At 41.7% G+C, this 72,089-nt stretch overlaps 1 protein-coding gene, 1 long non-coding RNA gene and 1 pseudogene across 2 annotated transcripts in view; all 3 read right to left on the bottom strand.

Annotated features, from left to right (window-relative positions):
• Positions 1-8,900, bottom strand: part of LOC147001693 (uncharacterized) — a 13,661-nt gene extending 4,761 nt beyond the window's left edge. Inside the window, exons 1-6 of the mRNA XM_085828555.1 lie at positions 8,656-8,900; positions 7,599-7,626; positions 6,128-6,288; positions 5,196-5,358; positions 4,101-4,232; positions 3,219-3,400 (exon numbers count right to left, since the gene is read on the bottom strand). Of these exons, the coding sequence (XP_085684681.1) occupies positions 3,229-3,400; positions 4,101-4,232; positions 5,196-5,358; positions 6,128-6,288; positions 7,599-7,626; positions 8,656-8,725 (726 nt within the window). The 5' untranslated portion in view covers positions 8,726-8,900 and the 3' untranslated portion in view covers positions 3,219-3,228. The remainder of the gene's footprint in view (positions 1-3,218; positions 3,401-4,100; positions 4,233-5,195; positions 5,359-6,127; positions 6,289-7,598; positions 7,627-8,655) is intronic.
• Positions 8,901-26,670: 17,770 nt separating this feature from the next.
• LOC147001691 (uncharacterized) lies at positions 26,671-71,086 on the bottom strand. Its single transcript, XR_015044615.1, has 3 exons — positions 70,765-71,086; positions 31,512-31,694; positions 26,671-27,392 (listed from the first exon to the last, which is right to left on the bottom strand). It is a non-coding gene; the product is annotated as an uncharacterized LOC147001691 (long non-coding RNA).
• Positions 43,981-46,701, bottom strand: LOC147001692 (diphosphoinositol polyphosphate phosphohydrolase NUDT4B pseudogene; annotated as a pseudogene).
• Positions 71,087-72,089: the final 1,003 nt, after the last annotated feature.

Genomic DNA, 72,089 nt, shown 5'->3' with positions numbered 1-72,089 from the left:
CGGAGCTCTTGTCTCTAGCTGCATATGTATCGAAAGATGGCCTAGTCGGCCATCACTGGAAAGAGAGGCCCATTGGACTTGCAAACTTTATATGCCCCAATATAGGGGAATGCCAGGGCCAAAAGAATGGGAATGGGTGGGTAGGGAAGCGGGGGGCGCTATTGGGGACTTTTGGGATAGCATTGGAAATGTAACTGAGGAAAATATGTAATAAAAATATTAAAAATTAAAAAAAAATAGGATCCAATGGATCAATTTTCTTCAAATAATATGATTGTGTCAGGGATATTTTGAGTAAGGTAAGGCTAACTAGTTGAAGGTCAAATACTTGCATGTATTAACTAACACTGAGTAATAGTTCATGAAAGGGCTGCATCACATAGTACAATTTCACTCTTTAGCTGATGGATATCAGGATATCATCTTCTTCCGGACTACCCTGAGGATCAACACAGACCTCATGTGCCCTAGAGATTCTGTGGATATCTACTCTTGTTCTGGAATCTCTGGATCCAAGGAGACTTCTTTTCTACTTTCTGAACCTTGCTTCTCAAACACCTACCTGATTTTATATTACCAGACCTGTCTGAAGGTCCTAATTTCTCCCAACCCCCAATTAGGCTGACTCTAACTCTGAGAAAATGATTTTGAATAACAGCAATTGCAGAATGTTACACAAATAACATAGTGTGAGTTCTTTAGATTATCATTATTATTATTATTATTATTATCAAGGGGCTCCTGAAACAGCCCTGTTTTGCACCACAGCTATGGGAATTGTGCTGGATACAGGTACAACTACAAGCAACACAATCTCTCAATGATTAGAATCGAAACCAAATTATAAGGCAAAGTTTTACTGAGTAGGGAAAGCTGGAAAGGCAATGGTAGCAAGCAGTGAGGAAAGAATCTGGAATGCTGAAAAGACACAGTGAGCCACCTGACATTACAGTGGGCCTTCATAATTCTTCCAGAGCAGAAAAGGGACATAACATGGATTTTATATACTAATGTCCTCCTCGACTCTATGTACCATATACCGATGATTTTCTCCAAAAGTTTTCAATGAGGATCAGTAATATGGCCCCTAGCCAGTAGAAAGTATGACTTTATATGAGCTTTTGTGTCCCTTTTTATTTCACTTGGGAGCTAGTTAGAGTTGCATACTAAATGGACTGCTGTATTTGATTTTTCATGGGTGCAATCTGAAATCTCAGGGGCTTTACTCATCATGCTTGGTCGCTAAAAATGGACACGGTTGCAAGTCTACACAAACAGACACACAAACACATATAGACATAGAAACACAGTTGTATATATCCATACCACAAACACTTACAAAGGCATTTTGCATTATACAAACACACAACTTAGAATAAACACACTGAGTCACAGCTGGTACACACACACACACACACACACACACACACACACACACACACCCCAACACACACACCACATAGCACAAAAAGACTGAAACAAAAACACATACATCAATGAAATTCTTGCTCTTATCTAGCATATTTTTGTTGTATGAGCATGTAGTGGGACCTATGATGTGTACAAGGGTTTTAGACTCAAGGGGGCTTTGCAGCCCTGACCTGTACTTATCTCCTCTTTAGAAACTTTTTCTATGCAAATACTTGCTGGTTCTACAAGGACATTAAAATCTCTACACAGATATCCTGGACAACGTAGCACTAAATTGCCAAGAAAGAGCTTTCTACCTATAGCCTCCAGTAAGCCCCATTTTGACTCATCACAGTCCCCTCACTAAACCTACACTGAGTCCTTTTTAGCATCTGAGGAAGACTGTGACTTTGATCATTACTCAGGAAGTTTACAACACCTTACTTATTATGTGATATTAAATCATTCTCAAAATCAGTCAGGAGAAATCTAGTTAAATGACCTGTTGTGACATATCTGAAATGCAGCACTCTACACAACTCTGAGAATCTATCCTGAAACAGAACCATGCCCAAAATATAGTAAGCAAAACAATGTCAGCAGAATGATGTCCTGTAGGCTTCTATGTATGCCCATGGTGAAGCCAATAAGAACAGCCAGAATATCCCAGGCAATAACTCTAAGCAGGAAAAATGAAAAAATCTAATACTTATTTTAAAAATAGTAGTACTGTTTAATGATTTGTTGGTTTAAATAAGATACAGATCTCCACCTGGTAGTGGACAGGAGATGAAAAGTCTACTGGACATCAAACAACAGGAAGTATCAGGTTTATTGAGAGACCTAGGCCCAAAGAAATAAGTTAAGAATGACTACACAAAATCAGATGTCCTTAACTGGCCTTACAAAATACCCACAAAGGTACAGATTGGCATAAGCACCCATAAACACACATACACAAACACACACACACATAAAAACATAAGGGAGCAAAAAACAATGAAGAATCTATCATGCTAGATGAACAAATATTTTAGACTATGCAGAGCAGATATTTAAACTGAGAATTTCAACTCTAGTATTCTTACTAGAGAAATAGAAAGCCCTATAAAACATTCTTGGTCAGATGAGGGGCATATATGGAGAAATTTTTACATGAAGAATCAAACTCTCACACCAACTGAGATTGTGAGAAGCCTTTCCTACATCCCTGCTCATTCAGCCAGCTCCAGACCACAAGGCCCAGGAAAGAAAACTCCAACAGCACTCAAAGAAAATAGGACTGACAAGCTGCTACTCAGGCTCACTCAGTGTGAATCAAGATCTACAGGGGAAAAGGTTGGGGTGGGGGACAAAAACTTCCAAAAGGCAACAATGAAATCCACTTATTTGTCAGTTCCACTAAGCTATCATCCCTGCAATCTATGTCCTACCTAGAAACCTACCTAATGCCCATAAAGCAAATGAGCTTCAGGACTTTACTTCTTCCTTCAAAGCTCTCCACTGATCTGAAGAAGGACTCCAGCACAGCACCCTTCAAACTTAATATCATGTAGCGTTGTGATGTGTAATCAACTAATCTCCCCTAATGAACTGCAGTTTATAGCAGGGCAGAAAAATTTGCTTGCTAAACATATAGTTTCTTGAAAAAGGCTACCTCCAGAGAAAGCCTTGTAGATGATCACCTAAATAAACACTTGGAGGAGACATCGGGGAGTGCCTGGATAAGTTGGTGGACTGTTATATTCGATTGTCTATGTTTATGGTTAGCCATGAGGGCAATCTGCCTCTGATGCACATCATCCTACCTGCTACTGCTTAGCACTTGGGATGTATGTTCTTGCTGGTCTCATCACAGAACCGCTTTTCTTCACCATAGGATGCTTCCTGGTCAGCCTGCTCTACCAGCAGCTTTCTGTTCTCATTCAGCAGCATCCTTATTTTTTCCTTCAATTGATTGCATTCTTTCAGGAGGTAGGTGTGCTTGAAGCTGAACCAAAAACAAACAAACAAACAAACAAACAAACAAACAAAAAAGGTGATTCCCAGCAAGCTTCTATTTGCATGCCACTCCACCAAGTACTATGATCTCTGCAAGGGCCCAGATCCCCAGACAGCCCCAGACTAGAGTCCACAGTATACCCATCAGTCCAAAATAGAGGCAGGTCAAATCCAGGGACCAGCCACATGCCACAAGAATCAAAGGACTTTTGAAAACCCTGACACTAAGAGTGCCCCATATACATCACAGAGGAGGAAATGTACCTCATGGTTGCTTATATGTCTGTGGTACCAGAAAACCATCAGCAGGAAGAGTGCAAATCCCCTCTGAGGGAGGAGAGGAGACCCAAAAGGTATAAACTCTTTCGATTTTTGTCATGGATCCCAGATCTTTTAATCTGCTGTCAGAACCCTAGAGGTCAGGGTTGCTTGAGATTCCCAGCATGGTAGAAATTGGTTCTATACAGAGGATCCTGAATTTGGAAGAATAAAGACTGATGGTCTTGGACAATCTTCACACTTAGGAAAAATGAGTCCAAGAGGTACAAATCCAAGACCCTTGCCTCAAGGGAGGGCTCCTATTAAGAATCAGATAGTATAGAACTAGAGCTCTTACTTTTGTTCAAAGTCCTGGAAGGCCACAAGCATTCCCTGCCTAGTTCAGGGTCTCAGCTGTGTCTGGGACTCACCTGTAGGAATCTTTATCTTCTATGAATTCCTTGTACATTTCAATGGTATCACTTATTGACTGGGTCATTTTTTCCATATCCAACATTGTTTTCTCATGTTGTGATTTAATGATGGTGAATTCAATGTTCATCCTGTGGTAGAGCATGGCCCAAAGAGTAAATAATCCTCTGAACTAAAGCAATCAAGTATCATGTGCAAAAAGGCTGTATCTGGACTACCCAAGCCAATTGTATGCCACATCATTGCTCCTTCAAAGTGGGTCCTACTGGTACTGATTAAATATCTTGTGCAGAGGACAGCAGAGCCAGGCGACCAAATGGAGATGGCTGACCTTCAAGAGCTTCTTTTGTGAGCCTGAAAGAATATACTAGTTCTGTGAGATGTTTCTACTAGACTGTGCCACAGGCTTTGGTCCTTAGATATAAGGATTTTTCTCCTCTTAGTTTTAAGGCAGGGATAATCCTTTGATCCTATTGCTAAATGAATTCTCAGAGGACATAACTAGTATTTACAAAGAAAAAGGCTTTATAACACCTCCTACCCCAGGAGATTCCTTGTGATACCAAGGTAAACACAGGGAACAAAGTACCCTGATGATCAACTTGGGCCTCTAAGGACTCAACACTATCATGCACTACAAACTGTGCATCACACAAATCCTCAGATCCCATCAAAGGTCTCCGAACCCCAGATCCTGAACAAAACACAAACAACTAACTTCACACGCACACACACACACACACACACATACACACACACAAGTTAAAACGCCAAATAAATCCAGGTAGGTTCCACAGTCTGAGAGTACAATGAACAAAATTATATTAAAGCAGTAATGGCCTGCAGACATTGCATTCTTACACAGTAAGGCAGCAATTGTGACCAGTTGTTAACAAAACCAATCAGACTCCAAGCACAGCAAGGGCAAGTACAAAAGAGGATGACCATAGAACACACAGCACTTATCCAACAATTTAACAACTGTCAAGACTTCTTATAATGAATGTGAGAAATGACACACTCCATTATGAGAGAAAATGTGGGTTAACAGAGAGGGCACAATACAGTTAACAGGATACAGGGCATAATTTTACCTGTAGTTCAAATCAGTATTCATGTCAATGTCCAAGATTCGAAAAAGTTCTAATCTCTCAGCATTTATCTTCCTGATATAAAATTTCATATCTTCTACTTTATTCATATTCTTCATATGATTAGTGATGTTGCAATTTTGGGGTGATATTTTCCCAGCAGACACTGAAGATAGATAAACACAAATGCATTTGCATAGTTGATGGCCCAGGGCAGGGGAGACCATTCTGAGTCCCAAAGAGAAGGTTGAGGAAGAGAAAAGCTAGAGACAGGATTAATCACTGAAAAAGCAGAAAGGCTATATTTGAGCTGGTCTGCTAAGTTATATTCCTCTTCCCAACCACCACTTTTGGTCACAACTAACACACACTCTTTATTACATTACCCCTTGCCCTGAAATCCATAAGCTGCCTCACACATAAAGATTTGGGGAACAATTTCAGCTCATGTCATATGTTATGCCAAGAAAACCATCAATACCTAGTCATGTGTGTTCAAACTCAAAGTGGCTGAGACATCAACAAATGACCAGATTAGAATCCTCCTCTGTTCTCTGCATCAGAGACTCATGTATCCTACAATAATCTAGAAGATGAAGTGCTTCAACTCCCTACCAATAAGGGACACATTGTTATTCTCATAGTGCCTTCTCAGGGCATTCTTTGACACTCTAAATGAAATTAAATGGCTCCTAGAAAAGAAGCTGCAGGATTGTCAATTCCGGGCTTTGTCAAATGAATTTTCAGAAATTCTAGTCTCTTGGTCTGTCATTAAGAAAGTCCAAGGCTCCAGCTCTTAATATCTACTCAGGGAAGGCTCAGCTCAAGCCTACCTGTTCCAGAATTTCCCAAACTCTGCCCAAGACTCACTGTGCCTTCCCCAGAATGATTTCCTTCTTCTGTTTTTACAAGAAAGGAAGCCAGATTCCTTCTGCCTTGGTTTGGTCTCTCCTTGATCACCATTCTCCTTGTGAAATTGCCTGCGCAGCCAGGAAAACATGCCTGATTGAGAACCCAAAAGGCACTGAAGGAATATCCCACAGGCAGTTGCTGTAGCCACAACACAGGTGACATCACAGAAGATTCTAGTTCTATCCTAGATACAAGAGATTGTCCAAGAAAGGCATTACTGATGATGTCACTGGGAAAGGCTAAGGCCTATTTGATAACTAGATCTCCCCAAATTTACCAGTTTCTGTTGTGCATTTCCTGGAGCCTCTCCTGTGACCTGGCAAATACCCTATTGCAACCTCTCTTTCTAAATTCGGAGATTTTTCATATGCTTCATTAGAAGACAAGTGCTTTCGATGGGAAGCATTGATTAGGACCTTGATATGCAGAAGAGATTTTTGTTAGCATCCAAATCTCTAGGGATGGTGAAGAGATATTTCTCAATAATAAATATACTATCTGAGTGAATTCATGTGACATACAGTCTAATTCCCCAGGTTTTCCCTGTTTCACAAAGGCCAATATCTTTCTCCTATACCTTTAATTGTATAAAATCTGGATAATATCTTGTTACTGTGCATATCTTGATACTGGGTATTGTTCCTATATACATATCCATGTGTTTCAAAAAATCTCCCGTTTACAATCCCATCTTTTGCAAGGAAAACTCCCTTTTCTTTGGAACATAGGGGCTCAGCGACAGGACAAATATAAAGTGGTAAACTTCCTGTCCCATCTTCAAATTATTAACTTGCACACCCTCCCTTTCTAAAATACAACCAGACAATTAAAGTTGACATCATTGAGCAAAGGTCAACCTGGACTGTACTGCATTGTAGCCTCATAGCCATCAGTTCTCTAATATCAGTCTTCCTGAATACCCAAGTCCAGGCGTGGGATGCTGGGGTTGTATCATAATACTCTACTCATAGCAAACATAAAACTCAGGAGGTAGGGCAAGGAGTGGAATGGCCTGAGTTCAGGTTAAACTTCAATTTTAATGGGTCTATAAGTTCAGGATGGTGTCCCTTTGGGTTTATCATCTGAGGCTTCTGTGTTCTTATGCTGGGTGTGCTGAATCTGTGCTATAATGAAACCTATCCTCACAGATGGACGATGAAAAATCATGTATGTCTTTTGCGGGAAGACATCTGCCTTTGACTACCACCTGGAGCCACACAATACCAACATGCAGAGCTCACAATTGAGGGGCAGATATTGTTGATACCTTAGAAGTTGAGGGCATTTTCTTCCAATATGGAGCTCATATTTTGGCAATGTGATTTTTCCTTTGGTTTTTCACTCTCTGTGGCTTGGTTGTTTCCTGGCCTAAAGGATTCTGGATGCACCAACAAGGGGTCTACTCCATACTTTTTTTTATCATGAAAAGGATTTTTGCAGAATCATGCCATGCCAGTAGGAAGGTCAACTAGGCTGCTCTTAGGTCCAGCTCACCTGGTAGAAGACTGAAGACCTGAGGTATCTGGGGAAAGGAAACAGCACACAGAATCACACAGCTCCCTCTACTGCAACTGCTAGAACTGTAATAGGGTTGTTTGTTTGGTTTTTATTACAGATAAAGCTAGCCAGAGTGGGTACATGCCTTTAATCCCAGCACTCAGTATTTTTTTTTTAAAATGTTGTTGTTAGTATTCCTATTGTTTCCTTTGGTTTTTGTTGTTAACTCCCCCAGTTATTTGTACTGTACCTAGAACGTTAAGCCCATGCTCTGTACAGTCCTATCATTCATGTTAGTCAGAAGTGGTTACTCCTCAGATGATCTCATTACTCACTTTCAAATAAGGCAAACAGTCACAGAGACATTAGTTACCTTGTATGATCTCATGGAACCAACTCAACATGACTGTAGAGTGGCATCTCAATATTTTGGATTAACTTAGCTTCGGTTTTTGAGATGACAGGCCTTTGTGGAAGTCTCCATTTAGGTGGCAGAGGGCCTGGTATAGCTGAAAGAATGGCTGCCCCGGAAGGCCAAAACTGGTCCTTCGGTGCCTCTGAACCCTGAGGCAGAAATCTGCCAGTAACACAGGAACACATGGCCAGAGCTTCTTTGGTACTGTATTATGGATGAGCCCTGAGACCAGGATGAAAAGAAGCCTCTAGATTTCTATTAAAGGTGGTACAGTCACTTTGATGTGAGGGGAATAATGGATCTTTGGGGTGCAAGTCCTCCATTTTATTAATCTTTGCTATGTACACAGTATGTGTCAATGACAAAGCCACCCTACTTTACAACATCTAGCCATTCTAGATGTTAAAGTGTTTGCTGGTGTATACATACTAGAGTTAGTAGAACAATATATTTTGCCCCATTTTAATTATACTTTAATTTTGTTTTAGTATTAATATAGTTTTTGCTCATTCACATTACATGATGCTTACTGCAACCCCACACTCACAATGTTTCCCCAAAATTCATGAACTCTTATTCTCTGATCAGATGAGGGGCAACTATCTCAGAACATCTCTTCTTCTACCAAAGCCAACTTACCCCGTCCTGTGAAAAGGTGTCGAGGGTGCTGTAAAAGGATGCCTTTTGCTTGGCTTTTCTCTTGCTCCATTTCCTGGATATGACAAGTTCATACAGAACTGTCCTGGAACATGGTACTTCATTCAGATGGTTCACAAGAAGCACTGGTTTTGTTAATGTTCCATCAAACCTACTCCCACTAGTGTCCTAACACTGGCAAAGGCAATGAGACATGAGGCATCTATTCCAGGAGTTTCTGATTATTCTCAGAGCAGCAGTACAGCAGCCTACAAAGCTGGCAAAGTTAAGTGAGGTCAAACACGGAACCTAAGAGCATACTGCTTCTTTCATAAAGTATGTTCTAGAGGATTACCATATCTAAACACACATAGTTTCGTACGCACTGGACACTAAAGTGCTCAGCATACATTGCTTTTGTCACTCAGTTTCCCCAAATATTAGAAGTCCCCAAATTTGGAGAAATTTGAAGGAAAAAATATGTCCCTGGGGTTGGCGATACCTCAAAAAAGTGTGAGGACAGAGAACTGTTTGAGAATCAGAGACCAAATGCTTACCAAGATCAAAGTCGAAGCCCAATAGGAAGATCTAAATAATATGCCATTGGATGAAACATGAAATTCGGAAGCCATAGGCCATGAAGGTAAGTCTTTGGCCTTCAGGCAGATCTATTTCGAATTTTCTGAGGAACCTCCAGATTGATTTCCATAGTTGTCATAGTACTTTGCACTCCCACCAGAAATGAAGTTTTGTTTCTCTTTTCTCACATTCTCACCAACATGTGCTTTTGCCAGTTTTTGATCTTGGCCATTCTTTATTGGAAAGTATACGGCCTTATACCAATCTCAATTGCTTTGGTTTTCATTTCCCGGAAGACTAAGGACTTTCCACATTTCTTTAACTGCGTCTCAGCCATTCAAGTTTCCTTGTTTTGATTTTTTTCTATAGTTCTTTGCGACTTTCAGACTGGGTTCTTTTCTTTTTGGTGTTTATCTACTTGAGTTCTTTAGATATTTTGGAATGTAAGGTTAGTGAAATTTTTTTCCCAATATGTAGGTTACCAATTTGTCCTACTGACTATGCCCTTTGCCTTACATAAGTTTTTCAGTTTCATGAGGTCCCATATATCAATTTTTGATGTTAGAACCTGAGCCATCGGAGCGTATTTAGAAAATTTGCCCCTACTCCTGTGAGTTTGGAGCTCTTTCTCAATTTCTCTTCAATTAGATTCAGTTAATCTAGTTTTATGTTGAAGTCTTTGATCCACCTGACCTTGAGTTTTATTCCTGGTGATAAATATGGATCTACTTTCATTTTTCTACATACTTACTTACTGACAGTAGGACCAGCACCATTTATTGAAGATGCTTTCTTTTTTCCATTGTATATTTTTGGCTTCTTTGTCAAAGATCATGTGTCGATATGTATGGTTATATTTCTGGGTCTTCAATTAATTTTGTTTTTATATTTTAAAATATTTTAATCTTACACTTCAAAATTTATCCTGTTTCCTGGTTTCTGGTTCAAAACCTGTTATCTCATGCCCCCTCCATCTGCATCTATGAGAGAGTTCCCCACTCACACAAACACTGCTGTCTCCTTGCCCAGGCATTCCCCTATACTGGGGCATTGAACTTTCAAAGGAACAAGGGCCTCTCTTCCCATTAATGTCTGACAAGGCCACTGTCTGCTGCACATGTAGCTAGAGCCTTGGGTTGCTCCATATGTACTCTTTGATTGGTGGTTCAGTTCCTGTGAGCTCTGGAGTATCTGGTTGGTTGACATTGTTGTTCTTCCAATTGTTGCAAATCCATTTAGCCCCTTCAGTCCTTTCTCTAACTCCTCAATTGTGGACCCTATGCTCATTCCAAAGGGTTGCTGCAAGCATCTGTTTCTGGATTCTTCAGTCTCAGGCAGAGCCTCTGAGGAGACAGCTGTAGCAGGCTCCTGTCATCAAACACTTCTTGGCATCTTTGATAGTGTCTGAGTTTGGTGTCTGTATATGGGATGGATCCCCAGGTGGGAATTCTCAGGATGGCCTTTGCTTCAGTCTCAGTTCCACAGCTTGTCTCCACATTTCTTCCTGTGACTCTTTTGTTCAACCTTCTTTGACACTTTTTTTGTTATTTAAATGAATTTGCAAATTGCTTTTCTAAGTATAAGAACAATTGATTTGGAATTTTGATGGGGATTGCATTGAATCTGCAAATGCATGATGGCCATTTTTACTATGTTAATCCTGCCAATCCATGAGAAGTGGAGATCTTTCTATCTTATGAGATGTTCTTTGATTTCTTTCTTCAGAGACTTGAAGTTCTTGTCATACCAATATTTCACTTGCCTGGTTAGAGTCTCCTTCAAGGTATTTTCTTTTGTTTGTGACTATTGAGAAGGATGTGGTTTCCCTAATTTCTTTCTTAGCCTGTTTATTTTTTTAATAAAATAAGGAAACTAATTTGTTTGATATAATTCACATCCAGCCACTGTGCTGAAGTTGTATATCAGGTTTAGCAGTTCTCTGGTGGTCAGTGCTTCTAACCATTGGTTGTGTGCTGACCACTGTGGTTGAATTATGGAAAGCTGCTAACCCCTGTGCTTGGAAAGCTGGAAGAAGCTGAGGAGCAGGGGGGGTGGGGGTGGGGGGTGGGGGTGGGGGGTGGGGGGGTCAACCCTGTTGGAGGACAAGAACACTCAGTAATCCCGGACCCTGGAGATCTCTCAGACACTGCAATGCCAACCAGACTGCATATAACCACTGTTATCAGGCCCCCAAAATATATACAGCAGAGAACTGCCAGGTCTGGATTCAGTCAGAGAAAATGCACATAAGCCTCAAGAGAATGGAGGCCCTAGAGAGTTCAAAGATCTGGTGCGGGTGGGGGTGGGGGTGGGGACATCCTGTGGACACAGGGGTTTGGGGGTGGTGGTATGGGTAATGATATGGGGGTGGATCAGGAGAGGAATAAAATCTGGAGTTTAGCCTGGCCTGGTGACACATACCTTTAATCCCAGCACTCCAGAGGCAGAGGCAGGCAGATTTCTGAGTTCCAGGCCAGCCTGGTCTATAAAGTGAATTCCAGGACAGCCAGGGCTACACAGAGAAACCCTGTCTTGAAACAAAACAAAACAAAACAAAACAAAACAAAACAAAACAAAACAAAAACAACAAACAAACAAATCTGGAGTTTAAAATATATAAAGGAAAAAAATTTTTTAAATAGAAGAAAGAAACAAAAGAAGGAATTCTCTGTTGGAACTTTTGTGGTCAGTTAAGTATATGATCCTATCATCTGCAAATAGTGGTATTTTAACTTCTTCCTTTCCAATTTGTATCCCTTTGTCCTCCTTATGTTGTCTAATTGCTCTGGCTAGGACTCTGAGTACAATATTGAATAGGTAGGGACTGAGAAGGCAGCCTTGTCTACTCCCTCATTTTAGTGGCATTGCTTCCAGTTTCTCTCCCTTTAGTTTGATGTTGGCTACAGGTTTGTTGTATATCAATTATACTATGTTTAGGTATGGGCCATGAATTCCTGATCTTCCCTAGACTTTTATCATAAATAGATGTTGAATTTGGTCAAATGCTTTCTCAGCATGAAATGATCATGTAGTGTTTTTCTTGAGATTTTTTTTAGATAATGGATTATGCAGATGGATTTCTGTATATGGAACCATTCCTCCATCCATGGGATGAAATCCACTTGATAATGACGAGTGATCTTCATGATTTGTTCTTGGTTTTGGTTTTTGAGAAGTGAAATGCATAATTTTGCACTGGTATCCATAAATGAAATTCAGAAGTTCTTTCTTTTTTGTGGCTTTGTTATCAGTGTAACTGTGGCTCCATAGAGCACATTGGGTATTATTCCTTTTGTTTCTATTTTGTGGAATAGTTTGAAGGGAATTGGTATTAGGTCTTCTTTGAAGGTTTGAAAGAATTCTGCACTAAACCCATCTGGTCCGGAGCTATTGTTGGTTGGGAGATTTTACCCATTGCTTCTATTTCTTTAGGGGTTATAGGACAGTTCACATGGTTTATCTGATCCTGATTTAATTTTGGTACCTGGTATCTGTTAAGATAATTTTCCATTTCAAACAGATTTTCCAGTTTGGTTGACTACAGCTTTGTAGTAGGATTTGATGATTGGTTTTTTTTTTTTTTTTTTTTGATTACGTTGGTTTCTGTCATTATGTCTCCTTTTTCATTTCTGATTTTGTTAATTTCAATACTGTCTCTGTGCCATCAGGTTAGTCTGGATAAGGGATTTTCTATCTTGTTGATTTTGTCAAAGAATCAGTGCCTTGTTTTCTTGATTCATTGTATAGTTTTTTGTTTGTTTGTTTGTTTGTTTGTTTGTTTGTTTGGTTGATTTCAGCTCTGAGTTTGATTATTTCCTGCCATCTACTCCTCTTGGGTATATTTGCTTCTGTTTGCTCTAGAATTTTCAGATGTTCGGTCAAGCTGCTAGTATATACTCTCTCCAGTTTCTTTTAGGAGGTACTCAGAGCTATGAGTTTTCCACTTAACATGGTTTTTATTGTGTCCCATAAGTTTGGGTGTGTTGTAATTTTGTTTTCACTAAATTCTAAAAAGTCTTTAATTTCTTTCTTCATTTCCTCCTTGGCCAAGTTATAATTGAGGAAAGCATTGTTTAGCTTCCATATGTATGTAGGCTTTCTGTTGTTTTTGTTGTTATTGAAGAACAGCCTTAGTCCGTGGTGATCTGATAGGTTGCATCAGATTATTTCAATATTTTGTATCTGTTGTGGCCTGTTTTGTGGACGATTATATGGTCAACTTTGTAGAAGGTGACATGAGGTATGGAGAAGAAGGTATATTCTTTTGATTTAGGATGAAATGTTCTATAGATATCTGTTAAATCAATTTAGTTCAGAACTTCTGTTAGGTTCACTGTGTCTCTGTTTAGATTCTGTATCCATGATCTGACCATTGATGAGAGTGGGGTACTTGACCTCTCCCTCCATTGTTGTGTGAGTTACAATGTGTGCTTTGAACTTTAGTAAAATTTCTTTTCTGACTTTGGTTGCCCTTGCAATTGGAGCATAGATGTTCAGAATTGGCAGTTTATATCGGTAGATTTTTTCCTTTGATGAATATGAAGTGTCCTTCCTTATCTTTTTTGAAAAACTTAGGAAGACTACTCGATTTTATTTGATATTAGAATGCCTACTTCATCTTATTTCTTGGGAACATTAGTCTGGGAAATTATTTTTCAGCTTTAAATTCTAAGGTAGTATCTGTCTTTGTCAGTGAGGTGCATATCCTGTATGCAGCAAAATCCTGGGTGCTGTTTACTTTTCGAGTCTTTTAGACTATGTCCTTTTATTTGGGAACTGAGTCCACTGATGGTTGAAAACCACTCTGGAAATCATTTTGGTGGTTCCTCAGAAAACTGGATATAGTACTACCTGAGGACCCAGCTTAACACTCCTGGGCATATACCGAGAAGATGCTCCAACATGTAATAATGACACATGCTCCACTATTTTCGTAGCAGCCTTATTATAATAGCCAGTAGCTGGAAAGAACCCAGATGTCCCTCAACAGAGGAATGGATGCAGAAAATGTGATGTAATTACACAATGGAGTACTATTCAGCTATTAAAAACAATGAATTTATAAAATTCTTAGGCAAATGGATAGAACTAGAAAATATCATCCTGAGTGTGGTAACTCAATCAGAAAAGAACACACATGGTATGCACTCACTTATAAGTGGATACTAGCCCTGAAGCTTGGAACATCCAAGATACAATTAACAGCCCACATGAAGCTCAAAATAAGGAAGACAAAAATGTGGATACTTTGGTTCTTCTTAGAAGGGGGAACAAAATACCCATGGGTGGAGACAGAGAGACAAAGTGTGGAGCAGAGACTGAATGAAAGGTCATTGAGAAACTGCCCCATCTGTCTAACCATTCCCTATACTGTCACTAATCCCAGGTGCTACTGTGGATGCCAATAAGAGCTTGCTGACCAGAGCCTGATATAGCTATCTCCTGAGAGTCTCTGTTAGTGCCTGTCAAATACTGAGGAGGATGCTCTCAGCCAACCATTGACTGATCACAGGGACTGCAGTAGTGGAGATAGAGTAAGGACCGAAGGTACTGAAGGGTTTTGCAGCCCCATAGGAGGAACAATATGAACCAACCAGTACCCCCAGTGATCTTAAGGACTAAAGCACTAGCCCAAGAGTACATATGGAGAGAACCATTTTTCGAGCTGCATATTTAACAGAGGATGGTCATCAATGAGAGAAAAGGTCCTTAGTCCTGTGAAGGCTCGATGCCCCAGTGCTCAGGAATGCCAGGACCAGGGAGCTGGAGATTGAGTGGGATTATCATTTCAAAGTCTGCAGATGACCTCCAGAAAACAAAGGAGTCAATTTGATAATCCCGAAATAAAATAACATGGGAAAAGCTTAAAAGCCAGTGACTGGACAAGTTAGTCATTTGGAAGAGGTGTCCATCAGCCTCTGGTTCTATCTGTACCTTCAAAGTCTACTCAAGGCTGGACTAACCTGAAGGAGTAAACACAAATCTCAGGGAGCACACAGTGATCATGGAATACTTTCACCAAAGATAGATTCAGACAGTCTATAACAATGACAAACAGAACTCACCTGTGGAATGGGAACACTCTGGCTGTACAGTCTTATTCTGACAAGGGCTCCAGAATTCAAGATTATGTACCGTAAAACTAGAGCAAATCTGTGTGCAGGACACTATTGGCTCATCAAGCCTGGGATACACCAGGGCATTCAGTAGGCACATATTTGTTTTAAGTAATCCCTACAGGAATGAGAAGACAGGATGAAGATGCCAAGATCACCCCTCTAAAAAGAAGACCTGAGAATGTTAACTCATCACCTAATGTAGAAAAGGCTGTGCTTTCCCTTTTAACTTCCAGCTATGCATCTGTTTAAATAAGAGAATGAGAAAAGGCACAATGGGGAAATCCCAGCATCTTCAAGAAAACACCATTCTCTTCAACCACAGGAGAGTGGGTTAGGAATGCCTCCCCCACCCACCTGCACAACTCTTCCAGGGAAAACAGAGGCTTTAGAATCTAAAGCACAGACTCACATCTAACCAATGAGAAAGGCATTCTAAGTCAGATCATACCAGTCCACAGATACTAAATGATACAATCAGGAAACCTTTGGAGAAGCAATTGCCCTCCACCCTACCACCCACTGCCCCTCCCTTTCTTTTCTCAGACAGGGTCTTTTGTAGCTCAGGAGGGTCTTGAACTCTGGATCTTCCTGGTTCAGTGTTCCCAGTACCCAGCCTTGAAAGACATTTTTCAAACAATGTTTAACACTAGGTGTCAGACTCTAAACTTCTGAACTTCTAAGACTATCAGAAGCCAATTTAGGACTATATAAAAAAAGGCACCACTGTGGGTGTGATTGGCAAACACATTCTTGCACATTTCTGCATTTTCTTAAACTTTATTTACATTATGCTCTACCCTTAAAGTTTCCTTCCAATTATCTGCAAGCTGGATAACTATCTCACTTTGTCTCTCAAAAATCCCCCCATGGACGGAAAAATTAAGTAAGGGCTGGACGGACATTTCTGGGGTTGTCTGATTTTGTCCCTAAAAGACACCCAGTGCCCCTGGACCCCTTGGGGCAGGCAGAGCAAAAGCTCTTCAGAATAGCTTGGCTGCCTGGAAGCTACCGCAGGTCTCTTTTTCTGTGCTGTCTAGCAGGGTCACCGGTTTTATCTGGGGAAACTCAACTCTTAACTTTAGTTTGGCCACCAGCTGCCCCTTGCCCAGCACCTTCCTGGACCCCATGGCCAGGGCTCCCAGCTCACCTGACCACATTGGGATGCTCCAGGTGCCTCAGCATCGCCACCTCGCGGATGGTGGAAAGCTGCATGCCCTCCTCACTGGTCTGCACTCAAATGTGCTTCACATTCACGAAGAGGCAGCCTTTCTTCAAGTCGCGGGCCTTGAACACCTTCTCATAGGCGCCTTAGTTGATCTCCATCACGCACTTATACTGCTGATCAGCGCGACTCAAGCTGTCCTTCTCCATGCTGGCTGCAGGCTGATGGCGTTATACAGTGGAACAGGGGTGCGCTCTCGCTACCTTACAGGCCTCCGGGAGGCACGGAGTTGGACTCGCGCCCGCCAGGCTAGAAGGACAGACTTCAAGCACAGCAGCCTTGAAACTCCGCCTATCCAAGTCACCACGCCGCGCTGCGCCATGCCATCACTGCAGGAGAGCTCCGATCCCTCGTCTTCCCCCTCCTCAGTGATTACAGAGTCCGCCCACAATCTCTGCACCTAGGAGGAGGAGACAGGTGGACAAGGAGAAAGTGATCAGACTGCCGGGGAGACTTCCACCGGGTTCCACCAGCTCCCCTCCTTCTCCCCTCTACTCGCCCTGGATGCCTAATCCGGCCGGGTTTCTCGGAGAAAAACCAAGTTACTTCTTCCCCAGCAGGGCTCATGCAGTCTTAGCGAGGAAAAGGTTGTTGGGGGACCTTGGGTATGAGCGCCGCGCGGGAAGCAGCGGGAGGTGACCGGGCGTGCAGAGCAGCTCAGAGTGTGCCTGGGGCGCGGGGGAGGGGAGGAGCGGGCGCTTCAATGTCATGGCTCAATATTTATACCTATATCTTTGTTCTCTGCTGCCCTCCCTGACTAATCGTGCGGGGTACGGGGCGACCTGGGGTAATTCGGAAGCTGGCATGAAAGCACCAGGGTTCACAGGTGTGGGGCCACAGAACGGGGTTGGGGCTCCTAGGACCCTGTAACCCCATGCTGCCAGTATGCCAGTGGGGATGGTCAGACATCTGCTTGGAGATTGTTTCCTTTCTTTCCAGGTTCAGTTTTTCTACAGGGAGACATTTGAAAGGGACTAGCTCTCACAAATGGTCCTTGGGGTATGGCAAGCTTAGTGGGAGACGAAATTCTCCTCCAACTCAGAGACATAACTGGTGGATACTCAGGGAGGACAGACCATCTGGTAGGGGAAGGCTGGGGCTACTAGAGGTGGGCGAGTGAGGGGTCCTGGAAGGGGAGAAGTGTCCTGCCTCCCTCCCCAGCACACACACTAAGATCCCAAGGGTGTAGGAAAGGCAGGTCCATCACACTTTCGCTCATCCTGTCCTGAAAAAGTAACTTCTGGACTTTTCTATGTAACTGGGACTGGCCCTTAAGTTTTCAACCAGTGCAAAAGCAACTGCCCTTATGATAGTGGGGATCAGGGGCAATAAACATAGGTCTCCCAGAGGGGAGATGGGGAGGTTCTTGTGTAGTGACTTCCAAGGGTCACAACTGTATTGCTCTAAAGCTTCTTAGGAAATGAATATTCATTTGGGGTTCATAAGAAATCAGGAAACCCAGAGCTATCTGCCTCTCATTTCCTTGAAATACAGCATTGGTGATAACTGTAAAGCAGAAATACTGACTTTCCAGAAAAGGGCTTCCCAACTACCCGTGTTGAGATTTCCCAGGCATGTTGAGACATGGCTTTCTTTTTAGGCAATATTAGTGTGACTACACATTTGGAGCACTTTTGGGTTTTGTTTATTTGTTTGAATTTGGAGCGTTACTATTTTTAATTTTTTTTATTATATGTATGTTTGGCCTGCTGCAGCCCGCACCTGGTACCAGCAAAACCGGCAAAAAGCAAGCAAGCCAGGCACATGGGGCAGGCCCCCATTGGCACCCAGCAGGTCTCTAGAAATCCCACCATGACCACAACTGTGCACCAAATGCATGCAATTCCTCCAGAAGCCAGAAGAGGGCATGGTGTTCAACCAAGAGACTCATTAATAGGATTGTTAGATGCCTACTGGGTCCTCTGGTGGATAGACAAATTCTTTTTTTTTTTTTTTGAATTTCTGTGCCTTTATTACTTTTTTTAAAATATTTTTTATTACATCTTTTCCTCAATTACATTTCCAATGCTATCCCAAAAGTCCCCCATACCGTCCCCCCCACTTCCCTACCCACCCATTCCCAGTTTTTTTTTTTTTTTGGCCCTGGAGTTCCCCTGTACTGGGGCATCTGGGGCATATAAAGTTTGCATGTCCAATAGGCCTCTCTTTCCAGTGATGGCCGACTAGGCCATCTTTTGATACATATGCAGCTAGAGTCAAGAGCTCCGGGGTACTGGTTAGTTCATAATGTTGTTCCACCCATAGGGTTGCGGATCCCTTCAGCTCCTTGGGTACTTTCTCCAGCTCCTCCATTGGAGGCCCTGTGATCCATCCACTAGCTGACTGTGAGCATCGACTTCTGTGTTTGCCAGGCCCCGGCATAGTCTCACAAGAGACAGCTATATCTAAGTCCTTTCAGCAAAATCTTGCTAGTGTATGCAATGGTGTCAGGGTTTGGAAGCTGATTATGGGGTGGATCCCTAGATATGGCAGTCTCTAGATGGTCCATCCTTTTGTCACAGCTCCAAACTTTGTCTCTGTAACTCCTTCCATGGGTGTTCTGTTCCCAATTCTAAGGAGGGGCATAGTGTCCACACTTCAGTGTTCATTCTTCTTGAGTTTCATGTGTTTATCAAACTGTATCTTATATCTTGGGTATCCTAAGTTTTGGGCTAATATCCACTTATCAGTGAGTACATATTGTGTGAGTTCCTTTGTGATTGTGTTACCTCACTCAGGATGATGCCCTCCAGGTCCATCCACTTGGCTAGGAATTTCATAAATTCATTCTTTTTAATAGCTGAGTAGTAGTACTCCATTGTGTAAATGTACCACATTTTCTGTATCCATTCCTCTGTTGAGGGGCATCTGGGTTCTTTCCAGCTTCTGGCTATTATAAATAAGGCTGCTATGAACATAGTCGAGCATGTGTCCTTCTTACTGGTTGGGACATCTTCTGAATATATGCCCAGAGTAGGTATTGCTGGATCCTCCAGTAGTACTATGTCCAATTTTCTAAGGAATAGCCAGACTGATTTCCAGAGTGGTTGTAAAAGCTTGCAATCCCACCAACAATGGAGGAGTGTTAAACTTTCTCCACATCCTAGCCAGCATCTGCTGTCACCTGAATTTTTGATCCTAGACATTCTGACTGGTGTGAGGTGGAATCTCAGGGTTGTTTTGAGTTGCATTTCCCTGATGATTAAGGATGTTGAACATTTTTTCAGGTGCTTCTCTGCCATTCGGTATTCCTCAGGTGAGAATTCTTTGTTCAGTGACAAATGTTCTTAATGGAAGAGACTTCTTTCCTGTCCCTACTCTACATTTCTTCTTTGTCCTTCCAGGTTGTGTGGTTTTTAATTGAACAAGATCATCCACAATCAAAGATAGAAGTTTATGGAGACCTATAGGTTCAGGTGCTTGAAGATGGAATGCTAATTTTCCTAGGTTACCTGGCACCCATGCAGAGCTCTTATGGGTTCAAAATAATGCCATAGAATTGTCAAGGCTGGAGCAGATCTGTCACATCTCATGTAGGATAACCATGCAGACTAGGCATGAAATGCCTAATTGATGAAATGCAGAATTGACAAGATCCACAGTGAGAAGAGATAGAGGAAGGAACAACCATTTAAGGCCAGCTCACCAGTGTTGGGATGAAACTTCAAACACATCTGCATGGATGGATCCTGAAATAGAGGTCACATACCTATGGTGGAGAGCATGTCTGTGCAAGGCTAGGAAGGGAGAGTGATGGTTGATATTGATCTTAACCACACTAGATCTCAGAGTTTATTGAGGAAGTACTTCTTCCAGTGGATGCTTCATGCTTGTGAAGGTCTCCTGCAACAGATCTCATTCCTGAGACTAACTATGAATCACACACTTAATGTGTAAAGGAATTAATCCCCTGGATCCCCAAACTGGTGCTGTCAATCCAGGGATTTTAAGCAGAAGCCTGAGAAGGACTGGGGGATGTGTTAAGTTGCTCACTGTCTTTGGACACCTTCTCTTTCTAAACTAAGTCTGACACAGAAAGGACACCTGTAAACACACAGGAAACCAATCTTCATCAAGTGATATGGGTCTTCTTGTCCATCTTTCAATTCTCTGGTGGATCCTGAGCCTTATTTACTTGTAGGTCTTCAGTGTAGTACTTGGCTGTTTTGGTAAATGCTATCTGTCAGGTAGCTTAACCTGATATCTAGTGATGCTATTTGTGCAGGTAGATAACACCTTGACATCAATCTTTAAACGACTAAACTGTCCCGAGCATGCAGTGTGGACTGAGACACTTCCTTTTCTCTTTCAGATAGTTATTCCTTGTCTTGAAAGTATTCTGTCAGCCATCTCAAGGACCAATCTTGTAGCAGCCAAACTGACTATGGAGTCTCAAATTGCCACTTGCCTTGTAGCTGTTGTAGCAGATGAATGAAGTTACAGACCTGGAATGTAACTCAGGGAGCATTGACTTTTTTATTAGGTTCAATCATAGCACTGGGAGATCAAAGAGAAGGATAAATTACCCCATCTCACCAGACTTGTTGGAGACAAAAACAAACAAACAAACAAACTGTGAGGCTCCATGGAGTCTTTTAAAGTCTGCCACCCTCTTCATAGATTCCTCTCAGATTCCATTTATTGCCCTTAATTGGGTATATATATTCTCTAGGGAAAGTTTTCAGTGTTGGGGTATAACCCAGAATATAAATACCAATACATAGATTATTAAATTCTGTATCTGTGGTAACTGGCTGACTAGATGGCTCAGTGGATAAAGGTAATGGGACCAAGCATAGAGACCTGAGTTCTTTCCCTGTAACCTACATCATAGGAGAGAAAAAACTCCATAAATAGTCCTCTGACTTTCATGTAGGTGGTGGTGCCAGGTCTTAGCAGCTTAAGTTTCCCCCTGCTCACTTATACTGAGAACTCTTCATCTGATACACTCATGTAATTATATGACTCTGTGCTCTATTTGAGAGATTCAGTACTTTTTTATTCTCACTTTTGTTGCCCAGAAGTTAGAGAAACCAAGGAGGCCAGCATGAGACCAACACCTGAAACATTGGTTAGGGATTATGGATATAGGGAACTTGTAACTGAGGTGAGAACATCATGTGTTCCAAACTGCTCTAAATGGTTTTCAATAAATGTGTGGCCAACTGTAGTAGATGCTGTTATTTCATTGCTGTTTCTTTGTTGCTATAGTTTTGTTTTATTGTCTACCTCTGATTACCTCAAAGAGACAAAAAAACTGTGATGAAATTTGCACTAATCCCTGTGGCCTGTTGAATCCTCATTAGATGTCAGAGTCAGCTTTAGTGAGGATGCTGGCCTGGATGATGCACAGCTGCTCAAGGTCGCCTGTACTGCCACAAGCAAATAACTTCCTCTGACAAAATAGCAGTTATCAGTGACACAGAGTGAAATGATTTACAGTGCTAGCACTCCTAGGTTTAAGCAGACACCAGTAGCAAAATACAAAGGACCCAAAGATGGAAGCACATGCCCAGGCTTACAACAGTAGGCTTTGAAACGATTAAATTGACCTGGGAGTAGACAGTGGAATGTGAGGTGCAGGCAGAGGCCTAGTACAGAGTGTCTGACAGTTTTCCTGGTAGAAGGTATTCCCACTACTAGAAGGTCTTTGGATCTGTGGTCTAGGCAGCATAAGGAGAGTGATGAAAGTCACTGTCTTGTGAATTTGCTGCTGAGACAATTGCTTTCTATTCTGAATATACACAATGGAGTTGGCTCAAGGTCAAGAAGAAACAGCCATTGCTGTAGTTCATTCCTCTGAAGAACATTCTCCTACTCTTTTCAGCCCACATAGATTAATCATGTACCACCTTGTTCCCTGGACACTCACATGACAGGGATATGGTCCTACTTTCCTGTTATGTGTACCAGAAGATCACTTTACAATGGCCCAGATGATCTAGTTCAATCTTGCAAGACACAATAATCTAGTCTAGTATGGTGGCACTTGCCTTTAATGCCAGGAGAGGCACAGGCAGACAGAATGCTATGAAATCAATGCAGTCTAAACAGTTGGTGGAAATTATGTTTTTTTGTTTTTTATTTTTTATACAGGATCAAGTCAAATAAGTTCCCGAGGCTTGGAGGTTTTAGGTTTACCTTTTAAGGGGACTTTGTACTTGTAGGAAGGGATAATGCAAATATTCACAGATAAATTGTGGAACCCGGGCCTTCATTCAGCTCCAAGGCAAGTGCATCCAGGGGACTAATGGATAATCTGCTTTGGGGATCCTGACTAGGCTAACAGAAGATTATTAAATGTAGTTATTATAAGGGAATTGTCCCACCAGTTCATATAGAGTAAGATGCAGAGCCCACATTTGGACAGGTTGTTTGGCACCATGTATTGCCATGCATGATGTGGGTACATGGTGTCAGGAGACACAGAAGAAGGCCTCATTTCCCTTGAAACTGGAGTTACTAACATCTCACACCATTGCTTGAAATACCAGCACTTGGGAGAGGAGGTCAGAATCAGGAGTTCAGGAGCATCCTTGACTATATAAGAAATTTTAAGTTACCTTCATTCCTCTAAGAACTTCATTGAGTTTCCATCTGTTGCTATGAATTGTAATGCTAAATCCTGTTCCTAGGAAGGTCTGGAACTAGGAGAGTATTCTCCTATCAAAAGCTTTTGTTGTGCAAATATTTTTGCTTAATTTAAAGCCATTGGTTAAATAAAATTTGGCTACTGGTATTTACTGGACGGATTAGACATATTTGAGTTTCTAGTTATGTGGTTGTGGGTGGAGAAGTGAAAGATAAGAGGAGAAACTAGAAAAAAGAGAGAAGGCACCATGGGGGACCTGTACCACGAGCACATATGGAGGAAAAACCGCAAGTATTTGGGGTGCACCACTAGAAAGGTAGCCAGGTGAGATGTTAGAAAAGCAGATTAGGGGTCACCCGACCCACAGTAATTGTCTCTATTTTTGTTTTTTTTAAGACAGTGTTCCCTGTATATCCCTGGCTGTCCTGGAACTCACTTTGTAGATCAGGCTGGCCTCAAACTCAGAAATCCTCCTGCCTCTGTCTCGAAAGTGCTGGGAGTAAAAGTGTACACCACCACCTCATAGTAATTATCAAAGCCAAATGATATAACAATAGTCTGAGTCATTTCTTTAGAAGCAAGTCAGATTGAGCTTCCATTGGTTCTACTAAAACTTTGTCTCAAAACAGAAGGTGATGGGGAAAGAGAAGAGCATTGGCTGGAGGGGAGAGGAGAGAAGGCCATGGAGAAAATGGTCAAAGACATACTTGAATAGAAAGTCTTCAAGAGTCAAAGGATGTGCATTTTTTTATTGAATTATTTATTACCATCTGATCACAGCCCCTCCCTCTCTTCCCAGTCAGACTCAATGTCCCACTCCCCCCCCCCAATTCCCTATTCCCTTCTCCCCAGAGAAAACGACCCGCTTTTTTCCCCCAATACCAACCCATCCTGGCACATCAAGTTCCATCAGAATTAAGTGCATCCTCTCTCACTGAGCACAGACAGGGCAGCCCAGCTAGGGAAAAGAGATCTAAAGGCAGGTAACAGAGTCTAAATCCGAGGCAGCACCCACTCCAGTTGTTAGTCGCCCACATGAAGACCAAGCTGCATATCTGTTTCATTTATGTAACGGTCCTAGTTCAAACCCCTACATGGTGTTGGCTCATGGTTCAGTCTCTGTGAACCTTCAAGGGTTCATATTAATTGACTCTGTAGGTCCTCTTGTGGCTTCCTAACCCTTCTGGCTACTACAACCCTTCCACCAATACTTCCACAAGACTCTCTGACCACAGTCTAATGTTTGGCTGTGGGCCTCTGCATTTTTACATTTAAAGGGTGATGGAGAGAACAAGCAATTAGAGGGACTGCACACAACAGGTCAAAATGGAAACCTCTCAGCAGCCTGCAGCAGCTACTTGTAAAAAAAGATGGTGTCTGTGGTCTTGAGAAGCAGGAGACACATTCCTCCTGGGTACCTGCCATTTGAAATAAGGGACTGCTTGATGTAGGCTGTGATAGAAACATCTCAATAGCCTGTGGAAGCTCTTCATACTAAAACATAATTCCCCTTTATCTTAACCTTACCCTGTACAATCATTGTATAGAATTCATTGTGCATGACTGCTTTTCAGCTGGCCTTGATATGTATACTTATTTTATTATATCTGAATTTCCTATTTCTTTCTTCTTCTGCTCAGTTGTAGTCTGTGAAACTCGATGTTTCTTGATGTAATGATTTTAAACTATGAAAACCTGAGATATAAGGGCTCAGTACAGCACAGTTTAAAATTTCCCAGGTGTATGCTGTGTGTACTCATCTTGGAAACAATGTAATAATAACTGTGTAATGGTAGTACCAGATTAATGCATAACTTTCAAAGACAGTTTGAAAAAATTATTAGAAAATGAAATAGAGACAACATTGGGACCCGAGAAATGTAAAAGTTATTGACGTTATGAAATTAGTTTCACACAACATTTGAGAGTAGTCCTGAATAGTAAAGTATAGATTATGTCATAAAGTATGTCAGTCAAAAGAAGTTAAAACACTGGGACTCTTACAAGGGTTACTGTGTGCAATGTACAGAATCAGAAAGCTAGCAGAAATACTGAGTTAAGTGTTAAGCACCTCTGACCCATTCAGTGCTTTGGTAGAGGCTTTCCCATCAGAGCCCTACCCTGCAAAGCAGGGGTCGGATCTCCAGTACACACCAGCTACTCAAATGGATACCATGTTTCCTTTTGTAAAGAAATGGAAGAGTCCGTTCAGCCACCATCTGGGAAGGCTCTATCTCATTTTCAGAGCCACTGCAATTGCAGGATTTTAACTTAGCCCCAGCTCCATTGTCTTATGCCAGTATTCTCTGCATTGTCCACTTTCCTGTGGTAGTGTCAGTGATGAGCTCTGCACTATGATTTGTCCCTGTTACCTGACCTGGTGTTGCTGCTCACAAAACCTGCTTCTCTGATCCAACCAGAAACTTCAAATCACATTCTAAACTGCTTTGGCCCTGAAAGGAAATCGGTGCTTCTACTTTTTTACAACAAAGTAAACATATCTCAAGAAAAACTTTCTATAGATATGATCCATCCCACTAATTTAGCACACAAAGAAGGACAAAAGTCCATATTAGGGGATGGAGAGATAGCTCTTCATTTGAGAATATGTTTCTCAAAAGACCCACATGGCATCTAACAGTCCTCTGTCATTTTAGTTCCAGGTGAAACCCAATAACTTCTTCTGGCCTTTGGGGAGTGGCATGTAAGTGTTGCACAGACCTACAGAAGGCAAATCATGCGTGAATATAAAAGAAAACCAAATAACAAACAGAATCACCACTGGGGGGAACAAAAACCAAGGGAGAAAACTCACAAAGCATATGGGCCTGGATTTGGTCTCAGCTTTTAAAAAACATCTGGGTACTGAATACTGAACTACACACTGTGCTTGTGTTAAAACCATAAAATGGAACCAAATGTATTGTCAAGCACAATTCACTCTCATAATAATGAAAAATAACAAAATCACCAAAAAATAATAAATCCCTATCTCAAAAGTTCCTAAAATTGAATCTCTCTAGTAGTAGTTACCACTGATAGAACATTTGAAGGAAAGCAGAAGCATACATGTCTGTGTTTTCTGACAGCTTTTATATTACCTTAGAATATGTTTTTATTTCCTGAAAGACATTTCAGAAATACTGATATATTTCCCATTAATTTGTTCAACACTATCATTCACAGTATTTTAGCAGCAGCTAAATGTTTGACATGAAAGGATACAATATGGGTAATTTTTCCACCTTCAAGTTGGAATCCACAGAGTTGGACACACTAGACACACTGAATGTACAAACTATTACTTTTGTAGCTCAGTCTGGCTGGGAAGTCATTATGGAACCCAAGCCCCTTACTTAGATCCACCTGTGTCTGATAGGTGTGAGATTTCAGTAGGATGATACCACATCTGAATAAAGAAGTTTCTTAAGAGTGAAGAGTTAGAGATCACTGTTTTATTCATAAGAAAACATCCAATTTACTCAATAGTAACTAAAAGTGGGCAGTCAATATGTACAGTGTACAGCCTTATCAAAAAAGTAAATCAATTACAAAATAAAACAACAGCAAAGAAACAAACAAAAAATAAACTTTAAATGAAACAAAAGAGAAACAAAATAACAAAAGTAATCAAAGCTCAAACCAAAATCTAAAAACAACAATTGTGCTAAAGAGCCTTCTTTGGCTGTTATTTTGCAGCACAGACTTACAGCCCATGGCTGTCCTTGGAAACACAGTAGAAAATACGTTACTTCTGGTAACAATCTTTACAAGAGAAATTTAAGTAGGTCTCCTTTTTTGGAGTATGGGTTTGAAGAACAAGGACACCCAAGACTAAGTAGAAAACATGTTATAGACTTTGGCTCAAAGTCTTTGCGATCTTGTAGATAGATTTTGTAAATTTCCTTGACGACCTATCAGGACAAGAAAAATTTACACTCTCAGAATCTTCCTGTTTTCCCAGCAGCTCTTGATGTGTCTCAGCACATGTCTGAATCCCTCTACATGCTCACTCTTGCTGAGCCAGAGCACAGATGAAATTAAGGGTTATTCATTGCAAGGAAACAAAAGAAAAGGAAGAAAATGCCGCAGATGATAGCCATGATTACTGGGGATGAGATGAAATATTTGCTTTGCACATGCAGATATCCCCCTATAGAAGTTATCTTCAAAGGAGACCTTGTCCTGGTCTGTTCCATGTTCCAGTTTCTGCTGGAGTATTTCACACCTAGGGAAGGAAGGAAGGAAGAACAACCTGATTAGGATTTGTCAATTCAGCTCTCCATCCCACACTAGATCTATTCATCTGGATAATCTATTATGACCTATCATTGTCTAAGGTCATTCCCTGCATCCCCAAGTGTCATAGAGCACCTGGGCTTGGAATTATTTCTCAGCTTTTAAAAACTGCTAGAAACTGAGCTGAGAACTACACATTGTACTGGAGTTTAAAAGAAAAACACTATATTTCTCCAATAGTCCATGTATAATATATTGAATAATAACAATGTAGCAATGTCTGATACTGAGTTCAAGTGAGATGTGAACAACCTAGAAAACCATGTGGATACCTTATGGGGAACCTGCCTAGAATTGAAGTGAAGGTTATGATTATTTCTCTAGTGCAGGATCCTGACAGGGTACCACTCATCAACCCTTATATCTGGAAATAACCAGAGAAAACCTATAACATGAAATCCACAGGCACTGCATGTGTCCTAAAATCAGAAAGAATGTGCTAACTGAAAATATTCCCCAGGCTAGGAACTGAATTTTAAAAGTGATGTCCATGAAGGAACATAACAACCCACCTGTACATCTGAGACTGTGGTAGAGCACTCTGTCAAATATGCAATTTATTTGTATTCACACAACCCAAGCACAGTATACCTCAGTAACCTGTTGCTTTTCCTAGCTAATGCTATTATAAAAATCTCCCAGGATATTTTGGAGTCATAAAAACAAATCTCGAATGGGATAGGTACGTAATGAGCAAAGCATATAGACAGCTCAGTCAGTGAGAAGCTTTCCCCTCATAAACACAGACTCAGAATCAGGGTTCTTGGCATATTATCCAATCTGTCTTAGCAAGTTCCAAAAGATGTGTAGAGTAGGCTTCTCTGCCAGCAAAGGATCACGTGTTGGTGGTGGACTAGCCTCTCCTTCACTGTTTCAGTTTTGTCCCAAAGTAAACAGTTCCTTCCATTAGAGGCTCCCTTTGTCATTGCTTGACTGACTTGGTGTCCAAAGGTATGATCCCAGAAAAATAGGAAGTCATTATAAATAGGAACCAATGGAACAATTTTCGCCCAATAATGTGACTGTGTCAAGGATATTTTGAGTAAGATGAGGCTAACTAGTTGAAGGTCAAATACTTGCATGGATTATCTAACACTGAGCAGTAGTTCATGAAAGGGCTGCATCACATAGTACAGTTTCACTCTTTAGCTGATGGACATCAGGATATCATCTTCTTCTGGACTACTCTGAGGACAATTACAGACCTCATGTGTCCTACAGACTCTGTGGATATCTACTCCTTGTTCTGGAATCAGTGGGTCAAAGGGGACTGCTTTTCTACTTTCTGAACCTCGCTTCTCAAACACCTGATTTTATACTACCAGACCTGTCTGAACGTCCTCATTTCTCCCAACACCCATTGAGGCTGATTTTAACACTGAGAAAATGATTTTGTATAACAGCAATTGCAGAATCCCACACAGATAACATATTGTGAGTTTTAAGATTATCATGACCCTCAAGGGGCTCCTGAAACAGCTCTGTTTTGCACCACAGCTGTGGGAATTCTGCTGGATGCATGTACAGCTACATGCAACTCAATCTCTCAATGATTAGAATCCAAGCCATATCATAAGGCAACGTTTTACTGAGTAGAGGTAGCTGGAAAGGCAATGGTAGCAGGCAATAAGGAGAAGAATCTGGAATGCTGAGAATACACAGTGAGCCACCTGATATTCCAGTCGGTCTTTTTAATTCTTCCAGAGCAGAAAAGGGACATAACACATGGATGTTATACACCAACTTCCTCCTCAACACTATGTACCATATTCCATTGATTTTCTCCAAAGGATTTCAATGAGGATCAGTAGTATTGCCCCTAGCCAGTTGAGAGTCTGACTTTAGATTTTGTGTCCTTTTTTTTTGTCTTGGAATCTAGGTAGAGTTGCACACTAATTGGACTGCTGTATTTGATTTTTCATGGGTGCAGTCTGTAATGACAGGGGCTTTACTCATCATGCTTGGCCTCTTGAGACAGACATGGTTACATGTCTACACGAACACACACACAAACATACACACACACACACACACAAACACACACACACACACACACACACAAACACACACACACACACACACACACACACACACACACACACAAACACACAGTTGTATATTCAAGCATCCATACCACAAACACTTGCAAAGGCATTTTGCCTTACGCAAACACACAACATAGAATAAACACACTGAGTCACAGCTGGTACACAAACACACACACACACACACACACACACCAACACACACACCACATACCACACAAAGACTGACACAAACACACAAACATCAATGAAATTCTTGCTCTTATCTAGCATATTTCCTGTTGTATGAGCATCTAGTGGGACCTATGGTGTGTACAAAGCTCTTAGACTTAAGGGGGCTTTGCAGCCCTGACCTGTACTTATCTCCTCTTCAGGAACTTTTCTATGCAAATACTTGCTGGTCCTAAAGGGAAATTACAAGCTCTACACAGATATCCTGAACAACACAGCACTAAATTGCCAAGAAAGAACTTTCTACCTACAGTCTCCAGTAAGCCCCATTTTTACTCATCAAGGCCCTCTCACTAAACCTCCACTGAGTCCTTTTTAGCATCTGAGGAAGACTGTGACTTTTGGTCATTACTCAGGAACTTTTCAACACATTACTTATTATATGATATTAAATCATCCTCAAAATCAGTCAGGAGAAATCTAGTTAAATGACCTGCTGTGACATTTCTGAAATGCAGCACTCTGCACAACTCTGAGTGAGAATGTATCCTGAAACAAAGCCATGCCCAAAATCTAGTTAGCAAAACAATGTCAGCAGAGTGAGCACTGTAGGCTTCTATGTATGCCCATGGTTAAGCCAATAAGAAAAGCCAGAATAGCCCAGGTAATAACTCTAAGCAGGAAAAATTAAGAAATGTAATACTAATTTTAAAAATAGTAGTATTGTTTAATGATTTGTTGATATAAATAAGAGACAGATCTCTACCTGGTAGTGGACAGATGAAAATTCTACTGGACATCGAACAACAGGAAGTATCAGGTGTATTGAGAGACGTAGGCCCAAAGAACTAAGTTAAAGAATGACTACACAAAATCAGATGTCCTTAACTGGCCTTACAAAATACCCACAAAGGTACAGATTTGCATAAGCATCCATAAACACACATACACATACACACACACACACACACACACATACACACACACACACACACACACACCTAAAATCATAAGGGAGCAAAAACAATGAAGAATCTGTCATGCTAGTGGAACAAACAATTTAGACTATGCAGAGCAGATGTTTCCACTGAGAAACACAACTCTGGTATTCTTACTAGGGAAATAGAAAGATCTAGAAAACATTCTTCTTGGTCAGAATGAGGAGCATACAGAGAGAATTTTTTTCATGAAGCCTCAAAACTCTCACACCAACTGAGATTGTGAGAAGCCTTTCCTACATCCCTGCTCATCCAGCCAGCTCCAGACCACAAGGCCCAGGAAAGAAAACTCCAACAGCACTCAAAGAAAATAGGACTGACAAGCTGCTACTCAGGCTCACTGAGTGTGAATCAAGATCTACAGGGGAAAGGGTTGGGGTGGGGGGCAAAAACTGCCAAAAGGCAACAATGAAATCCACTTATTTCTCAATCCCACTAAGCTCTCATCCCTGCAAACTACTTCCTACCTGAAATCTCACATGCTCCCCACAAAATTTTGAAGGCCTTTACATCTTCCTGCAAAGCACTCTACTATTCTAAAGAAGGGCTCCAACACAGCACCCTTCAAACTCAATGTCATATAGAGTCGTGATGTGTAATCAACTTATCTCCCCTAGTGAACTGCAGATTCTGGCAGAAGAGAAAAATTTGCTTGTCAAACATGTAGTTTCTTGATAAAGGCTACCTCCACAAAAACCTGGTAGATGATCCCATAAATAAACAGTTGGAGGAGGCATAGGCAAGTGTCTGGTAAGTTGCTGGACTGTTCCATTGGACTTTCTATGTTTATGGTGAGCCATGACGGCAATCTGCCTCTGATACACATCACCCTACCTGCTGCTGCTTGGGACTGGTGACAAAAATGTTCTTGCTGGCCTCATCACAGATCCTTTTTCTTCACCATAGGATGCTTCCTGTTCAGCCGGCCCCACTAGCATCTTCCTGTTCTCATTCAGCAACATCCTTACTTTTTCCTTCAATTAATTGCAGTCACTCAGGAGGTAACAGTGCCTGAAGCTGATCCACAAAAAAAGAAACAAAAAATGGTCATTTCCAGCAAGCTTACATTTCTCTGCCACTCTTTTAGAACTAGGATCCCTACAAGAGTCCTGATCCCCGGACAGCCTCAGACTAGAGTCCACACTATACCTATCAGTACCAAATCGAGGTAGGTCAAATCCAGAGATCAGCCGCATGCCACAAGTCTCAAAGGACTTCGGAAAACCATAACACCAATAGTGTTCCATGTACATTACTGAAGAGGAAATGTTCCTCATGGATGCTTATATGTCTTGTTACCAGAAAACAATCAGCAGGGAAAGGGCAAAAACACTCTGAGGGAGAAGAGAAGACCCAACAGGTATAAACTCTTTCCATTTTTGTCATGGATCCCAGAACTTTGAATCTGCTGTCAGAATCCTAAAGTTTCAGGGTTGCTTGATATTCCCAGCGTGGTGGAAATGGTTTCTATGCAGAGGATCCTGAATTTGGAAGAATAAAGTTTGGAGTGTCTTGGACACTCTTCACACTTAAGAAAACTGAGTCCAAGAGGTACAAATCCAAGACCCTTGCCTCAAGGGAGGGCTCTTATTAAGGAACAGATAGTGGAGCTGGAGAGATGGCTCAGAGGTCCTGAGTTCAATTCCAAGCAACCACATGGTGGCTCATAACCATCCGTAATGTGATCTGACCTCCTCTTCTGGAGTGTCTGAAGACAGCTACAATGTACTTACGCATATAATAAATAATTTTAAAAAAAAGAAACAGGTAGTATAGAACTAAAGCCCTTATTTTTGTTCAAAGTCCTAGAAGGCCACAAGCATTCCCTGCCTAGTGCTGCTCCTTACCTGTGTCAGGGACTCACCTGTAGGAATAGTTATCTTCTATGAGTTCCTTGAACTTCTCTATCATATAACTTATTGACTGGGTCATTTTTTCCATATCCAACATTGTCTTCTCATGTTGTGATTTAATGATGGTGAATTCAATGTTCATCTTACGGTAGAGCATGGCCCAAAGAGCAAATATCCTCTGAACTAAGCAATCAAGTTATCATGTGCAAAAAGGCTGTATCTGGACTACCCAAGACAAGTGTATGCCACATCCTTGTTCCTTCAAAGAGGGTCCTATTAGTACTGAGTAAACTTATTATCTTGCCCAGAGAACAGCAGAGCCTGGGAACCAAATGAAGAGTAATGACCCTCAAGAGCTCCTTGGGTGAGCCTGAAGTAATATACTAATTCTGTGAGAAGTTTCTAATAGACCTGTCAAGATATTGAATCCTTTATCCTCAGGCTGGTCCTCTTGTCTTAGAGCTTGGTGGCTCCCACTATCTAGTGAAAGAAACAGAGAAGTAATCTCTGGGTCAGCATCTTATATTTACATCACCCCATGCAGTTGAGGTTCTTCTCAAAGCAACACCAAAATTCTGGCTGTTCAAAGCAAGGGTCAAAGTCCGACTGTTTGACTATCCAGGAGTGTAGTTTGAAAAACCCACTGTCATCAGGTCTGCTAACATCTTGACAGATGAAGACCCACAGAAGCTCATCAATAATTGTATGAGGAAACAAACATGAAGAAACAGATCAGTCTAGACATATTGGACACCCCCACATCCCATGAAAGATTCTGAGGGAATGTTCTACATGGATGGGAACACCTCAATTAAACATGGAACCAGTTACACAGGGGCTTCGGGAGATATTGTAGCTGAAATTATTTGGCCTCAAGATATATAGAACAAGTCTATGGTGAAAGAAAACACCAGTCATCACTTACCAGGAATGTCAATATGCTTTACTTAATAAATATGTGGATACTATGATATATGGAGAAGGAGGGCTCATCATTGCTGGCAGAAAGAACATTAAAAACAAAGAGGAATTCTTGGCTCTCCTGGAAACTCTTTGAATTCCTCCATGATACTCTTGGTTTCAAGGCAAAGCACATCAACTTAATGACCCCGTTGAGGTCACAAGTAATCAGGTCACTGAGTTGGCATGCCAAAAATTGTTTGAGATCAGTGTATGCTGTGCATGGTGGCACATGCCTTTGATCCCAGCAATTGGGAGGCAGATGCAGGCAGATTTCTAAGTTCTAGGCCAGACTGGTCTACAGAGTGAGTTCCAGGACAGCCAGGCAATACAGAGAAATCCTGTCTAGAAACAAACCAATCAAAAAACAAACAAACAAAAAACAGTGGAATCTACTGACATTCAGGTGACATACTGTGACCCACTGTAGCCTGAGAATCCATAGTATAAACAAGGGGAAATAAGGGATGTAAAAATATCTAAAGCATAGCTGAAACCAAAGTTTGGTGGTGGACATCAGAGGGAAGGAACACTCTGCCAGGAAATACTGGCAAGTTTCTGGAAACAAACCTTCACCAGACTATCTGACTGGCATACACACTACTCTCTAAGTTGCTCATAACAAGGTATGGTATAACTGGACTTAACAGCATGGCTCAATTCCTCCAAGCAATATGTCAGCTTAATAGTAAAATACATGTAAAGACAGATACTTCTGCTAGAAGTGGGAACATATGAGGGGCCAAACAGTGGTCAATTGTGGGAAACTGACTTCACTGATGTGTGTCCTGATGGGGGAGAGTAAGAGTCCATGCTTTTTTTTTTTTTTTTTTTTTTTTTTCTGAAACCTTCTATGCGTTTATCCACTAGTCTGAAACTTCTAAAAGAGTAGCTGAAAAGCTCCTCAAGGCACTTGACCAACAATTATAACACACCCTTTGAACTGTGGCAAACTATAGCAGAGCATTCATAGCCAAAAGCTGTCAATAAACAGTGAATGATTTAGGAATAGATGGGAATCTTCATGGTACGTGCAGACCTCAGAGTTCTGGTCTCATGGAAGTAAAGAAGAGTTCGTTAACGGAAACACTACCAATCTCTCTGAAGAGTTCAGGGAAAGGTGGCTGAGCCTCCTTCTTACTTTGGGCCTATTGTACCCAATACAGGGAGGAATTCATCCCTATACTATTTTATTGGAATGCCTGCTCCATAGCTTTCTAGGCTCAGATATCATCAGCTAGCCAAAATATAACTATTTCTTTTTCATTAGCCATGTTCTCCGGTTCTCCATAAAGGCTCTTCATATGACTGCCAGAGAAACAGAGTAGACTTTTGACTGCCCAACCATCTCCCCAGACACCTTTGGGCCTTGTTGTAGTGATATTCCATAACCAAAGGTGGTAGCCAAAGACAACACAATCAATGTGGAAAGCTTTTGCATGATTTCTACACTCTTACACCTGTGAGGATAGATGGCATTTTACCATGCACTCAGCACACACAGGTCAAGAAGGCAGAAGGCACTGATGTCAATGCCAAAAGGAGCCCCTTCTGAAATTATGAAACCATTAAAATGGAGGTTTCACTGGACCCGAGGCCTTTCATCCACTATCCATCCAATTGAGTCTTAGGTATCTTATGAATACAGGATCATATTCCAACCCCCAACAGACTCAGGCCTGGAACTGAGAACTTAAAAATGTAGATACTGGAGAAGTAAGAGCTAATGGGACCAGGAAGCAGCAATTCAATGTCCCTCTTAGCCTTTGTTCACAGATGCCTATTTTGTCTGGTTGTTTTGGAGATAGAGAGAATGTAAGATTTTAGCTTTTGAAGAAGGGACATAAACTTTACAGTATGATGTTGCCCCTGTAGTGACTTCTTCTATTGCCAAGTACAAGGGAGTTTTCATTGCAAAGAAGTGGGGTTGTGAATTAGAAAGTGCAATCTGGAGCAGACTCTGTGTTCCACTCACCTGAAGTCTCAAAATCCTGTGGCGGGTGTCATGGGTAGCTGGCGGGTGTCAGCTGACCCTGCGCTGACTGAATGGATACAGAAAATGTACCACATTTTCTGTATCCATTCCTCTGTTGAGGGGCATCTGGGTTCTTTCCAGCTTCTGGCTATTATAAATAAGGCTGCTATGAACATAGTGGAACATGTGTACTTCTTACTGGGTGTAACATTTTCTGGGTATATGCCCAGGAGAGGTATTGCAGGATCCTCCAGTAGTTCTATGTCCAATTTTCTGAGGAACTGTCAGGCTGATTTCCAGAGTGCTTGTACAAGCTTGCCATCCCACCAACAATGGAGGAGTTTTCCTCTATTAGATACAATTTGCAAAACACATGAAACTCAAGAAGAATGAAGACCAAAGTGTGGACACTTTGATCCTTCTTAGAATTGGGGACAAAACACACATGTAAGGAGTTACAGAGACAAAGTTTGGAACTGAGACAAAAGGATGGACCATCTAGAGACTGCCACACCAGGGGATCCATCCCATAATCAGCCTCCAAACGTTGACACCCTTGCATACACTAGCAAGATTTTGCTGAAATGACCCTGATATAGCTGTCTCTTGTGAGGCTAAGCCAGGGCCTAGCAAACACAAAAGTGGATTCTCACAGTCAGCTGTTAGATGGATCACAGGGCTCCTAATGGAGGAGCTAGAGAAAATACCCAAGGAACTAAAGGGACCTGCAATCCTACAGGTGGAACAACAATATGAACTAACCAGTACCCCCAGGAGTTCATGTCTCTAGCTGCATATGTATCAGAAGATGGCCTAGTTGTGGGAGTGGGTGTGTAGAGTTGAGGGGGTATGGGACAGTTTTGGGATAACATTGGAAACGTAAATGAAGAAAATATCTCATAAAAAATAATAATGCCAAAAAAAAATACTTTGTGTTCCTTCTCTGTACTCAGTGAATAGTGACTGCCCACTGGAAGATCAGGGGACTTGTTGCATCTTATCAACATCCTAGTTTGTTTTCCTCCTTCCTTGCTACCATTTTCTTTCCAACTTTGCCCATGCTTCACTCAGTTGTTCTTGACTTGGAGTTTGTTCAGGGTGTTATGATTTGAAAGATTGAGTGGCTTGGTGTTGATAATGTACTAATCTTAAGGTGCATACCTATGGTGAAATGCAAGAACAGGACTGCCTCAGACAGCCCCTTAGACTCATGATAGTCTACAGAACAAACACTGGTCTCTCTGTAGCACTCTGTAACTACTCTATTCAACATCATTCACTCTGTGTTAAAATCATCCTCAAGGAGGCTGGGGAGAAATGAGGATACTCAGACATTGCTGGTGGATTCAAATGGGGTCACCCTGTGAGATGCCATGTCCAACTCTTAAAAACATTGTACTGCATTGCGCAGGGACCTGGCAATTCCAGAACAAGCAGTAGGTGTCCACAGAAAAATTAGGGCACATCATGGTTTTAGGGATATTCCTCATAGCAGCCCTGACCTAGAAACTATCCATAAGTCCATCAGTAAAGCAGTGAAAATTACACTGAGTCCAGCCTTTCCATGGAGTATTGCCTAGTGGAATTACACATGCAACCATTTGACTGTGAACTATTCAGACTTATTTTCCTCAAAACATCTCTGGCAGAATCTCCTTACAGGGAAAGAAGTTTCACTTAGCATCCTGGTTATGGAGATTTACTAGTTGCCTGGGCTCCTAGCTTGGATCAAGACTCACACAGGATATTGTAAATGAAGGGCCTATTGGAAGATTCTGCTCACTTTGGAGCCACTGAGGAACAGTGAGCAAGAGGCAGGAACAGGCTGGTATACCTCCATCCAGTGTGCCTTTGCTGGGAAACAAACCTACTGTGCATAGCCTTGGGAACTTCCTAAGCAGCTTTGGCCACAAACCCATATTTCCATTTTCTGTTTATTAGGATAAAGCACATTATTGACTGAGCTGTCTATAGGCTATGCCTACTATGTTCTTATCCCAGTCAAGATTATTTTCTTTTACTTTTTCTTTTAAGAAAAAAAAAACATTTCTTTAAAGTATGTGAGTACACTATTCCTCTCTTCAGAAACTCCAGAAGAGGTCTTCAGATCCTTCTGAAGACGGTTGTAAGCAACCATGTTTTTGCTGGGAATTCAACTCTGGAAGCCAAGAAGACCAGACACTGTTGCTAAATGCTGAGCTACATCTTCAGCCTTTTATTTTTCAATTAAATGTTTTTTTTTTAAATTCTGGCTCTGTACTATCCTGGGAGGTCTCTGTTTTTATCATTAGCTTGTAAAGTAAACATGTTTCTTCAATGAAATACACTTGTATGTGTGAATACAAGTGCTTGTATTCGTTCAGAAATGTAGGAATATGTGTGTCTGGATCTCTCTCTGTCTCTCTCGTCTCTTTCTGTATCTCTGTCTAGGTCTGTGTGTTGGTGTGGGTGTGTCTTCTCTGTCTCTGTGTCTCTGTCTCTCTCTGTCTCTCTCTCTCTGTCTCTCTCTGTGTCTCTGTCTCTGTCTCTGTCTCTGTCTCTGTCTCTGTCTCTGTCTCTCTCTGTCTCTCAGTGTGTAGGTGTGTGCAGGTTTGTCCTGGCCTGGCTGAAAAGATGCAGAGTCCTTTTCTGTCTCTGAGATGAGCAAGTACCTAAGGAGCCATAAGCACAGCGGGGCTATTGATTTTTGGTTTTTTTTTTTTTCCTTTCTGAATATCCTTTTAGAGTTCAGTCCTTACCCTTGGAAAGATTTGCATGAAGCACACTCTTACTGATTACAGTATCCTTTCAATGTGCATGGATTTCCTGTGAGATGGTTTCTCTGGGGATTCCCACATATAGGGGTTCACAAGGAGAGCCAAGAAGGATTCTGCACTCCAGAAATAAGAAGTGCCTTCACTTCAACATTTGCTAGGCTCCCTAGAAGGCCTCTGTTCAATGTTAGATTCAGATACTGATACACACTTATTTTTCAATAGAAAGTATTTAGACTATTGGAGAAATGTGGTGTTTTACTTTAACTCCAGCACAGTTTCTAGTTCACAGTTCAGTGTCAAGCAATTTTTTACATTTGAGAAAAACATCCAGGCCCAGGTGCTCTCTGCCCCTTCTCCTATGGGGATACAGGAAAGATCTCAGATGAAAGATCATACTGGATTGTCCTGCTGAGTAAAGCTGGGGTTTGCTGGATCGCTGACATGGCAAGATCTCAACAGGCTTTTTTTCTCTTTGTCCCATAGGTCTGAAATATTCTGCAGAAGCTCAAACAGATCAGAGACCAGGTCAAGATCTTGTCAGACACAACTGTTCACCAGGAGCACTGGGTGTGCAAAGCAAATTAACCACATCTAATCCTTGTAACCATGGCAACCTTGGGCTGCATTTTCTTCTATTTTGGTTTGCTATGGGTAATGAGGCCTTTATTTTGTCTAGCCTCTATCCAGCAAGACTGCCTGTTTGGAAGGCTTCAGAGAAGTGCTGACATACATCAAGATCTGCTGGATATCCAGCAGGACTCTGACAATGCCAATTTTGGCTGATCCTGTTGGGTCATAAAGAATTATTTCATGGTGACCAGTCATTTGAATTTGAAAAACTTTGAGGTATCATCTGTAACATCTCTCATGTTAGCCTTGGAAGGACTAGTCCATCAGCAGAACACCCACCCCAATGAAGCACGCCTATATTCATCTTCAACAGATTATTACTATCAGTGACTTCCTTTGCACTATTTTACCAAGGCCAGCAACAGGCTGTGGGTCTGTGCTGAACATCTGCAGCAAGAGAATAATGCTTAGCTTAATTATTGTGTTTCATTTTTGGTTAGAGTTTTGATTTCTTTGGGTCTTTGGTTTTCCTATGTTTTCATTTGAAGTTTCATTGTATATTCATTATATTTTTGTTAATGTAATTAATTTGTGTTTTTGCTAAGTCTATATAGTGTATAAACTGACTCCCCACTTTAAGATGTTATTGAATAAAATTAGTGAATTATGAATAAAACATCATCCCTAATTATTTCTATCATAAGGACATTCTGCATTTATGTGTGGTTCATAAATAGTTCTGTAACACTAGAAGTTTCAGGAGGAATGGGACTCTTCAAGTATCATGTTGTTTAGGCTTCATAAGTAGTGCCCAGCCAGCCAGAGCTCCAGAGAAAATTGAGCTTTTGATGTGGATAATGTGTCAAACTATGTGGATCCCAATGTCAGGATGAAAAAAAGGATCCATGCTCTATCTTTATAGTCATAAATTTAGCTAAAGTTATAATGTACTCTCCTGTGGATGACCACGTCAATTAAACAAATGAGAAATACAACAGTATTTCTCTAATACATCTAAAAATCTCTCCATAGGAACATGGCCTGTGGTCATTTAGAACAGAATAGGGTTCTCCCTGCTAATGAGGTACCTAGAAGATGGTAGGGTTCAGTCAATAAGCTTCCCTTCCTGGACATTCCTTCCTCAGAAGGTACTTACCTTCTAGTCTAACCTCAAGACGTGTTATGCTTTCATTTCCATGAAAAACAATCAATAAACAGTTTAGAACCAAGGACTGTCTCTCTCAGCAAACCAACTGTGGGTTATACGGAGAAAAAGCCTTTGCCTACAGAGCCTTGCCATCTAAGTCTCCAACAGAAGGCCCCTCAATACTCATGGACTAGCCACCTCTGAGCCAACCCAGAATTCCCCATTCCCTGTTTTCCAGGCTAGTTCTCAGTCTGCTGACCTCCTCCATGCTCAGCTCCTCTGTGACTTCTAGCAGTACCTGCATGTCCAAGATTCTGAGACCCCTTGGCCTGGTCTCTTTGCAGGCCAGCAGGCTCAAACCTGCTGTGAACTCCCTGCAACCCAGCACTGTCTGTATGTCCAGGATTTCCTGGGTCCCTGTCCACAACTCCTAAACATAGGCCAATGGAATTCAGAACCTCCATTCTCAACTCTTGCCTGTGGTTTCCATTGTCAAATGGACTCTAAGGAGTCAGGGAACCCCAGCTTCCACCTCCCATTCCCAAAGGTACATTCTTCTACCCCCTAAGTTGTGTAATTGCATTTCCATCCAGGTCAATATCAGACAGTGGGCTTAGGATAAATACAATCTACCATGTCTGCATTTGGTCTGCCCAGTGGGTTTCCCACACCTGTGCCTCAGGGCAGAAAGCAAAACCACACTAAGACAAGGAAGTAGTATAGAGGTGGGATAACTGACTGAAGTCTTTTGAAAGGCCATGTGGAAACCTACAATTGAAGAAGCTTTATAATACACAAACCCATATAAAGGAGGTTTAAATGAAAATACCCTATTATGCTCTGACAATTCCTCCCCTGAACATAATATACTTCCCAATGAAAAGCCCAGGTCCAAGTTTGAGTTATCTTGTTTGGATTTGCTCATCACTGAGTCTCATACACACTCCCCAATCATTAAAGACTGCTGCCATTGCTCTTCCTTCCTTTTTGGAAGTCAATGGTAAGACCACATTGCTGAAGAAGATGGTATCTGGCACAGCCATCAATTCAAGGCAGAAAGCAAAACCACACTAAGACAAGGAAGTAGTATAGAGGTGGGATAATGACTGAAGACTTTTGAAAGGCCATGAGGAAACCTATAATTGAGGAAGCTTTATAATTCACAAACCCATATAAAGGAGGTTTAAATGAAAATACCCTATTATGCTCTGACAATTCACCCCCTGAACACAATATACTACCCAATGAAAAGCCCAGGGCCAAGTTTGGGGTACCTTGTTTGGGGTTGCTCATCATTGAGTCTCATACACACTCCCCAATCATTAAAGACTGCTGCCATTGTTCTCCCTTCCTTTCTGGAAGTCAATGGTAAGATCACATTGCTGAAGAAGATGGTTTCTGGCACAGCCATCAATTCAGGCATCTATCGCATTATTTTCTGTATGTTGAGAACTTATCTATTACTCTTTAGCAGTTCCTTGGAGATATTTGACCCATTGCAACCCACCAAATGTCTATAGAAGAGGTAATCTCTTGGTAGCCTAGATTGCAACTCCCAGACCACCATCACCCTCCCAACATCTGTCCTAAGATCTGGCAATTGATATTCTAATTTCAGCTTCTCTAAATGGGCTAAACTGGAGAGGGAGCCCAGGGCCTCAGGCACACCAAGCAACAAACACTACAGGAAAATACACTACACTTCACCACAGCACACTGCACCACAGGGCACTACAGTATACTACACTAGAGAACCCCAGATCTCCTGTTTCCCTGAGATCAACTTTGGCTGTCTACTGTGGGAACATGTCTTCTTTATATATCTTCAGTGGATATAGGAAAATATGTTTTAACCAAGATCACTTTGGTGTTTGTCTAGCAAGAGTGTTGGCAATGTTAAAGATTTTCTAATTGGCATACAACTTTATCCTCTGTGAAGATTCAATACAAGAACACAATGTACAACTATCAAATCACTTATCATTTCTTTTCATTGGGAGCTTTCAACTCCCATTTTCATTTTGACCTAATGTTTTCTTGTTGGTTGGTATGTGGTAGAAGCTGTTCCACACTCTTTAATTTTCTTCTCCTAGGTATAATGACCATTACCATACGACCCTGAAAATATTCATCTCATCAGATACCTTTAAAGTGGCTAAATACTCTTTTGCAAACAAATTATGGATTACAGAGAACCGGGGGTTGAATTTTAAAGTACATTCATCAAAATAGTCAGAATATAAAACCTCTTGACTAGTTTCTGGTTTATTTTAAAGGAACAGCTTACCTGTAACATAGAAATGTTTTTCTTAAACAAGGACTTGCTGTAACCAAGTCTGTGAAGATTAGCTTTAATTGTCAGTTGGAAACAACCTGGAGTCAATCTCAGAGGAGAGTCTCAACAAGGGATTTTTCCATGGGTGGCCTGTGGGCATATCTTTGGGGTTGGTTCTCTTAGTCAAATTAAATGATATCAAAAACCACAGCCCACTCTCAGAGGCAATATTCCCTAGACAGGGAGGAGGCCCTGAAATGCATAAAGGTGGAGAATTGAGCTGAACACAAGTAAGCACTCAAGCAAGCTAGTGAGCATATCTGTGTTCATTTGTCTCTGCATTGCAATGTCAGAGTGATGTGACCAGTACTCTCAAGCACTAGCTATTACGACTTCCTGCAATGCTGGGCAGTCACATGAAACTGTAAGCTAAACAAACTGTTTCTCTCCTAAGATGCTTTTTCTGAAGCGTCTTTTCATTTGTCCACCCTGTCATATCTTCTCATTTGGAGGCTTGGAACTATTTTTGCTTTATTTCTCCATCAAATGTAATATGTTTCTGGGAACTGAACTTTCCCTTCTACAATGTTAAGTACTAGAATTAATTTCTTTTTCTTATTGTAATTTGACATCTGTTATCTAACAATCCCCATCTCCTTCCTTCTACTCAGGTCTCTGCAAGAACTATCTCATCTACTCTGCAATCACACCATGCATCATACTTCCTTGATCTACTCCCCACCCTAACTATGCGCAAATCACATCATAAGCATAGCTCATCTTTTTTGGACCAATTAGATCCTAAGAATATATACAATGAGGGCAATATATGGAGGACAGTAAAAGTCAGTTTAAGAGAGGAAGAGTCAAAAAAATGGCCCAGATAGTTAACACAGTCTGGAGGGAATAGGACAGAGAGGAACAGAACAGGACACTTAATGTTCTTTTCTTGTCTGGACATTTCACACATGTGTGTATCCCTCACAGTCAACATGTTCACATATACTATATATATCACACAAACACATGTACACACACACTAACACACATGTATCCTGAAACACACACACACAATTTTGGAAATTGAGGATGAGCTGTGCTGAGTCACATGCAGGTACTGACAGTTTTCCCTAAAAAAACAGCACACTCTTTCACATCAAATCACTGGGTCCATGGGGAACCTGTCCTAGTACATTGACTGTAACATAATTCTGCCTGTGAACAGGTTCTCAGAAATAGTAAGCGAAAGTGCTTTGTCAAAGGCTACTGGCCCATACAAAAACAACCCAAATCTGTAGTTTACAAATGGAGAGCAGGACTCTGTTGCGTTTTGGGGTGGATATATTTCTTTACATTCCCAAATTTTTCATTAATTCCCAACAAACAGTTGGAGCCTATTTGATATTGTAAGAAAAAACTCAGGGAAATAATATACACAATAACTAGGTGAGCTGTCAAAATAAACCATACAATGTTAAGTGGACCAAAGTGATAATATTAAAAAGTTTATTAAATGAAAAACAAAGTAATGGAGTACAATGAAGGCTTTAAAAAACTTCCACATGCCTTTGGCGTCTTAAAAATATTTTTGCTATTTTATTATTTAGTTTAAAAGACTTGAAAGCAGATGAAATACATGAAAATTATTTGAAATCCCTGCCTAGCAAATGCACAGTTTGCCAGCAGCACTCAGAGGTGTTAGAAGAAAAGAGAAAGGAACCTCTCCTTGTGACATATGCATGGCATAATGGGAGGGGCTTCCATTCTCTACTTTATACTGGAAGGCACCCCAGAGGGCTGTGCAGCACTCACAAACAAGGCATTGTTATCTGGGAGGGAAGGGACCCTGGACTCTCCATTGGTTGGAGAACACCCCAGCTCTAGTTTTCTAGATACTCTGTGTGGACAGGCTAATGTCACTGAAGAACCTTGATTACATGTCCTTTGAACCACTCTCTCTTCCTTCCTATAGTCAGAGTCTTCCCAGCCTTCCAATAGTTCAGTGACTGTTAGAACATAAACATGTGTTCTGGGCTTCCAGTGTTGAGTCTGCTAAAATATTCCCAGGACTCTGCCTAATTTTTCTTTACCTCCAGCCTCTTCATAAACCTCCCTCACAGCAGCACAGCCAGGCTCCTACTCTGTCTCCAACCCTCCTCCTGGGACAATCCATTGCTCTGGGTACTACTGCTACTCACCAAAGGCACCTCTTCCTCCTGCTTGCTGTGGAAGCACAGGCAGGCTGTTCATTATTGAAGCCCTTGAGGGTATATTCAGTGTCTGTTTGGTCTTGAACTTCATCCTAGACCTGGGCTCTTGCTGCTTATGCTCAGGACTCCAGTGTGGGGACCAGGCCTATGCCACCTCACCAGGAAGTAGTGCCAAAGAAAGCACAGTGCTCTGGTGCCACTGGGAGGAGCATAGGCAGTGCTAACAAGGATGGCAAGGATGAGCTCTTCCAGGGATGAGGGGCTGAACACAGGCTACTGCAGTCAGGGAGAGATGGTGGAAGCACCACCTCTGCTCCAGCACCTGCTGCTCTATTTGGAGCCCACAGCTGCTCTTAACCACTCCTTGCTGCACCCACCTCCCTGGCCAAGGGAAGAACTAGGCTGCTAGGTCAAGCAAAACAGAGATAATTAGAAGCAGAAGTGTGGACCATGCAGAGAAGCAGAACAAGTTAGGATTTTTAAATCCTGTAAATTTTATATGAGTGATAAAGCTAGTATAAAAAAATAACTCCTTAAAAACAACAAAAGCTTCCATGAGACATACTCATTGATAAGTGGATATTGGCCAGAAACTTAGAATACCCAAGATACAATTTGCAACAAACATGAACCTCAAGAAGAAGGAAGACCAAAGTGTGGATACTTCGTTCCTCCTTAGAATGGGGAATAAAATGCCCATGCAGGGAGTTACAGAGACAAAGTTGGGAGCAGAGACAGAAGGAAGGATCATCCAGAGACTGCCCCTCCTGGGACTCACCCCATAAACCATCAACAAACCCAGTCACTAGGCAGATGCCAACAAGAGCCTGCTGACAGGAGCCTGATATAGCTGTCTTCTGCGAGGCTCAGCCACTGCCAGGCAAATACAGAAGTGGATGCTCACAGTCATGCATTGGATGGAGCACAAGGTCCCCAGTGAAAGAGCCAGAGAAGTACCCAGGGAGCTTAAGGGGACTGAAGCCCAATAGGAGGAACATCAATATGAACTAACCAGTACCTTCAGAGCTCCTTGGAACTATACCAACAATCAAAGAAAACACATGGTAGAACTTGTGGCTCTAGCTATATATGTATTATGGAATGGCCTAGTTAGTCATCAATCAGAGGATAGGCCCTTGGTCCTTTGAATTTTCTATGCCACAGTATGGAGGAATCCCAGGAATGGGAGTGGGTGGATTGGGTAGCAGGGGATTGGTGAGGGTGAGAGGAGATTTTCAGAGGGAAAACTATGAAATGTAAATAAAAAAAAATATCTAATTTAAAACAAAAAACATCAATAGCAACAGAAACAACAACTTAAGAAATGTGTGAATCTAGGGGGAATGTTTCTTAAAAAAATGGCATCTTCTAATGGAATTGAACATGTTTGCTATGTTATAGTCAAGTTGTTTCATTACCATTAGATTTATTAACTTCTCATCACTATGAAAAAGTAAGGATTTAAAATTATTATTAATGTTTTAATGTTTAATCAGTTATTTATTTATATGCAGATCTTAGCTTCACCCTCCTCCCTTCACAATCCCTCTTTCCAGTGGCCCCCTGCTGGCCACTCTTCCTGCCCTTCCCCTCAGAAAAGAGGAGGCCTCCTAGGAATAACAACCAGTCTTCTCATATCACCTTGCAGTCAGCCTAGGTGCATCTTCCCCTTTTCAGGCTAGATGAAGCATTGCAGTCAGGAGAAGGGGATGCCAAGGAAGGCAATACAGTCAGAGACAGTCTCTGCTCCCACTTCAGGAGTGCCACATAAAGACCCAGCTATGAAACTGTTACATATGTGGAGAGGACCTAGGTCCATCCCTTACATAGTCTCTGGTTCACAGTTCAGTCTCTATGAGTTACTATGGGCTCAGATTAGTTGAATCTGTAGATTATCTTGTGGTGTCCTTGACCACTGTGGCTACTTCAACCCTTCCTCTGCCTCTTCCACAAATTCCCCAAGCCTCTTTATCTGTTTCCAGAGCTGCTGGGTGAAGTCTCTCTCTGATGATAGTTATGCTAGACCCCTGTCTGCAAGTATAGAAGAATATCGTTAATTATGTGGGGGTGGGGGTTCCCTCTCATGGCATGGGTCTCAACTGGGCTATTCATTATTTGGCCCTTTCCACAAATTCTACCTCATCTTTTATCTTGAACATCTTAAAAACAGGAAAAATTGTGGGTCTAACGTTTGGTGGCTGGGTTGTTGTTTCAGTCCCTCCATTGGAAGACTTGGCTGGTTACAGGACATGGCCAGTTCAGACTCCACATCCCCCATTTCTAAGAGTCTTAGCTACAGCCACCCTCCAAGTTTCCTGGGGGTTTCCATTGTCCTAGGTTTCTAATTCTTCCTAGAGTGCCTCCCACCTTCAATCCAGGTACTGCTATGAAGAGAGGTGTGCAAGTGCCCTTGTAGTTTGGTGGAGCATCATTTACATATATGCCAAGGAATGGTTCAACTGGGTCCTGAGGTAGAAATATTTACAATTTTCAGAGAAACCATCAAGTTCCAGCCGGGCGTGGTGGCGCACGCCTTTAGTCCCAGCACTCCGGAGGCAGAGGCAGGCGAATTTCTGAGTTCAAAAGTGAGTGCCAGGACAGCCAGGGCTACACAGGGAAACCCTGTCTCGAAAAACCAAAAAAAAAAAAAAAAAAAAAAAAATAAAAGAAACCATCAAGTTGATTTCCAATATAGTAGTACAAATTTGCACTCCCACCAGCAACTGTGTTCTCCTTGGCTCACAATTTCATCAGCATGAGATATCCCTTTGTTTTTTGACCTTAGCCATTCTGAGGGCTGTAAGATCTCAGAGTACTTTAGATTTGCATTTCCTTTGGTGGGAAATCTCAGAAGAGTTCATGATCGCCAGGAGCACCTGGCCACATTCTCCCCATTGGCTCTTACTAGGTTCTCCCTTTTTTTTTTTTTCTGTTGTCCTGTCTTATCTGAATAAACAGCCTTGGGTACTCAGATTCTGGATAGTTTGCCCTTCCCTTAAGACCTGTGTATGAGCTGTGTCTCCTCTTATGACTCTGTGTATCAGGTTGAGTACTTAGTAGAGCTGTTTCTAACTCTCCATCACCTGATACCCACAGGAGCTTCTATCCCTCAAAGACAGGTGGTTCTCCAGAGCTTAGATAGTAGATATGACTGTGAACAACACTCTGACTCAGCTAAACAAACTTCATGCCTAGTTGTACCAAGAGGTTCTTGAGGCTCCTCTGCAGCTTCCCCTTCCATTTGAATGGGGATGGCTTACAGATTCAGAGGTTCAATCCCAAATGATCAAGGTGGGAACATGGTGGCATCCAGGAGGGAATGGTACAGGAGAATCTGAGATTCCTACATCGTCATCTGAAGGCAGCTAATCGAACACTAACTTCCAGGTAGTAAGGGTTACTTAGGGTCTTGCCCACACCAACAGTGACACATCTACTCCAACAGGGCCACAGTGTCTATGAGTGCTATTCAGTGGATTGAGCATAGACAAACCATAACAAATATTGATGTAAAAATGCTCAATAAAATTCTCGAAAATAGAATCTAAGAACACATCACAATGATCATTCATGTTGATCTACTAGGTACCATGCAAGGAATGCAGAAATGATTCAATTTGCAAAAAGTGTGGAACTACATATTTGAGGCTCATGGAATCACAAAATATTTGCAACCTGTCCAGATATTGAATCCTTTATCCTCAGGCTGGTCCTCTTGTCTAAGAGCTGTGGTGTCTACAACTATTCTACTGAGAGAAGCAGATAAGTTACCTCTGGGTCAGCATCTTATACTTACATCACCCCATGCAGTTAAGTTTCTTCTCAAAGTAACACCACAGCCCTGGCTGTTCAATGCATGGGTGAAGGGCCTACTCTTGGACTATCCTGGAGTCTGGTTTGAAAAACACATTGTCTTCAATTCTGCCACCATCTTGACAGATGATGACCCACAGAAGCTCATTAATAATTGCATGACAAAAGAAACATGAAGATACAGATCTGACTAGAACTAATGAACACCTCCACATCCCATGAAAGATTCTGAGGAATGCTCTACATGAATGGAACATCTTCATTAAACCTGGAACCAGGTACACAGGGTCTTCAGCAGATAATTACTCCATTGAGGACACAAGTAATCAGGGCACTGAGTTGGCTGGCCAAAAATTGTCCCGAAGAACAGTGGAAGCCTGGCATAGTGGCTCGAGCCTTTAATCTCAGCAATTGGGAGGCAGAGTCAGGCAGATTTCTAAGTAAGAGGCCAGCCTGGTCTACAGAGTAAGTTCCAGGACAGACAGGCAATATAGAGAAACCCTGTCTGGAAAGAAACAAACAAATAAACAAACAAAGAACAGTGGATTCTACTGACATTCTGGTGACATATTGTGACCCACTGCTGACTGAGAATCTATAGTATAAACAAGGGGAGTGTAAAAATATCAAAAGGGTAGCTGAAACCAATGTTTGGTGGTGGACACCAGAAGGAAGGATCACTCTGTCAAGAAATACGGGCAGGTTTCTGGAAACAAACCTTCACCAGACTACAGGACTGGCATCCACACAATTTTCTAAGTTGCTCATAACAAGGTATGGTATAACTGGACTTAACAGCCTGGCTCAGTTCCTCTAAGCAATATGTCAGTTTTTCAGGAAAATACATGTAAAGACAGATACTTCTGCCAGAAGTGGGAACATATGAGGGGCCAAACTATGGTCAATTGTGGGAAACTAACATCACTGATATGTGTCCTGCTGGAGGATGATAAGAGTCCAAGCTTGTTTTTAATGAAAACTTCTATGAGCGTATCCACTAGTCTGAAACTTCTAAAAGAGTAGCTGAAAAGCTCTTCAAGGCACTTAACCAACAATTATACCACGCCCTTTCAATTGTGTCAAACTATAGCGGAGCATTCATAGCCAAAAGCTGTCAATAAACACTGAATGATTTATGAATACATAGGAAACTTCATGGTGCATGCAGACCTCAGAGTTCTGGTCTCATGCAAGTAAAGGAGAGTTCCTTAACGGAAACACTACAAAACTCTCAGAAGAGTTCAGGGACAGGTGTATGGGCCTCCTTCTTACTTTGGGCCTATTGTACCCAATACAGGGAGGGATTCATCCCTATACTATTTTATTGTAATGCCTGCCCCATTGCTTTCCCAGCTCAGATATCATTAGCTAGCCAAAATATAACTATTTCTTTTTCATTATCCATGTTCTCTGGTTCCCCATAAAGGCTCTTCATACGACTAACAGAGAGACAGAGTGGACTTCCTAGTACCCCACCATCTCTCCAGACACCTTTGGGGCTTGTTGTAGTGATGTTCCATAATCAAAGGTGGTAGCCAAAGACGACAAAATCGAATTGGAAAGCTTTTGCATGATTTCTCCACTCTTATACCTGCGAGGTTAGGTGGCATTTTACCATGCACTCAGCACAGCCAGGTCAAGAAGGCAGAAGGCACTGATATCAATGCCAAAGAGAGCCCCTTTTGAAATAATAGATCCATTCAAATTGAGGTTTCACTGGACACGAGGCCTTTTCATCCCCTATCCATCCAATTGAATCTTGGATATCTTATGAATACAGAATCATATTCAAACCCCCAACAGTCTCAGGCCTAGAACTGGGAACTTAAAAAGGTAGAAACTGGAGAAGTGAGAGCTAATGGGACTATAAGGAAGAAATTCAATGTCCCTGTAGGCCTTTGTTCACAGATATCTATTTTGTCTGGTTGTTTTGGAGATAGAGAGAATGTGGGATTTTAGCTTTTGAAGAAGGGACATAAACTTTACAATTTGATGTTGCCCCTGTACCTGACTTCTTCAATTGCAAAGTACAAGGGAGTTTTCATTGCAAAGAAATGGGGTTGTAAATCAGAGATTTTGTGAAAACCCATGGCTAACTACATTGAAACAATGTCTCCTCTCAAGGCAGTTGCACACTAAAATATATAACCCAACTCCTGTACAAGTAAAGGGGCAGGAGTAGGTTTCTGGCCTCTGGGAAACAGAGACACATGGGTAAATCGACTGTTTGTTACATGAATGGACCCCAGAAGTAGATTTATATTGGAGAAGAATCTCCCTCATAAAAGGATCCTAACAAAGATGAGCGACCCATGCCATGGCACTAACAAACTTTCCCCATTCAAAGCTCTGGACTTGTAGTGAAGCAGAGAGAAATCTCTAGCTTTGGAAGGAGAAGTTGCCAAGAGGTATGCACAGGGGCAAAAGAGAGACTCCAGGAAAAAGCACCTCAGAAACTGGTCAAGATGGGGCAAGCTGGTAAACCAGTAGGCCATGGAAGTTCCAGATGACATCATCAGTAGTCACTTCCCTAGACAATCTCTTTTATCCAAGAGAACCCTAGAATCTTCTGTGATGTCACCACTGTTGTGGTAACCAGAGCAGCTTGTGGGGTATTCCTTCAGATCCTCATGGGTTCCCAAGGAGGAATGTTGTCCATGCTCCTCAGGGTATTTGGGAGAGAGAATAGAATACAAACAGACACCAGACCAAGGCAGAAAGAGTCCGGACGCCCGTCATGGTGGGAAAGGGCAAGAAACAACTGGTCATGGAGAAGGCACAGTGAGTCCTGGGCAAGGTTTGGGGAGCTACCTGGAGGATGTGGGCTTCAGCTGTTCCTTCCAGGAATAGGGATTATGATCTGGATCCTTCAGATTCTTCAATGGTAGAACCAGAGTCAAGAGTGTCTGATGATTAGTTTTACAGACAGCCTGGTATTGAGAAGCCTGCAGTTGCTTTGATGGGAGATCTTAATTTCCCCCTGAATGGAAAATTACACAAAGAGCAAGCTCTGTGAGAATAGAAAAGTGTTGTTCTAAGGATAGAGTGTTCATGCACTTCATCTTAATAGAGTTTCCTCTAGGTTACATGAGCATGTGATGCCAAGAACAGAGAGGGCTATTCCCCTGCCTATGAATCAAGGTCTCAGACACTTTGGTATTGAACACACTTGATGTGGACTGATTCACAGTCTGGGGTTCCTGTAGTAGTGTACGAGCTCTCATCATGCATTTGAAGAAGACTAGAAAAGTGTTGGCTAGTGTGCTAAGAGGTACGGATTTTGTTGTCAGATATGAGCTGACAATGCCCTCCATTTATTCTTGCCTGGCACAGCTTATGCATTTCAGGGCTAGGGTGATTACAATAGGAAGTCAGGCATATGTTTAGTGATGGTGGTTGTGAACAGGGACCTAGCTGAGGAGCCCAGCTTGAAGATACCTATGATGCACTATAAGGGATTCTCGGTGTCTCTAGATTTTCCCCTTTCTCAGGCTTCTGTGTGGGACAAAGCATGGTTTCCCTTTCCCTGTCCTATTATCTCTACAAGGTTACTAGTGTTTTTCTACCTACAGGGTCTGTTGGGGAGGCATCCCCCCAACCTCCCACCATCAATGAGCAGGAGAAGAGACGCGAGAGTTTGGAGAAGCTCAAAAGAGAGCTCCAGAACATAAAAAATGCCAGAGACGAACTTCAGGGAATCCTGGCCAACTACACTAACAAGGATTTAAATGACAGGTAGTCTTTATGCCCAGATCTCTGCTGACTATCTTGGTCCATCCCTGTTAAGCCCAGATTCCCTCATACCACAGGTGGCTACAACTCCAGGCTGTCTGCATATCCAAATCAATTTTGCTGATTGGATTGTCGACACAGAACTTCAAGTTCAGATAGGAGTGATATGGGGTCACAGACATTTTGATTCCTCCAAAAGTTATTCAGAGCCTGTGGCATGAATCACAGTCTGGGGATGAAGGTAGTAATGTGTGAGCTCTCATCCTGCCATTTAAAAAGCTTACACAGGTGTTGGTTTGTGGGAGTTGCTAGGTAATGTTTGTTTATAGCCAATCCTTTCCATAATTGACCAGGCAGTAATTTGGGAACAATTGGTCCTCTCAACAGCTGGAGAGGCCTGTCCCACATACTGCCTCTCAGTATGACTGGGTTAGCTACAGTTCATAATGGCTTTTCTCAAATTTTGTTCATTATACTCTCAGATAAAGCCAAATCAATTTATTTATTTGGCATTCTGATTGAGTGTAAGTGTGTGTGTGTGTGTGTGTGTGTGAGTGTGTGTGTGTGTGTGTGTGTGTGTAAAAGAGAGAGAGAGAGAGACAGAGACACAGACTCAGAGAGATACTGCGTGCATGTGAGCTTGTGTGTGTGTTTGTGGATGTGTGTTTTCCTGTGTGTGTGTGTGTGTTCCTGTGTGTGCAGCTTAAGATCTAGAGAGTCTGTGTCATGTAATATATCATTGAGTTTTGCCTGACTCCATTTCCAGGCAATAGCAGTGAGGAAGCCAGGGAGGTTCATTATGAGTAGCAGAGGACTTGACCTCTGTGCTCACCATGGATGCACATTGGAATCTCCTGGTTTGTTATAAAGACTTTTCCCTGTAGATATGATTATGTCCTTTGGGAATTTATGTAGCAATAGAGCCAAGGATTGACTATTCCATGTCGAAACCAGGAGGAGAATCATACAGATTTAGCGTGGACCCAGGCCTTTGACACAGATTCCTGGAAAGTTCTGGGAGAGTCAGTCTATTCTTTCAAACCCCTTCAGGGAGCTGAAGCAGATCAGCACCCTGCCTTTTCTTCCCTGGGCTTACTGGCCCAAGCTGAAGAGCAATAAGTTTAATAAGCACCAAGTTAAACAGGTAACAAGGAGCTAGGTCCAGTGGCATATATGTGGTGGGGAAGTGCATGATTCACCTTGAATTGAAATGATCCTTGTATCCTTAGTTCATGGGACAATTTGTTGCTTGGGCCATGCCCTCCCACAGGATCAACTTTGAGACATATATGCTTGAGATGCAACATGACCAGGTGATGACTGACCTGAAGAGAATGCCCAGGGACATCAGTGAGGCCTTATCCAAGTGCAAGGAGTTGACTAAAGAAAATCAGTTCTACTGGTGAGTGACTAACAGGGTCATGACCCAAGAAATAGGCCCAGGATATGTCTGACAATCCTTGTCTTTGAACTAACGTGGGGGCTTAGGTCCTATACTCTTAGTCTCTAAACAGGAAGTCTGCCTCCTTCAAACAAGGCACTAAGATTTTAACATCTTAGACTCATTTTGACCAAGGGTGAAGAGTCTGGGAGCCCCTCAAGCCACTGTCCTTTCCAACTAAGTATCCTCAAGATCGAAACGTTTCCACCATGATGGAGATATCAATCAATCTTGGGCCTCGTGGGCTCTGAAAGTAGATTCATAGATGGGGTTTCCAGGAGAAACATAGAAAGATAGTGTGATGCTTGGGTCTCTTCACTCCTAGAGAATTTTGCCCTATACCTACAGGTGGTTTTTTAATACCACAGACTTATAAGCACATATAGACCCCATGTTCTTTTCTAATACATACATGAGTCCCTGTTCGTGTCAGGGTTTTCAAAAGTACCTTGGGTCTTCTGGAAAGTGGCAGTCCTCTGTATTTGATCTCCCTCTATGACCAATCTGGATACTTGTCTGTGGCTGTCTGGGGATCAGGGCCCATGATGAAGGAATGGTGCTTGGAGGAATGGGAGGAAGATGGATGGATGCTGCCTGGAATCACCAGGTTTTGTTTGTGGCTCAGCTTTAGGAACTGCCACCTCCTGATTGAATCTAAGCTCATCCAGCACAAAGTCAGGATGTTGAGGAGTGAGAACAGACAGCTGCTAAGGGATCAGACTGCATTGGCAGAATACAACATAACAACAAAAATACTATGTAAAGAAGGCAGCCAGAAGATCAAAGACCACTATACTACGCAGCAGCAGGTAGGATGAATGAAGCATCATGGGCAGAATGCCCTAATGTGTAATCATAAAGACAGTCAAGCCTATGTAACCATCCTGCACCTTATCCAGGCTCTCTCCTATGTCTCATCCAGTTTTACACTTCTGTGATCATTTCCAAGACTTTCTGTGGAGTTACCCTCTTTTGAAGAAATTGGATTTCAGCCATGCCCTCTCTTCCCAATACCAGTCGGCCACCTCTAGCTTGCCACTCTAGGCAGAGGAGATCCTGGACCCCTGAATGCAACATCTTTAGGCTCTATGGTATGGAGAGGTGCCTCAGGATGCCACTTCCTGAATTATCTAGGAACCAGGCCCTCTGTTCTGCTATATGGCAACTCATCCAGAGGGGTTTGAGCCTGTCCTCTCCTAGGACAGAAGGGCAGGCTCCAATTTTATTGTGTATGTATATGTGTGTGCATGTGTCTCATGGCTTGGCCGAAAAGATGCAGCGTCCTTTACATGTCTCTGAGATGAAGTACTCGTACAGGATGGCAGTATCTAAGGAGCCATACACATAGCAGGGCTATTGGGTTTTGTTTTTGTCTTTTTTTTTTTCCTTCATGAGTATCCCCTTTAGAGTTCAATGCTTACTCTTGGGAAGAATTCCATGAAGTACACTCTTGCTGATTACAGTATCCTTTCAGTGTGCATGAATTTCCTGTGAGATGGTTTCTCTGGGGATTCCCAGATATAGGGGTTCACAAAGAGAGCCAAGGAAGGATTCAGCACTCCAGAAATAATAACAGCCTTCACTTCAAAGTTTGCTAGGCTCCCTAGATTGCCTCTGTTCAATAATAGATTCAGACCCTGATATACACTTATTTTTAAATATAAAAAATATTTAGACTATTGGAGAAATGTGGTGTTTTACTTTAATTCCAGCACAGTGTGTAGTTCACAATTCAGTGTCAAGCAATATTATACATTTGAAAAAAACATCCAGGCCCAGGTGCTCTCTGACCCTTCTCCTATGGAGATACAGGAAAGATCTCAGATGAAAGGTCATACTGGATTATCCTGATGAGTAAAGCTGATGTTTCCTGGATCGCTGACATGGCAAGATCTCACCAGGCTTTTTTCTCTTCCTCCCATAGGTCTGAAATATTCTGCAGAAGCTCAAACAGGTCAGAGACCAGGTCAAGATCTTGCTCCGACACAACAGTTCACCAGGAGCACTGGATGTACAAAGCAAATTAACCACCATTGCATCTAATCCTTGTAACCATGGCAATCTTGGGCTGCATTTTCTTCTATTTTGGTTTGCTATGGGTAATGAGGCCTTTATTTTGTCTAGCCTCTGGTCCAGCAAGACTGCCTGTTTGGAAGGCTTCAGAGAAGTACTGAGATACATCAAGATCTGCTGGGCATACAGCAGGACTCTGAGAATGCCAATTTTGGCCGGTCCTGTTGGGTCATCAAGAATTATTTCATAGTGATCAGTCAAGTGAATTTGAAAAACTTTGAGGTAACATCTTTAACATCTCTCATGTTAGCCTTGAAGGACTAGTCCATCAGCAGAACACCCACCCCAATGAGGCATGCCTTTATTCATCTTCAACAGATTATTACCATCAGTGACTGCTTTGCACTATTTCACCAAGGCCAGCAACAGGCTGTGGGTCTGTGCTGAACATCTGCAGCAAGAGAATGATGCTTAGCTTAATTATTTTGTTTGGTTTTTGGTTAGAGTTTTGATTTTTTGGGGTCTTTGGTTTTCCTGTGTTTTCATTTGAAGTTTCATTATATATTCATTATCTTTTTGTTACTATAACTAATTTGTATTTTTTGCTAAGTCTATATCTTTTATAAACTGACTCCCCACATTAAGATGTTATTGAATAAAATTAGTGTATTGTTATGGATAAAACATCATCTCTAATTATTTCTATTATAAGGACATTCTGCATTTATGTGTGGTTCATACATAGTCCTGTAACACTAGAAGTTTCAGGCAGGAATGGGACTCTTCAAATATCATGTTGTTTAGGCTTCATAAGTAGTGCCCAGCCAGCCAGAGCTCCACAGAAAATTGAGCTTTTGTTGTGGATAATGTGTCAAACTATGTGGATCCCAATGTCAGGATGGAAAAAGTATCCATGCTCTATCTCTATAGTCAAAAATTTAGCTACAGTCATAATGTACTCTCCTGTGGATGACCACGTTGGACAAACAAATTAGAAACACAACAGTATTTCTCTAATACATCCCAGGAAACAAAAATATTCACTGTGAGTATTTAAAATCTTCTGAATTATAAATGAAGTGATTGGGATTAAAATGACCTTCAAAGGTCATTTCATAATTGAAGGTTTGATACCTACTTCATAGAACTGTTTTACAAAGGAGTAGTAGATATGGACTTGCTGGAGGAGTTGTGACAATGGAGGTTAGCATTGAGGTTTCAAAAGCTCATGCCAATCCCTGCCTCTGTCTTTGTCCCTGTCTTTGTCACTATCTCTCTGTCTCTGTTGATCTCACTATGTTTCTCTCTCTTTTTCTCTATATCTCAGTCTACAATGTCTCTGTCTCTGCCTCAGTCTTTCTGTTTGTCTGTCAATCTGTATCTATCTATCTCTTTCCTCTGCCTCCTCTATATGTATCAGATGCAAGTTCATCTACTCCTCTAGTTCCATGATGCCTGTATGCATGCCTGCCTGCCTACTGCCAAGTTCCCCACCTTGACAATCCTGAATCACCCTTTTATATTGTTGGCCAACCCCAATTGAATATTTTCTTTATACGTTATCCTGGTCAAGATGTGCCCTAGCAATAAAACAGTGAATAAGAAAGCAAAAGAAAAACTTAATCAATGCAAAGATCAGCTACAAGATGGGAGAGGATCTTCACCAAGTGTACATATGACAGAGAGTTCATTTCTAGACAATCGGATGGTGTTTAAAACCAAACACCAGGAAACCTGCCTGTTAAATATTAAAACATTATAAATTTAAACATTTCAAAATGTTCTATGGCTGTACATGGTAGTGCACACCTGTAATCCCAGCAGTCAGAAGGCAGAGGCAAGAAGAACTGCATGAGCCTCTGGACAGCCTGGTCTATGTACTAGATTCTGGGACAGCAGGGGTAACTAGAGAGTCCCGGTCTCAAACACAATCCCTTCTGATGTTCTGTCGAACTGAACAGAATCTTCAAGGAAGAGAAAGAAATGGATCATAGATATGTATTTAAATATTTAATATCCTTCCTCATAGGAAAATGCAAATTAAAATAGTTTTAACCTTGTATCTTACTGCAGTCAGAATGGCTATTACCAGTAGACTAAGGACCACAACTGTTGGCATGAGTGTGGGGTAAGAGAACATATATTCACCTGTACAGTCATTATGAAAAACAGGAGAAATGTTCTGCAAAACATTGCTAGAGATAGATCTTCTATATGAACCAGCTGTACTATTTGTGGTGGTGTGAATGAGAAGAACCCTTATAGGCTCATAGTTTTGAATACTTGGTCAACAGGGTATAGCACTATTTGATCGAATTTGGAGCTGTGGCCTTCTGTGGGGGTGGGCTTTAAAGTTTCAAAAGCCCAGCTCAGGGCCAGTATCCCTGCTTCCTGCAGATCCAGATACAGAACTCTCAGCTACTTCTCCAACACCATGTCTGCCTGTGCATGATTCTGTCAAGACAAAAATGTACTAAAGTTCTGAAATGGTAAGCAGGCCCCCATTTAAATGCTCTCCTTAAAGGGACCTATCATGGTCCTGGTGACTCTTTCTAGCAAGAGAACACAGACTCAGACACTATTCCAGGGCATATAGCCAAAGGCATTATCCTAAGACAGAGACCTGGGTGTGCTCATGTTCCTTACTGATTTATTCACAATAGGCAGGACATCAAAACAACCCAGACGTAAATATAACTGATGGAAGATAATGAATATATGGTTCATATACAAAATGGTAATGAACTGTGACAATATAAATGACGTTTACAGGTTAATGGATGGAGACATGAATAATCTTTCTGAGTGATATAACCCAGACCCAAAAAGACAAATACCACATGATGTGTCTTATGTTGATGGTAACTTTGAATGTCTAGAGATGTGTATTTAAACTGCAGTATCCATAGAAGGTAATGCACTAGTGTTGGGTTATAGGAGGATATTTCAAGAAAATAATAGAACACATAATTTGTGAAGGAGAAAAAAGGAAAACAGTAGGACAGAGTGAGGTAAGTATCTTGGGAGATTGCAGAGGAGTGTGGTGGCTTGAATATGCTTGATCATAGGAGTGGTACCTTTAGGAGTTGTGGCCTTGTTAGAAACAGTGTGTCAGTGTGGAGGGTGGGCTTTGAGACCCTCCTACTAAACACCAGTTAGACAGTCTTCTTGGTGCCTTCAGAATAAGATGTAGAGCTCTTAGCTTCTTCTCCAAAGTAATGTCTGCCTAGATGCTGCCATGGTTCCTGCCTGGAAATCAATGGACTGAGCCTCTGAACCTATAATCCAGTGCCAATGAAAAGTGGCCTTGGTCCTGGTGTCTCCTCACATCAATAAAACTCAAAGACCTGGGGCAGTAGACCACCATGTCCATAATTTGGTAAAGTTGAGTGGGTTGGAAGTCACAGACCCACAGTAGATGGCAAAAGTGTCACCTGCTTCCTACCAGGCCTCTTTCATGGGACCAAAACCTCTACATAGGAACATGGCCTGTGGTCATTTAGAACAGAATAAGGTTCCCCCTACTAATGAGGTACCTAGAAGATGGTAGGGTTCAGTCAATAAGCTTCCCTTCCCGGACATTCCTTCCTCAGAAGGTACTTAACTTCTAGTCTAACCTCAAGATATGTTATGCTTTCATTTCCATGAAAAACAATCAATAAACAGTTTAGAACCAAGGACTGTCTCTCTCATCAAATCAACTGTGGGTTATACGAAGAAAAAGCCTTTGCCTACAGAGCCATGCCATCTAAGTCTCCAACAGAAGGCCCCTTAATTCTCCTGGACTAGTCACTTCTGAGCTAATACAGAATTTCCCATTCCCTGTTTTCAGGGCTAGTTCTCAGCCTGCTGGCCTCCTACATGCTCAGCTCCTCTGTGACTTCTAGCAGTACCTGCATGTCCAAGATTCTGAGAACCCCTTGGCCTGGTCTCCTTGCAGGCCAGCAGGCTCTAACCTGCTATAAACTCCCTGCAACTCAGCACTGTCTGGATGTCCAGGATTTCCTGGGTCCATGTCCCCAGACTCCTTAACATAGGCCCATGGAATTCAGAACCTCCACTCTCTACTCTTGCCTGTGGTTTTCAATGTCAAATGGACTCCAAGGTGTCAGGGAACCCCAGCTTCGATCTCCCATGCCCAAGGCTACATTCTTCCACACCCTAAGTAGTGTAATTGCATTTCAATCAAGGTCAATACCAGACAGTGGGCTTAAGATACATACAATCTACCATGTCTGCATTTGGTCTGCCCAGTTGGTTTCCCACACCTGTGCTGCAGACCAGAAAGCAAAACAACACTAAGACAAGGAAGTAGTATGGAGGTGGGATAACTGACTGCAGACTTTTGAAAGGCCACCTGTAAGCCTACAATTTAAGAAGCTTTATAATACACAAACCCATATAAAGGAGGTTTAAATGAAAATACCCTATTATGCTCTGACAATTCCTTCCCTGAACATAATATACTACCCAATGAAAAGCCCAGGGCCAGGTTTGCTTTATCTTGTTTGGAGTTGCTCATCACTGAGTCTCATACACACTCCCCAATCATTAAAGACTGCTTCCATTGCTCTTCCTCCCTTTCTGGAAGTCAATGGTCAGACCATATTGCTGAAGAAGATGGTATCTGGCACAGCCATCAATTCAGGCATCTATCTCATTATTTTCTTGAGAACATATCTATTACTCTTTAGCAGTTACTTGGAGATATTTGGCCCATTGCAACCCACCAAATTTCTATAGAAGAGATAATCCCTTGATAGCTGAGATTGCAAATCCCAGTCCACCATCACCCTCCTAAAATCTGGCAACTGATATTCTAATTTCAGCTTCTCTAAGTGGGCTAAACTGGAGAGGGAGCCCAGGGCCTCAGGCACACCAAGCAGCAAACACTACAGGACAATACACTACACTTCACCACAGCACACCGCACCACACCACACTATAGTATACTACACTAGATAACCCCAGTCCTCCTGTTTCTCTGAGATCAACTTTGGCTGTCCACTGTGGGAACATGTCTTCTTTATATATCTGCACTGGATATAGGAAAATATGTTTTAACCAAGATCACTTTGGTGTTTGTCTAGCAAGTTTGTTGGCAATGTTAAAGATTTTCAATTGACATGCAACTTTATCCTTTGTGAAGATTCAATATAAGAATACAATGTACAACTATCAAATTATTTATCATTTCTTTTCATTGGGAGCTTTCAACTCCCATTTTCATTTTGACCTAATGTTTTCTTGTTGGTTGGTATTGTGGTAGAAGCTGTTCCACACTCTTTAATTTTCTTCTCCTAGGTATAATGACCATTACCATACGACCCTGAAAATATTCATCTCATCAGATAGATTTAAAGTGGCTAAATACTCTTTTGCAAACAAATTATGGATTATGGAGAATCTGGGGGTTGGGTTTTAAAATACTTTCACCAAAATAGTCAGAATATAAAACCTCTTACCTAGTTTCTGGTTTATTTCGAAGGAACAGCTCACCTGTAGTATAGAAATGTTTTTCTTAAACAAGGACTTGCTGTAACCAAGTTTGGGAGGGTTAGCTTTAATTGTCAGTTGGAAACAACCTGGAGTGAATCTGGGAGGAGAGTCTCAACAAGGGATATTTCCCTGGGTGGCCTGTGGGCATATCTTTTGGGTTAGTTCTCCTAGTCAAATTAATTGATATCAAAAACCACAGCCCACTCTCAGAGGCAATATTCCCTAGACAAGGAAGAGGCCCCGAATGCATAAAGGTGGAGAATTGAGCTGAACACAAGTAAGAACTCAAGCGAGCTAGTGCGCATATCTGTGTTCATTTGTCTCTGAATTGGAAGGTCAGAGTGATGTGACCAGTACTCTCAAGCACCAGCTGTCACGACTTCCTGCAATACTGGGCAGTCACATGAAACTGTAAGCTAAACAAACTGTTTCTCTCCTAAGATGCTTTTTATGAAGCGTCTTTTCATTTGTCCACCATGTCAGATCTTCTCATTTGGAGGCTTGGAACTCTTTTTACTTTAATTCTCCATCAAATATAATATGTTTCTGGGAACTGAACTTTCCCTTCTACAATGTTAAGTACTAGAATTAATTTCTTTGTTCTTATTGTAATTTGACATCTGTTATCTAACAATCCCCATCTCCTTCCTTCTACTCAGGTCTCTACAAGAACTATCTCATCTACTCTATTTCTATAGAAGAGGTAATCCCTTGTTAGCTGAGATTGCATCTCCCAGGCCACCATCACCCTCCTAAAATCTGCCAACTGATATTCTAACTTCAGCTTCTCTAAGTGGGCTAAACTGGAGAGGGAGCCCAGGGCCTCATGTATACCAAGCAGCAAACACTACACGAGTAAACACTACACTTCACCACAACACACTGCCCCACACCACACTACAGTATACTACACTAGAGAACCCCAGTCCTCCTGTTTCTCTGAGATCAACTTTCTTTCTTAGCACTTGCTCAGCCTTCCTGCATGGATTATCTGCCCAAACAAGGTGAATGTAATAAAACAAAGGGAACATTTTCTACTTTCATAATCCACATTAAAATTTGCTGTGAACTCTCTGCAGTTCATGACCACCAGGAACACCTGGCCTCCATTCTCCCCATTGCCACTTACTGGGTTCCCTCTCCATTTTTTCTGTTCTCTTTTCTAATCTGAGGATACAGCCTTGGATACTCATTTTTTGGGTACTTTGTCCTTTCCTTCAGACCTCTGTATTTGCTGTTTCTCCTCTTAGGACTCTGTGTATCAGGCTGAGTACTTATAGAGCTGTTTCTAACTCTGCATCAGCCGATACCCACAAGAGCTTCTGGCCCTCAGACAGGTGGTTCTCCAAAGCTTTAGATAAGAGGTGTGACTCTGAATAACGCCCTGATTCCTGCAGACGGATGACTGCTGAACAAACTCCATGACTAGTTGTACCAGGAGGGTTTTGGGACTCCTCCAAGTCTGGCTGCACTGCAGCTTCTCCTACAATTCAATGGGGATGCCTTACAGGTTAAGAGGATCAGTCAAGTACTAACAAGGTGGCCACATGGACACATCCAGAAAGGCATGGTACAGGAGAAGCTGAAATTCCTACTTGTTCATGTGAAGGCTGCTAATAGAACATTAATGTCCAGGCAGCTAGGGTGAGGGTCTTGACCACACCCTATACTCCAACTTGGCCACACCTTCTTATATTGCCACTCAATGGGCTGAGCGTATAAAAACCATAACAAATATTGATGCAAAAATACTCAATAACTTCTTGGAAACTGAATCTAATAACACATGCAAATGATCATTCACCATGATCCAATAGGCATCATGCATAGGATGTAAGAATGATTCAATGTTTTGGAATTCATCAAAGTAATATACTATGTAATAAATTTAAGAAAGTATTACTTGATCATCTCTTTAGATGCTGTATCATCCCACAGATGCAGGAATGATTCAATATATGGAAATCCATCAATGTAATCCATTATATAAAATAACTTAAAATATATTGGATAATCTCATCAGATGCTGAAAAAGTGTTTGACAAAATACAATACAACTTCAAGTTCAATGCACTGGAGGGATCAGAAATCACGGTCTATATCTGAATATAATAAGAGCAACATAGAGCAATCCAGTTGCCAACATCAAAATATATGGATAAAAATTTGAAGCCGTCCCCTTAAAATCAGAGACAAGGAAAGACTTCCCCCTCTTCCTCTATGTATTCAACATAGTTCTTGACATTTTACCCAGAGCAATCAGGCAAAAAAAAGCAGATCAAAGTGATACAAATTGGGAGGGAGGAATTCAAGACACTACAATTTGAGGAGTATGGGATATTACACATAAGTGAGCCCAAAAAAATCCAGGAGAGAACTCGTACAGATGATAAACCACTTCAGCAAAGTCAATGGATATAAAATTAACTCAAAAAAATCCAGGAACTTTCCTCTACTCAAAGGGTAATTAGGTTGAGGAAGAAATTTTAAAAAACAACATACTTCACAATAGTCACAAACAATATCTTGGTGTGACTCTAACAAATCAAGGGAAAGATCTGAATGACAAGAACATTAAGTCTCTGAACAAAGAAATCAAAGAAGACCATAGAATATGGAAAGATCTCCCATGGTCATTAATGAGCAGGATTAATATAGTAAAAAAGGTCCATCTCGCCAAAATAATCTACGAATTCAATGCAATCCCCATCACAATTCTAACTCATTTCCTCACAGAGATAGAAAAAGCAATTCTCAAATTTATCTGGAATAACAGAAACCACAGTATAGCAAAAACTATTCTTAACAATAAAAGAATGGCTGGGGAAATCACCATCCCTGATGTCAAAATATACCACAGGGCAATAGTGATAAAAATGGCATGGTACTGGTATAGACAGACAAGTAGACCGATGGAATGGAATTGAAGACCTAGAAATGGACCTACACTCATATGGTACTTGATCTTTGTCAAAGGAGCCAAAACCATCCAGTGGATAAAAGACAGCATTTTCAACAATTGGTGCTTGTTCAACTGGCAGTATGCATATAGAAGAATGCAAATTGATCTATTCTTATCTCCTTGTACAAAGCTCAAGTCCAAGTCACTCAAGGACCTCCACATAAAACAAGATACACTGGATCTAATACAAGAGAGAGCAGTAGAGAACCTCAAACATATTGGCAAAGGGGAAATGTTGCTGTACAGGACACCAATGGCTCATGCTGTAAGATAAAAAACATTGTCAAATGGGACCCCATAAAATTGAAAAGCTTTGTAAGGCAAAGGATGCTGTCTAAAGGACAAAATTGCACACACATATTGGGAAAACATCTGTACCAACCCTACGTCTGATAGAGGGCTAATATCCAAAAAATACCAAGAACTCAAGAAGTTACACTCCAGAGATCTTAATAACCCTATTAAAGAATAGGGTACAGAGCTAAACAGAAAATTCTCAACTGAGGAATCTTGAATGGTTGAGATGTACTTAAAGAAATGTTCAATATCTTTAGTCATCAGGGAAATGCAAATCAAAATGACCCTAAAATTCCACTTCACAGCACTCAGATGGGCAAAGAACAAAAGTCAGCTGACAGGGGATTCTGGCAAGAATGTGAAAAAAGAACATTCCTCCATTCCTGCTGGGACAGCAAGTTGGAAAAACCACTTTGGAGATCAATCTGGCAATTCCTGAGAAAGTTGGAAATAGTTCTAACACAAATACAGTTATACCACCATAGTACATACACCCAAAAATTCTCCAATATATTAAAAGGACACATGCACCACTACTTTCATAGCAACCTTATAAGACCAGATGCGAAAACAACCCAGATGTCCCTCAACAGAGGAATGGATACAGAAAATATGGTACATTGTACAGAAGTACTACTCAGCTTTAAAAACATTACTTCATGAAAGTCAAAGGCCAATGTTTGGAAGTTGAAATATCATCCTCAGTGTGGTATCCTAGTCACAAAAGGATATAGATGGTATGTAGTTATTGATAAGTGGAAATTGTTCAAAAAATGCATGGAATCCTCACGATACAACTAACAGACTATGGGAAACCGAAGAAGAAGGAAGATCACACCAAAGTGTGAATGCTACAGTTCTACTCAGAAGGGGGAAGAAAAGAATGTTTGGAAGTAGGAGGAGAGAAGGATCTGGGAGGGAGAGAAGAGTAGGAGGTAAAGGGGGTTCTGGTTCAGACATGGGAGGAGACCGGGAAGAAGTACAGAGTGAAAGTCATTTGAAATGAGGTCTGTAGCCACTGGGGAGGGGGAACTGTGTGTAACCACTATAAAGTCTCAGATGCCAGGGACCCAAGAGATTCCCAGAACCCAACATGAAGGACATTAGCCGAATACCAAACAAAGAAGAAGTAGGAACTATACAGACCATATTTATTGGATAAGCATGGAAACCTTCGAAGGATGTAGCCACCTCAAAAGTATTAATCCAGAATTCCTTCTCTCAAAAGTAAATGCAGGGATAAAGAGAGGAGCAGAGCTTGAAGGAAAGGCCATCTAAAGACTGCCCCAACTTGGGATCCATTCCATCTGGAGACACCAAACCCAGTCACTATTGCTGATGTCAAGAAATCTGATGCTGTCAGGAGCCTGGCAAGTTTCTCTCTCTCTCTTCTCTCTCTCCTTTTTTTTTTTTCCCCCACAGGTGCAGGAACATTTTTGTTGCTTTTCCCTAAACACAGTGTAACATTGATAGATAACATTTGTATCAAGTTAGGATTATGGGTAATCAGGAGACGATTCAGTATATCAGTATGTAGCAATGGTCCTCAACCTTCCTAATGCTGCAGCAAATCTTTTATGTACTTCTTCATGTTTTGGTGATACTCCCGCCCCCATACCATGTAATTATTGAAATGCTACTTCATAACTGCAACTTTGGTATTTGGTCTCTCTTGAAATGCTATGCATGCAGCCAAACATGAGACCGAGCAAGGGGACCCAGATTGTGAAGTTAGGACAAGGACTGAAGGAACAGAAGGGAATTGCAACTCCATAAGGAGAACAACAAATTCAACCAAACAGAGCCTCGCAAAACTCACATGCACTAAACCACTAAGCACATAGTACATGAGGGGATATCCAGAGTTCCAGCTGGATACGTAGCAGAAGAATGCCTTATCTGGCATCAATGGGAGGGAATGCCCTTGGTCCTGTACAGGCATGATGATCCAGGGTTGGGCAATGCTAGGGCACTGAGGCAGGAGTGTGGGGAGGAGGGGGTATAGGAGCACCCTCATACATAAAGGCAAAGCTAGAAGTGGAGGGGATGGGGTTTTTGGAGGGGGAACTGAGAAGGAGGATAACATTTGGAATGGAAATACATAAGAAAATCAATAAAGAAAAAGTAAAAATAAAGTTATAAAAATCACAAATGGGGCAACCCTGGAGAAGGACAATCTACAAAATAGATCAGGATCTACAGATACAAGCCTCACCAAAAGAACTTAGAAAAGAGAATTACAGGCAAAGGAAATACCATAAATGATATTACAAAGTCACTCAAAGAAAATACAAAGAGTAAAAAACTCCTAACTCAAAACATCTAGCAAATACAGGACACAATAAAAAGAACAAAACTAAGAATAATAGAAAAAGAAGTGGGTGAGACTTAACAATTCAAAGACCCAGAAAACATCTTCAACAATATCATTTTTAAAAGTCCTTAACCTAAAGACAGAGATGGCCTTAAGTTTGCAAGAAACCTACAACACACCAAATCGATTCGACCAATACAGAAAATCATCCTGTCACATATTAAACAAAAGTATAAATGTACAGAATAAAAAAAGAAAATATTACAAGCTCTAAGGGAAAAAAAGTCAAATAACATACAAAGGAAGACCTATGAGAATTACATCAGACTTGCCACCAGAAATGATAATATCTAGAAGATCTTGGACAAATGTCTTGCAAACTCTAAGAGAATACAAATGCCAGCCCTGGCTACTATACCCAGAAAACTCTTTATGACCATAGTTGGAGAAACTAAGATATAATGCAACAAAAACAAATTCAAACAATATCTTTCCACTACTCCAGCACTACAGAGGATACTAGAAGCAAAATTCAAACAGAATAAGTGTAAACATACCCAAGAAAATACAACAAATGAATAATCTCACAAGAGACCCAAAGAAAAGGAAAAGCATGTTGTCACCATTCCCTGCCCTATTATCTCTATGAGTTTAATAGTGTTTATCAACCTACATGGTCTGTTGGAAAGGCATCACCCCAACCCTCCACCACCAATAAGCAGGATCAGAGAATCAAGAGGATGGAGAAGCTCAAAGGGATCAAAAATGAGAGAGATGAACTCCAGGGAATCCTAGCCAATTACACTAACAAGGATTTGAACAACAGGTAGTCATTATGCCCAGTTCCTTGCTGACTGTCTTGGGCCCTCTCTGTTAACCTCAGTTTCCCTCATATCACAGGAGGCTAAAACACCAGGCTGTCCACACATCCAAATTCATTTTGCTGAATGGATTTTCGACACAGAACTTCAAGTTCAGATAGGAGTGAAATGGGACTCAGTCAATTTGATTTCTCCAAAGGTAAATCAGAGCCTGTGGTATGAATTACAGTCTGGGCTTTAGGGTTGTAGTGTGTGAGCCCTAATCCTGCCATGTAAGAATCCTATACAGGTATAAGTTTTGGGGAGATGCAAAGTACACTGTGTTTATGGCCAATCATGTTTGCAGTTGACTTGGAAATAATTTGTGTTCAACTGGTAATGTCAACAGCTGGAGGGGCCTGGTCCCACATACTGTCTCTCAGTATAACTGGATTGGCCATAGCTCATCACTGCTTTTATCACATTCTATTCACTATACTATCAGATAATGTGTGTTCATTTGGCATTCTGATTGTGTTTGATTATGGGGGGGGGGTGTCAGTGTGTGTGTGTGTGTGTGTGTGTGTGTGTGTGTGTATGTGTTCCACTTAAGAGCTGGAGTGTCTGTGTGGTATGCTGGGGCCTGAGATTTTGCTTGACACAGTTTCCAGCCAAAAATAGTGAAGACAGAGGGAGCCTCACTTTGAGCAGCACAGCATATGAGCTCTGTGCTCACCTTAGGTGCACACCGGAAATGTAGTATCCTGTAGATACTGATTATGTCCTTTGGGAGTTTATGTAGCAATAGAAGCAAGGATTGACAATTCCTTGTCTACAAACAGATATGTAGGTGGACCCAGGACTACAGCACAGGTTCCTGGAAAGTTCTTGGAGTGCTAGTCTATTCTTTCATGCCCCTTCGGGGAGATAAAGTAGGTCAAATCCCTGCCTTTACTTCCCTGCCTCTACTGACCCCAGGCAAAGAGTAATAAGTTTAATAAGCTCCAAGTGGAACTGGTAACATGGAGCAATGTTGTGGTATATATGTGTTGGGGTAGTCCATGATTCAGCTTGAATTAACATGATCCTTGTATCCATAGTTCATGGGATTATTTGCTCCTTGGGCCATGCCCTCCCACAGAATCAAAATTAGGACATTCATGCTCAACATGCAACATGATCAGGTGATGACTGACCTGAAGAGAATGCCTCAGGACATTAGTGAAGCCTTGTACAAGTACAAGGAGTTGACTAAAGAAAATCAATTCTACTGGTGAGTGACTAACAGGATCATGATCCATGTACTAGGCACAGGATATGTCTGCCCATCCTTGTCTTTGAACCAAAGTAGGGGCTCAGTTTATATACTATTTGCCTCTAAACCAGAAGATCTCAGAAAATGGAAAGATCTCCCATGCTCATGGATTGGCAGGATCAACACTGTAAAAATGGCTATCTTTCCAAAAGCAATCTACAGATTCAATGCAATCCCCATCAAAATTCCAACTCAATTCTTCAACCAATTAGAAAGAGCAATCTGCAAATTCATCTGGAATAACAAAAAACCTAGGATAGCAAAAACTCTTCTCAAGGATAAAAGTACCTCTGGTGGAATCACCATGCCTGACATAAAGCTTTACTACAGAGCAATTGTGATAAAAACTGCTTGGTACTGGTATAGTGACAGACAAGTAGTCCAATGGAATAAAATTGAAGACCCAGAAATGAACCCACACACCTCTGGTCACTTGATCTTTGACAAGGGAGCTAAAACCATCCAGTGGAAGAAAGACAGCATTTTCAACAAATTATGCTGGCACAACTGGTTGTTATCATGTAGAAGAATGTGAATTGATCCATTTCTATCTCCTTGTACTAAGGTCAGATCTAAGTGGATCAAGGAACTCCACATAAAACCAGAAACACTGAAACTTATAGAGAAGAAAGTGGGGAAATGCCTTGAAGATATGGGCACAGGGGAAAAATTCCTGAATAGAACAGCAATGGCTTTTGCTGTAAGATCGTGAATTGACAAATGGAACCTCATGAAACTTTAAGCTTCTGCAAGGCAAAAGACACTGCCAATAAGACAAAAAGGCCACCAACAGATTGGGAAAGGATCTTTACCTCTCCTAAATCAGATAGGGGACTAATATCCAATATATATAAAGAACTCAAGATGGTGGACTCCAGAAAATCAAATAACCCCATTAAAAAATGGGGCTCAGAACCAAACAAAGAATTCTCACCTGAGGAATACTGAATGGCAGAGAAGCACCTTAAAAAATGGTCATTTGCTTCTTAGGGGTCACGTGAGACAGGCAGGACAAAATTTACAAGTATTAGATCCCAGTGGAATTGCCAAATGTATGGTTATCATTGCCTTGGGGGGGGGGATTTTATGTTTTCTCTCCCCTTTCCCTGCATTGCAAGATGGTCTCTTCACCCTGCCTAGATCTTGACTCACACTGAAAGAGCCTGAGCAGGTACTTGTCAGTCCTGTTTTCTGTCAGTGTTGCTCGAGTTCTTTCCTAGAGCTTATATTCTGGAGCTGACTGGATCAACAGGGATGTGAAATAGGCTTCTCTCAGGCTGAGTGTCAGTGTGAGAGATGTGAGTCTTCAAAAATGAAATTTCACTAATGCTCTCAACCTAGTCTAAGAGTGTGCCCCCTAAATATTTTTATTCCCTAGTGATGGATAGCAGAGTCCTGTGTCTCACATTAAACATAAGTCTTTCATAGTCTCCATTCAACTGTTTCTCTACCATCCATTGCTATCTCCTCATAGTTTTCGACTCACTTATGATTTTTGGTAAAGAAAGGGAGGGAGGGAGGGAGGGAGGGAGGGAGGGAGGGAGGGAGGGAGGGAGGGAGGGAAGGAAGGAGGGGAAGGGGGAGAGGGAGAGGGAAAGGGGCGGGGAGGAGGAGGGGGAGGGGGAGGGGGAGGGGGACGGGGGGAGAGAGAGAGAGAGAGAGAGAGAGAGAGAGAGAGAGAGAGAGAGAGAGAGAGAGAGAGAGAGAGAAACCATGTTGCCAACATTTAAAAGTGAATAAAAACATAGATAGTCCAGCCCACCTTTTCCAAATCTTATCATGTGACCTCAGAGTCCCCTTCCCAGTCCTTCCCTCATTCACTACAACTTCCAGACCCAGGGTTTGGAGGCCCACCCATGTGAAAAAAAACAGGGGTACCACGAAGCATGGTACCCTTGGAACCCGAGCATGATATGGGGCACAAAAGGGGAGCTCAAAAACAGCTAGCTGAAGACATGAGACAAAACAGGGCTCCAAGGATCTCAATGTTCCTATTGAAAGAACACTTAGGAACCTAAAACACTAGCCTATCATTCTATGATGGGAGTGTAGGACAAGGGGCAGGAATCCAGGCACCCCGGAGTCACGAAAGATGGTTCTGTGGCCTGGTGGGAAAGCATTGGTGTTGATTGAGGGACCACAGAATCCAACTTACCTGGATTCTCATGGCTCTCCATTTACTGGTCCTCAGACTCCAGTGGCCCTGGGGATCAAGCTTCTTCCTGAAGCTCCACTTCTGGGCCTCTCTTCTGCTGCGAAGCCTTCACACAGCACTCTTTCTCTTGCATGCATCGTGGATGCTGGCAGGGGTCGCAGCAGATACTCAGACACTGGAGTCAGGAGGTCAGGAGACCAGGCCAGATATGACCTTTGTGGCCAGTTCTAATCCAGCCACATGCCCTGGTCCCCCTCCCAGTTGGTCACGGCTAGCTTTCCTTTCTAGGTATAGGAGTTCCTGGACCCCTGAAAACAACCCCTTCCAGCTCTATGGTATGGAAAGGTACCTCGGGATGTCACTTCCGGAATTATCTAGGAACCAAGTCCTCCGATCTTCTCTATGGCAGCTAACTCAGAGCACCTCTGGCCCCATCTACTCCTAGGACAGAAGGACAGTCTCCAGTTTTATTGTTTTCTAATTAAAGTCTTTAGTAATATAAAGTTAAATATGTAAGCATTTAAAAATAAAAATTAGACTCCTTTGCCTTCCTTGCACTAAGATAACCCCCTGAAAATTAATGGAGTGTCTTACTGGCTTCACCAAGTGGATTCTTGGAATAATACAGTGCATCCCTCTGCTGACATTGTTTTTGCTGAGTGTATCATGGAAATGACTTCTCTTCTCATGTCTTCCACCTCATTATTTTGCAGAGTGCCTCATTTCAGAAAAAAAAAAAAAAACAAGGCATGTTAAGTCACTAATATCATTCATTTTGGCCTACATTAGGAATGATGAGTGTGTGTGTGTGTGTGTGTGTGTGTATGTGTGCACATGCTCGCGCGTGCATGCGTGCGCACACGTGCTATTGCACACCTGTGTGTTTAAATTGGGATTTTTTTAATTTACATTTTAAATATTATCCCATTTCCTGGTATCCCCTCATTAAAAAAAAACCTCCCCCAATTCCCTTTCCCCTCCCCTTCTTACCAACTCACCCACTCCTGGTTCCTGGCCCTGACATTATATCACATGAACTGTAATGTGTTGAATTGCAGCTACTGGATAATATCTATGGCTAACTGTTTTTATTGGTGCTACCAGAGTCTTATGAGAACTAGCCAAGTTAGGTTTAGAGAGCAGAATATATTTCAACTTGGAGCTTGCTGGAGGGTGTTTTGAAACCCTTTTTTAGAACCTTGAATCTTGTGTGGACCCACTTGTGTGTGCAGAGGATCCGCTTGTCTGTTTTATACCATACTTGGAGAAGCAGCAAATATCTGCATGGAAAAAGTTCCTGACAAGGAAATCAGGACAGGCCCAGA

The sequence above is a fragment of the Mus caroli genome, unplaced genomic scaffold (assembly GCF_978045245.1).
Source record: "Mus caroli unplaced genomic scaffold, Mus_caroli_1 scaffold_12, whole genome shotgun sequence".
Classification (NCBI taxonomy): Eukaryota; Metazoa; Chordata; class Mammalia; order Rodentia; family Muridae; genus Mus; species Mus caroli.
Note: the sequence above shows the minus strand (reverse complement) of the source record. Positions and strands in the feature narration are given on the sequence as shown.